Genomic DNA, 72089 nt, shown 5'->3' on the forward strand with positions numbered 1-72089 from the left:
TCTAAAAAATTTCTGAAGTATTCGGAATTTTATAAACGTTGAAGGTGGAATTTTGATCAGCATCAAATTGCGCAACTGACTCTATTTAACAGACCTCGTATCTCATATCATCTAGATAAAACACCAATGACGAGTCTCGAATTTGGGACACCCTGTACATACGTCTTTTAATAATTCACCTCCATCTCAAATAAGTTTTTTGTGTAACGTATAATCTGGACCAACTCTTTGTTTTTTTTTCAGATTTACACTAAAAATCGGCCTAAATACAGGGTGCGTCCCAAAAGAGGCTCACCTTTATAACTTTTCAATTTTTTTCAGATAAAATAACGAGACTTGATACGTTAGTATATGACATAAATCAGGATTGATTGACGTATTCAATTGTTTTTGGTCACTTCCTGTTTCACCGGAAATGACTACAACTGTTGATTTTTAAATGGCCCCTCAATCTAGAGTGCCATGGCTATGTTAAAAACACTAATTCTTAATCAAACAGCCTTGGAAAAATAGATTGGATTATCTAATGTTTTTAGCGTCTTGTCCTGGTCAGTTAGAACATTCATTTTTAAATCTCAATTTTTTCAAATAGAACGAGGGTGGCCTTTTTTTATTAGCATATTTTGAAAAAGCATTTTTCTAGGAATAATTTGATACCACATATAATTTATGTCATACGAAAATACCAAATCTCGCTTTTTTAACTGAAAAAATAAAAAGTTATAGGGGTGAGCGCCACTTTTGAGATGCACCCGGTATAATAGGAAACAAATATAGGAAGTCAAAAATGTTTAAAACATTTATTCATTTTATAATGCAACGGAAAGCAAAAATTTTGGAATATACAATACAATACAACCTATTAGTATGTTAATTTAAAATTTATTATTAACAATTTGTATATTTAAAAAAAATAGATTGTCAATTAATTTCAGATATTCCATATACTATATTTGTTCAATGTGACACATCCTTCGGAGTGAAACACAACTAGAGTTCTTTGCAATTCTGTTGGGTAGATTCTGCTAGTCAATACAGATTGTCCATCGTTTACGAACACCTCAATAGAAGAATTATCTATAAATATATCTAAATAAATTGGAATTGACAAATCAACTGCAACACTCCTATCGCTTCTGCTGATATTAAATTGTGGATAACTTCTTTCTAAAAACAAACGTTCCTTTGTTGCATCGACGTATACAGACACTCCTTGACCCTCATCGCCAAGCCTGACCCCATAAGTAGACGCATTACTTTTAACTGGATCCAGTTCTATGATAATTTCGTTTGAAGAAACTTGTTCTTTTAAAACATAGATGGAGTTGTCGTTTAGATTTACTGAGTTTTCGTAACTCACATCCTCAGTTCGGTAATCTTTAACTTCTTTTATAGGTTTAATTTTTATAGTTCCATCTTCTGATAGGGTAAGTTCACGAGGTAAGGTAAGCATTCCAGCCCATCCGTCTCCTTGTTCGGGAAATGGAGACTCCCACATACCCATCCAGCTTACTAAAATTCGACGACCATCTGGGGCTAAAAAAGTTTGTGAAGCGTAAAAATCATGACCGTGATCTATTTCTCGAAAACCTTTTTCAATAATGTATTCTTCTCGAGGTTGCCATGTTCCAACAAAATATCCTGTCTGATGTAAGTTCTGGAAATCATATCCGTTTTGCTCCATGCCTTGTGGATTTATTAATAAAATTTGTTTATCTCCCAAAGCAAAGAAATCAGGACATTCCCACATGTAACCCAGTGTTTCGTTTGCGTCCGCTAAGACACCGTGATATTCCCACGATATCAGATCATCCGACTGATATAAAAGGACTTCTCCTCTATTATTTTCTGTTATAGAACCAATAACCACAAACCAGGAATTGCCCTGTCGCCAAACTCTCGGGTCTCTAAAATTTGAATCGTTGCCGTCTTGTTTTAAAACAACTCCAAGCTTTTCGAAAATTAATCCGTCAGAACTACGGGCTAGACATTGGGTTTGATGAGTTAAATTTCCACTAGCCCCTGTGTACATTACTGTCAAATTTCCATCATTTATCACTGCAGATCCTGAGAAAATTCCATCAATGTCCTCTGGTAGGGATGGTTCAAGCGCAAAAGGTAGATGTTCCCATTTTAACATGTTGGTGCTTTTAGAGTGACCCCAGTGCATCGAACCCCACACGGGACTATTGGGATTATGCTGGAAATAAAAGTGGTAATATCCATTAAAATATTGAAGCCCGTTGGGGTCACTCATCCAACCCTTTGGTGGGGCGAGGTGAAAGGTCGGAAACCAATCATAGGTATTTGCACCATAACATAATGGTTCTAATATCATGATTAATACTACCAATGATTTTCTCATTATCTGGAAATTTAACCAAGAGAATTAGATTGACTTAATATAAAGTAACTTTATAAAAGTAGAAGTTTTTATACTTACATCAAATTAATTATAGTTGTTTTGGTATTCAACTATAAGGGCTATCGTCAACGGTCTGTGGTATTCATTGAACAGATAGATTTAACTAACTTAGAAATATACATATTTTTAAATATTCTACTAATCAAACACGTTTAATAGTAATTGTATTTGAAATACCACATTTAAAAAGTTTGTTTTTGTATTTTGATACCAAACAAATTGCCACAAAATCGACATGGATAATTATTAATGGATTAGTATGCATTATACACAGTACACATTTTTGGGCATTAGTAGACATTTTTTTAATAATTATTTAATTCTTGAAAAATTATTCAAATATTCTAAATTTGTCTTAGAAATTGGTTTTGTTGTACATTGTCAATAACTGTTGTTAGTTATTAAAATTGTCAAACATATTTCTATCAAAACTAAATAAGTTGTGATAATTATTTATTAACAAAAATACCAGATACACTATTGAAACACGTAAGTAAATTGACGAATTGTAATTATTAAATTCTAAATTATTGTCAAGTAGTAAATAAAAGCGAAAATGTAAAAAAAATCATCGAGTAATTAGGTAATTCTAAGTGAATTTCATAATTTATAACTGTTACATAGTAGATTTTATTATTAATAATCTCACTTCCGGATTGTTCAGGGATAAATGTTCCTCTACATTGTGGAGGATAGTGAATCGGTCTTCCCGTTTCTAATATCGTTACAAAAGTATTAATTTTTGCGACGTGGTTGACAATATTTGTGTTGATTGACAATGTAGAAGGTAGGATGTTTAGGAGGGGAGTTAATCACCGCAAACTTACAGATCTATTGTGTATTCCCCTTTAAAACGAGTTATAACTCATCATACAGTCTCAGGGCTTTAAGAAAAGGCAGTATCTGAGACGGCTCTACAGAGGCCAGCTCTCCATCCTCGACATCAACCGTACCAAAGTTCATGGCGCGAACGGTCGTCGTCTCGGCGCACTCAGTGATGAGGTGTACTGGTGTTTCACCATCTTCCCCACAGAATCTGCATTCGCCGTTTCTTCTTAGTTTCAATCTACTGAGGTGTTCATTGAGGAGACATTGTTCTGTTAGAAACCCCGTGACAATCCGAAGTTCGTTTTTACTTAAATCAATGAAAATCTTTGATTTTTCTCGGTCGTAAGTTCTGAGGAACTTTTTCGAGTGTCTTAGACCGTTGAAGGACCATTCCAGGTTACGATGGAGTCTTCCAGGTTCTTCAGTTTCGCTTTCAGTTGGTTCCCGCTTGGAAAACAACGGTTCTGGTCTAGTTAGTGGAGTGTTCGCTCCTTTTCTAGCTAGATCGTTTTCTTTTTCATTACCTTCTATCCCTTGGAGTGCAGGCATCCAGATTAGGAGGACTTAATTTGTTAAGCTTCTCTGGGCATTTTTTGACTTACTTTGAATTGATAGTCACTGAGTTGATCGCCTTTAGTGCTGCTTGACTATCGGATGTGTGTAACCATAGTTTCTCAATATATAATTACTTACAAGGAATTACTTTTAAATCTTTTTATATGATTTGGAACGTTTCAAATTGTTTAAAAAATTATTTGTCACGTTTGAAAAAATAGCATGTTCTATTCTGATTAAAAATGACCTTCTGTGTCTCGCCTGTAATATCCAATATCAAACGTACAGCCTCGCCACAAACAACATACTATTGTATTTTTTTAAAAGAAACTAGTGAATATATATTAGTATAGTATCTTTTATTAAACCCAACTCTAAAAAACAACATATTTATTCAGTAGGCTTACATTAAACCATGATTTTAAATGATTTTGGTTTTGCCATATCCAAACCCATGTGACAGCAAATAAGGTATAAGCTCTGCTATTGTCAACTACACAAATGATAATGAATATCGCTCATACTTAGAGTTATTAAAAAAACATATTAAGGTTTAATATCATTCTTTTATTTCTATTTCACAATTCTACATACAATACTAGTTTACTGGCACAATATCGGCCATAGTTATATCTGATAGAGTTATGTTTCTTTTACTTAGTTCTTGGACGATCCAGTCATACGAATGTTTTATATTAGCGTAGATACCTGGTACATTTTCTTTGCCACAGTCGACACCCCATGAGACCATACCCACTTGGAATAGCATACTACCATTATCGGTTGGACACATTAATGGACTACCACCATTACCTTAAAATGTAATATTATTCTTTAAGAAATAATTCAGTAAATATATATTAAGACATAATAATGTTAAAATCGAGGTTAAAATGCAAAAAAAAAACTCTTGTTGTATATGTCTGCAATAACAGACAGAAATCACTGAATATTGTAATAAGTAAGTGCAATTAACATTTTACCAACACAATAATTTTTTTTTCTGTTCTTTCATTAAAGTCTTTAATTTTGAAGTTACAAAAATGTAATTTACAAAAAGTGTTGGTTTGGCTAGAAGTGGCTTCTTCAATCTGAATATAAAAAAAACAGTTATTGAGATGAACCAAAAAATGATAAAATGATTTTAAAATTCTTTCCTTTTTTAATATATTCCACAGGGTGATCTAAACTTTCACCAAAATATCAACATTTTGTGTTCCCTCGTATAATTGACAGATGGGAACCTTCATTTAATTTGGTAAGAGATACTAAAAAGTGAAATGAATTAGCTACAAATTGCTTAAAAGATCATCAAAATCGGTCCACTAGAACACAACATATAAAACTTTTTGAGGAGGAAATTTTTTCAGTAATAGTTTTATTTCTAAACAAACTTATCTTATCAACATTATAACACTTATATACGGAAGATAATTAACCAATTTTAAGTCAGTTAAATTTTTACAATCTCTGTAGTCTATATCTAATAGCATTTTACATAATATAGAAAGTATGTTTAGATTTTTGAAGTGTTGTGTTTCATCTTCTAGAGATTGTACATTATTGCAAATATTCATGTAAACAAAAATATATCAAGAGCAATATAATAGTTGATTACTATTTGTTTTAAATATATTCAATAAAAAATGTCTCTACCTTTGTGACTCATTCTTTTTCAAGAAAGTTTTTTTTCAAAAAAAAATATCACGCCACTATAAGAAAATCTACAAAAAAAGATGTTTTTGTAAACACCCCTGCGTTGATCCTCAGGAGACCTCTTTGACAGCGGCATTTTACCATTAAACAAATTTGCTTTGAGGCTTTAAGGTTTTAATTGTTATCTGGTTGAAATAATTGTTAATTTTGTATAGTTTACTATGCGTGTACCAGCGACTTATTTCGCGTCGAATTAATCATTTGTAATGGTGATGATAAAGCAAAGCAAGAATTTCCATTAACATATAAACTGGATAAAATTTTCTCACATTTATGTCAGCATGAGAAAAAACAATATGGCGATATTATTATATAACTTGGTAATATTTGAGGTGTAGTTTCATCTCGTTGGAATTTGACTTCCGAAAAATCCGTTTGCCAAAAATAAGCTTTTTACGTCAAGCAGTTTAAGCAGAATCGTGGTTAAGAAATTACCCAACTTTTTGAAACACCCTGTACGATTTTTTAAAAAATTTCAAAATACGTAAAAAAAACAAATAAATTATGCTTGTCCAAGCGTTTTCCCGAAAGACTAACCGTTTTTTAAATAACAAATATTGTAATATTTGAGGGGCGTTTTCACACTCCTGGAATTTGAGATTCGAGAGACCCCTCCTTATTGAACCTCTACACCCCACAGTCAATCCGTTTGCCAAAAATCAGCTTTAAACGTCAAGCAGTTTAAGCAGAATCGTGATTACTAAATGGCCATATTTTATGAAACACCCTGTATAAATTTATAAAAAATCTTAAGATATGTAAAACAACCAAATAAAATATACGTGTTTAAGAGTTTTTCCGAAAAACTCAGCGGTTTTTAAATAAAAGAATATTTTAATATTTGGGGGATAGCTTCACCCCCTTAGAATTCGAGTTTCGAAAAATCCCTTCTTATCGAACCTCTACACCCTAAAGTCAATCTGTTTTCCAAAAATCAGCTTTTTACGTCAAGCGCTTTAAGCAGGATCGTGATTAATCAATGACCAGATTTTTCGAAACACCCTGTATACATTTTTTAAAAATCTTAAAATATGTAAAAAACAAAATAAAATATACGTGTTTAAGCGTTTTTTCGGAAACTTGACCGTTTTTTAAATAAAAAATATTGTAATATTTGAGGGGTGGTTCCACCCTCTTGGAATTGAAATTTCGAAAAATCCCTTCTTATGGAACCTCTACACCCTAGAATCAACCTGTATGCCAAAATTGAGCTTCTTACGTTGAGTGGTTTGAGCAGGATCGTGATTAATCAGTATGTCAGTCACTTAAGGATTTTATATGGGTTGTTAAGTGTACGATTACTTATTGGGGAACAGAATGGCAACACTGCCTACTCCCTGTCCTTGAGAACGCCGGCAATTTTTATTTAAATTCACTATTCGCTGTGTGACTGTAGTACTGAGAGTAAAGCGTTGTTTACTTGTTTTTTCGCTAAACATGGCGGTTTATACACCTCCCGAAAGAGTTCAGTTGATTAAGTGGTATTACGGTGGTAACTCAGCAATACAGTGTAGGGATCTTTTTGCAGTAGTCTTTGAGGATAGGCCCATTCCGTGTGCGAAAACGATCCTAAACATTGTTTCGAGTTTCGAAGAATGTTTTTGCCTCAACGACTGCAAAAAATGCCACCTTAAGCAAGAACCGCCTGTTGAGATAGTTCAGGAAAAAGAACGGCGGGGCGAAATGGTTTGTGGTACTCTGGAATTGGATAGTACACGATCCAGTAGAAGTGCTGGCAAGGAACTGGGTGTTTCTAACGTAACAGTTACAACAATTTGGAAAAAATGTGGCTACAAATGCTACAAATATTCTAAAACTCAGGAGTTATTTCCTGATGACCATCTGCGGAGAATGGAATTTTGTTAAACTGTAATGGAAAAGGCTAATCAGGATGATAATTTTGTGAAAAATATTCTCTTTACTGATGAGTCTTCCTTTCCATTGCAAGGAAAACACAATCCTTCTATTGTCCGCTATTGGTCTCAGAAAAACGAACACCGAAGTTTTGAATATCGCACCCAGTACCCTCAAAAACTCAATGTTTGGGAAGGTATTTTAGGTGACCATTTAATAGGCCCATTTTTTTTTGATGGTACCCTGAATGCTGACAAATATCTTGAGCTACTTCAGAACCAAGTTTTTCCCGCCGTTCAAAACTTTCCTGATCTTGACCTGGAAACAGTATGGTTTCAACAAGACGGTTGTCCCGCTCATAATGCGGTTAGAGTAAAAGAGTTTTTGTCGAATAATTTTCCTGTGTGACTCTTTGTGTGAATTTTTTATTGAATTAATTCTTGATTTTTCTGTTTTTATTTATTGGATTTTATAGTTTATTTTTTTAGAATAACGCTTTTATTTTCATAATACATTACACGGCATAAAATTTTGGGATTATCGTGCTATGCGGGTTTTACTCTACGTATTTTTTCATAAATTTCAATAAGTGATTCAGGACTTTAAACAAAAAAAAATCGCCAAATGACAGATTTGTATTGACATCCTGAGCTACTGTTTTTGAGAAAATCCGCAGATGTAAAATTTGCTTGGGCAAATTATTTCAATAATTCACTCTCGACGTTCGCGTAATATTTTTAAAAAATCTGACGCTCCTCACCCATCCAATTCCAAATGAGTACTGCCGACTAGTCCCATCGATCGCGACGCCGACGTCTCTCGAGCGGCCGAGGTTGCCATATTTCAACCATAAAGCTCTTGCCGCGAGTAATAAACAATTTAACAACCTGTATATTAGTATAGATTTAGATATTTTAAATATTTTTTCCTTCGTTCTTTATGTTTTTTTGCTTCCAAAGACGGGAGATTATATACGTCCTGAAAGGTTAAGCATTTTTTATCCGTTAGGCAAATTTGTTTTATTAGTAAAAATATCTGTTATATTTTATAGATTTTCTTACAGTGGCCTCAATAACCAGAATATTTTTTACAGAAAGTAAAAAAAGTCTAAAACATTTTTTTCTATTACATAGTGATGTCCTGTTAAATAATGAAGTGAATTTTCTGGCAATTTTTTCTAGAGAGTATTGGGCGTTTAATTCAATATAATATTTACCTGTACAGACGTCCTTTCCTAATTCTCCTCCAGCACAAATGTGCGATTCGTGTAAAGTAAAGTCAGCCCCAACTCTTGTTTTTCTTAGTAATTCTTCACATTTTGATCGCCCAACAACGGGCAATTCAATTTTCTTCAACATTAATCCTAAAACGTCGATTTCAGCTTCAATAATTTTTTAAAATACTGGGAATAATAATAAAAGCAAGTAATATCTTTTATAATATTTATTCGTTGTGTAATGTACCGGAATATAGCAATTTTGGAATGTTTACAATTTGAAGTGGTTAATTTTAAAAAAAATATGTTTATTACTAACAGACATTTGTAATAATAATTTTCGGTAAATGCAATAATGTATAATTGAATAAACGAGATTTTAATAATTTAAAAATAAATACACTGACACTTTATATATTCCAAATACTATATTTGTTCACTGTGACAGATCCCTCAGAATGAAACACAGCAAGAGATCTTTGCAATTCTGTTGGGTATATTCTGCTACTTAATACCGATTCTCCATCGTTTACGAATACTTCAATGGAAGAACTATCCACGAATATATCTAAATAAATTGGATTTGACAAATCCACTGCAACGCTTCTATCGCTTCTACTAATATTAAATTGTGGATAACTCCTTTCTACAAACAAACGTTGTTTTTCTGTATCGACGTATACAAATACTCCTTGATCCTCATCTCCAAGCCTGACTCCATACGTAGAAGCGTTACTTTTAACTGGATCCAGTTCTATGATAATTTCGTTTGAAGTAACTTGTTCTTTTAAAACAAATATTGAGTCGTCATTTAGAGTTACTGAGTTGTTTGAAACTACATCCTCAGTTCGGTAATCTTCAACTTCTCTTATAGGTCTTATTTCTATAGTTCCATTTAATGATAAGGTAAGTTCACGAGGTAAAGTGAGCATTCCAGCCCATCCTTCCTGACGTTCGGGAAAGACAGATTCCCACATATCTAACCAGCCAATCAAAATCCGTCGTCCGTCTGGAGCTAGGAAAGTTTGTGAAGCGTAAAAATCATGACCGTGGTCTATTTCTTTAAAACCTTTCTCTATAATGTATTGTTCACCAGGTTGCCATGTTCCAACAAAGTAGCCCGTTTGATACAAGTTCTGGTAATCGTATCCGTTTTGCTCCATACCTTGTGGATTTATCAATAGAATTTGTTTATCTCCCAACGTGAAGAAATCAGGACATTCCCACATGTAACCTAGCGTTTCGTCTGCTTGAGCTAACACGCCTTGATAGTCCCAACTTTTAAGATCAAGCGACTGGTATAAGAGGACTTCTCCCCTATCATCATCTGTCTTAGAACCAATGATCACAAACCACGAATCTCCTTGTTTCCAAACCTTGGGATCTCTAAAATTTAAATCGCTGCCGTTTTTCTTCAGAACAAGACCTAATTTATCAAAATTTATTCCATCGGTACTGTTTGCAAGGCACTGGGCTTGATGGGTCGAGTTTCCACTCACCCCTGTATACATAAGTATTAAATTTCCGTCACTCACGACTGCGGATCCGGAGAAGATTCCATCTATATCTTCGGGTAGCGATGGAGTTAGTGCAATAGGTAGATGTTCCCATTTTAACAAGTTGGTACTTCTAGCGTGACCCCAGTGCATCCAACCCGATTCAGTGTCGTAGGGATTATATTGGTAGAAAGCTTGGTAATATCCGTTGTAATAGCTCAGTCCGTTGGGGTCATTCATCCAACCCTTCGGTGGGGAAAAGTGGAATGTTGGATACCAGCTGTAGTTATCCGCACCAAAGCATAATGGTAGTAATATCACGATAATTAGCATCAGCGAGTTCATAGTTACCTGGAAATAAAGTCCATATATTATGTAATGATCTATTCAGAAGTAAAATTAATTATACCAATTAAATAGAAAACATGCTTCGATTTATTTATTCTTTGTATCAATAATTATTATTGTAAGAGTACTTTGAATTGCTAATTGTGACTAGTATTCGTATTAAAACTGGTGTTCTAATGTAACCGAATGAAATAAAAAAACATACTGTAGGTACTTACGTTATGTTGGTTTTATCGAAATTAAAGGATACCACTTGTACGCACTAGCGATCATCATTAGTAACGGGTTTGAAGCGCTGAATTTATATACCTGATATAAACTAATTATCTGAATTGTTATAAATTATTTACAATGTAAACAAGACAATGATACTTCAAATTTAGTTAGCACTAAAATTGAAAAATATGAAATCGTATTTAAATTTCGGTATTGTAAATAGTTTTAATACATTTACTTTTATAAAACGATTATTAGCTTAATTTAATTTGTTTTGAACAAAATAAGTTAATTTTTGTAGATCCTTTAATAATATTTTTTTTTAGATTTGATGTCTGTCTTTGATTGATTCCTCGTGTCGCGGATACGAATGCCTAACGTATTGTGGGGGATATTACTTAAATAAAAATAAAAGGATTATTAAAATAGGCGGTTGAAGCGTAGTGCTAGCCACATTACTTTCCTTGTATACCGAACGGCTCTAGCATGGCAAGCTGTACCTCGTTATTCCCAAGGCGTTAAACGCTATATACGGGAGCTATTATTATATTAAAATAAAAGGATAATATCATCATGTGACCGACACGTGTAAAAAGTCCAAAAAAATGAGTATATAACAGTCCACCCAACCAGCATTTGGACGTCGGGACAACGTTGTGTCACGCGACCAAACGTCGGGGCGCAACGTCGGCACAACCTCGTGCCAACCCTAGTCTGCACTAGTTTGGAGAATAATTTTTGGGTGAAAACGACGTTGGATACTGACTTTGGCTAGCAACCTAATTTAGTACAAACTGCAACGTTGTTTAAAATCCTAATTCACAGAGATACAAAACTATAATAATATGGCGTCTAAGTCGCGTTTTATCCTAAATTGGGATAATTTTAGTAAAAATATTATTTTTATGATTTAGTTAGAGACATATGCCAGATGGCAGTAAAGGAAAACAAAACAAAAGTATTTAAGTGTGGAGGATGTTTGAAGATCATAATTATTGAAACACTTTAACCAACTCTGTAACTCGTTACCCAAGGCAAAAAAGTTAAACGCAAACAACTTTATTGATAAATGTATTGTTTCTATTTTGAAAAATACCAATGGGCCTTAAAATTAAAGAAGTTTTAAAAAATTCTTGATTTTTTTTTTTTTTTAGTAAAATGAGAATAGTTTATTCGCAGTCGAAACAAAAATTGTTTCTGCGTGTTGTTTAGGGTCAAATATTTCAAGTTAATGTATTCAAAAAGCAGGAATTGCTATTTTAGGAACGAAACATTTTCTTATTCAACAACATGACGGCTTTCACTTTGTTGTTTTAGAGATTAAGATGGAGTAGTTCGAATTATTTACTAAATTATATGATATTAACTATTAACAGAACAGTAATATTTAAACAGAAAATACTTACGCTTGCTTTCTGGAGACTTTTCCCAGCCTAAAACAATACAGTTTTGATTTTCGAATGGTAAATCTATTTTGAGACAAATCGTGTTGATTGCATACTGGATATGTAGTATATCGTAATTTTCCTTTAGAATAATGATAGCGACATCATTGTAAAGTCCTCCGGAGTAATATTTCGGATTTTTGACAATTTCCTCAACGCCTCTTTCAAATGCTTCATTTTCTCCAACTTGTCTCATTTGAATTTCGCTGTTTGCAATTACTCTTAAATCGTCAGCTTTTGAACTAATAACACAAAACAACATATATTAGGGATAAGTATCCTAAACCCATACAAAGTATTGCAGAAAAGTTAAAAATTTTACCAAATTTTGGATTATTGCGAAATATTTAGCTTAATCTCTTCCACATCTTATACAGAGTGTCCCAGAAATAAGTGCAAGTATTTTAAGGGGTTGTAGATCTCGATAAAAGAAACATATTTTCTCTATATCGTTTTTCAAATAAGTCCAAAATAACGGAGTTATTTTACTTTGAAAATTTCCCAAAAAACATATTTTTTGCTAAAATTTTGAGAACCACTGGATCTTTTCTGGATTTTCTTTCCTGTAAATTTAATCTAATACCTATGTTGCCATATTATCAAGAAATTATGTTTTTTAACTAAAAACTAAAAAAAAATCCAAAATATACCACAAGGTGTCTCGCTATTGCAATTATAAACCAAATAGTGGAGAGGTACGATTTGGGAGACAGTATAGTATAAGCGACTTTCCCGTATATTCACTAAAGTAATTTAAAATACTTACCTAATCAAGTAGTGATGAACGGTTAAAACAACTCTTGGATGGATTAGTGTTCCTACACATAGATATTTCCAGTCGTTTTGTTTCTTTTTGAAGATATTAATTAACCAAGGAAATTCTCCATTCACTGAAGATGCCTCGTGACCAGAGAAGGCTCTGATATTGATGGCTGGTAACTGTTTGCCACAGTGTTGTTGTCTTGGCTAAAAAGTACACATAATATACAGGGTGTTCCAATATTTCGTAGACATAGAACTACTACGCATTTTTGGAATCAAAATATGTTTCCATGTTAAAGTATTTAGCAAAACATAGGCGTTACAAATCTCATTCAAATCGGAACAATGATTCTTAAAATATCATAAAAAAATTGTTTATAAGTTTGATGCCCTCTAACGGACAAATAAAGCACTTTTGTATTTTGAGGTAAATTATGTCTAATGATCTTACTTTGATTTAAAAAAATACGTAGTACTTCTATGTCCACGGAATATTGGGACACCCTGTATAAATCACACTGAAATTAATCTAACGCGTCGGGGAAGATTTCGATAGGTAACATCCAAAAAATGACAGCAAATACAATTTACATCTTACGGATCCATGACATCACTGTCATGGATCCTCTCATTGGACAGACTATAAGGTAAGAGAGGGGTTAATCACTGCGACCTTAAAGATCTATTGTGCCCCCTCCCCCTCCTTCCTTGAGTCATCACACAATCTATAACCCATCATACCTCTGTTGTAGAGGGGACAGGGTATTTCCCATCCTCCTCTGAAAATAGTTCTTCCTCCGAGGGTACACACCCTTCCACGGTTGGAGTTTGGCCCTCCGTGCCGCTCTTCACAGTCGAGGAGCTTGCCTCAGGCTGAGGAACCCGTGAGGTGGAAGCTGGAGGATATAATAGAGGATATGTCCCTCTTTCTCTATTGCCTCCTTGGATTTGAGGTCAATTCCTATTGTGAGGACCTGACCATGACCCTCCTCCTTCGAGTTGATAACTCGCCAACTCGATGTCCTTACATTGAAGTTCTGACCTTGGATAAGGCTCAGGAGGTAGGTGGTGTCTTTCCCCTTGCTCCTCGGCAGAAAGACCGTTATGGCCGCCCCTTTAGAGATGTTTTCTCCCTTCACTGCAATCAGTTCCGGCCCTTACCATTTTTTAAGCTTAGGTGCGATTTCCACCAACCAATTCGCCGATTCTTGAGATACACAATCTGTCATGCCCACCCATGAGGATCATGCCCACCCGAAAGTGTATCCCCGCAAAACACTGCTGATCCACATTTTGTACTTCGTCCAGTATAGCATCTTCTAGAGACGTTTGCTGGTCGATAGTCAGAGCAACCTCTGGGAAGTCCTTTGGCAGCACTGCCATTTTCACTTGTCCAGCAATAGCGACAAAGCTGGTGATACGTCCCTGCTTGCCTCCCGGTGTTGGACGGCTTTCCATCCTGGCTTTTTTCTCTCCCTGCCGGAGAAGAGATGAGAGGTTGTCGCTTCCTCTCTTGCCTTTTGATGGAGATGAGTCTGGTTGTTTCTTGGTTTTTTTACTCTCCCCTTTTCGGAGGAGTGTTTTCGCTTTTGCTTCCTCTTGAGCGAGTTCTTCGTGGAGCAGTCGGAGGTATCTCCGTGCTTGTGCTCTGCTAAGACCTACTCTCAGAGGATCGTCTAGCCCGCCTGGTTGACCCAGGCCGGGTAGACGAAACGGTAGCTTATGTGGCTTATTGAATCTAGAGGTAGGCTCCCGACCCTTGCTGGAGAATGGTAGTGGTAGCTTGTGTACCACTTGTGGAGGATGATCCCAAGCAAGTGTCAGCCTATAGTTTCCTTTGGATTTGGTCCCTTGGAACTTTCATTTGGTGGTGTTTTTAATACTAGATCTCATAGTGTTCCCCCTAGGGATAGTCGGTCCACTCTTCTACAAAGCCCCGCATGCAGAAGTAAGGGGTAAATACAATGGGGTGCCCCCTGATGCCCCAAGGTTGAGGCCAGTAATGGCTAGTCCTCTATCTAGCCACGCATACCTTTGACTTGGTTCCGCCATCGTAGGATTTATGTTTTTGGTGAGGTTGTCTCCTCTTGGTCCAGGCGGTTAAGCCTAGATCCCCTACACCCTCTACCCGCAAGACATGACCACAGTCAGGAGAGGGTGCCTAGTATGACGGATAGGTGTAGCCCCGTCCGGCATCGTTATATGTCTTGGTGCAATTCTCTGGCCACGACACTACAGCCAGGGACAAGACAATGAGATGCTTCTTAGACCGAGCCAAAGCGCTAGAGGAGATTCCTCCAGCACCTGACAAGGAGCTTCCCCACCAATGACAAGGTCTTGCATCTCCTAGGGGAAGATCTACAGTATTAATATAAAATCAGTTAAATATATTAAAGTATAGGTGTATATATGCTGAAAATTTTAAAGGAGGCGCGTTCTCACGAGTCTATTTTGGTGGATTTTTGTATACAGTCTCTCTCTCTCTCTGTCTTTATTCCTACAAGAGGAATGTAGTGGTCAGGTGACGTGTGAGGTTTGTCTCCATAATTCCTTGTCTTGTGCTTCATGTACAAGCGTGTGCAGTGGCTTGTGGGTTCTCTTTGATAACTGGTCTATCCATCGGGAGGGCGAGAGGCCTCTTGGTCTTCTTCCCGGAACCTTGCCCTGTATAATGAGTTTTTCCATACAGTCAGTATCCCTCCTCATAACGTGACCGAAATATTTAAGTATATGTGACTGTATAGAAGTTGAGAGGCGTTCTGTGATGTTCAGTTCTTGGATTATGGATTCATTGGTTCGCCGGGCAGTCCAGGGAATTCTGAGCATTCATCGCCTACAGTACATCTCAGTTGCGTCAATTTTTTTCATTTCTGACTGTCTCGTCGTCCAGGACTCGGTTTGGCCATACATTATATAGGAAATATTAGGCAGTGAACAAGCCTTTTTTTTAAGTGTTTAGATATGTTTTTGTCTCGCCATATCTTTGAGAGTTTTCGCACTGCCACTCTTGTCATTTCACACCTTCTTATTTCCCCTTCTAATTTCCCCTTCTAACGATCCCGTGTTGTTTATAAGTAACCCAGATATATATATATATATATATATATATATATATATATATATATATATATATATATATATATATATATATATATATATATATATATATATATATATATATATATATATATATATATATATATATATATATATATATATATATATATATATATTTATATATATTGGGCAAGTCCACAGAAAGATTAGTCATGATACATGACTAAAACATGACTACCCGTAGACACTCAGTGTTTCTGCCTTCCGGCTTCATCAATACGGGAGGAATCAGCAACGATGAACTAGCGATCCTGAAAAAAGAGAAAGAAAAGGAGAAGCAAACGAGGCACAAAGGCGCCATTTGTAGCTGGTCCGGCAGTAGCTTACAATTTGAAGCGTTACTACCGAAACCGCCGCGGAGGCGTTCCTACACACCTCGCCGCTATCACCCTGGCCCAGAGAAAACAATAAACAAGGAAGTTATCGTGGAAACTATAAAAAAACGAAGAAAGAAATTTATTGGGCAAGTCCACAGAAAGATTTATTTCCATAGAAATCTTTCTGTGGACTTGCCCAATAAATTTCTTTCTTCGTTTTTTTATAGTTTCCACGATAACTTCCTTGTTTATATATATATATATATATATATATATATATATATATATATATATATATATATATATATATATATATATATATATATATATATATATATATATGAGAGAGAAACTTTGACTTGAAATTAATCCTCCAAAACAAAAATAATTTATATATATATATATATATATATATATATATATATATATATATATATATATATATATATATATATATATAGTAATATATATATATATATATATATATATATATATATATATATATATATATATATATATATATATATATATATATATATATATATATATATATATATATATATATATATATATTTTTTTGTTTGGAGGGATTAATTTCCTTAAACCAATTTTAGAAGCTGCAGTAACTCTTCCTCGTTTCCCGCTAGAAGGACCGTATCGTCTGCAAATCTGAGGTTGGTAATTTTGTGACCATTAATTGTTATCCCCCCTTGCCAATGTTCCAATGCCCTTCTCATGATATATTCAGTATATATATTGAATAACTGAGGAGATAGTATGCACCCCTGCCTAACCCCACAGGTAGGCTGGAAGTCTTCCGAAGTAACGCCATTGATGGTAATTCTACTTTTGGTATTTACATAGAGATTCTGGATCAATGAAATCAAATGAAGAGGCACGCCCATTTCTTTAAAAACCATACATAGTTTTGACCATTTGACTTTGTCAAAAGCTTTTCGATAGTCTATGAAACAAAAATAGAGCGGATTGTTAAATTCTCGGGCCTTTTCGATAATCTGACGGACATTCAAAATTTGTTCACGTGTTCCTCGACCTCTTGCGAATCCTGCTTGCTCTGGAGGGATTTGTGGTTGAATATACGGTTTTAACCTTTCGTTAATGATATGAAGAAGAATCTTACTGGCATGTGAAATTAGCGCAATGGTACGAAAGTTGTCGCATTTGGCTGGAGATCCTTTTTTGTGAACAATCGAATTGAACAATCGGTCCAATCTGATGGCTATTGGTGAGTATGCCATATCATATAACATAACTTGTGCAAGATGTCCACACCAAAATCTCCCGACGCTTGGAGCATTTCGGCCGTGATGTGATCTGGTCCCGGGGCTTTATGACGTTTTAGGTTTTTTATTGCTGCTTCAATTTCCGATTTCAGTATGTCTGGTTCTTTATTAATTATATCACTGTGGAAAGAGCAGCTAGGCTGAGGATCTTTTTCTTTATAAAGTGTTCCGCAGTATGTTTGCCATCGTTCCACTATTTTGGTAATTTCGGTTTTAAGTTGTCCTCGATCGTCTTCTATTGCCCAAGTTTTTGGCTTGAATTCTCTTGTGAGGTACTTTATCTTTTTAAATGGGTCCCCTGGTTGATTTGTGAAAGCGTGAGATTCTATTTCCTGGCATATTTTTTCATAGTAGTTGTTCTTGTCGATGGTGCAACTGTGTTTAATCTCTGTATTTATTTTTCTATATTTATCTTTTTCATCTTGAGATTGTATACAGTAGATAAATTAAATAAAAATGAATACATGTTAAAAATGTTTTCGATTTAAATTGATCAATTTCAGTTGAACAGTAAAATTTTCAATCATTAAAAATGTATGCATCATAGGCGAAACTAAGGTTGAATTTTAGACAATTTTAAAAGCAACTAGACCATGTGAAGGTTTTGATGTGCTAGTTTTTAGTAAAAGGAAGTTAAAAAAACAATATTTTATCACTTTGTATCTCAAAAGTTAGGATGGTTGGGACATACATTCATATGAAGTTTTTTTCTTAGAATAGGCCCAAAAATCACCCCCATAAATATTAATATGAGCACTTAGTTAAAATGAATTTAATGATATAATTTGATGTATCTATGTAACAGGTAATACAGTATTGATTATATGCAGTTAAATACTAATACAGTTTAGGTTCAGTTTGCAACAAAAATTTAAGATTGCTAATAAATCTAACAAATACCTTTTTATGTGGAGCTTCAGTTGTTATATTTTGGTCTGGATTTCTTGGTTCCCTTGTATCTTCGGTGGAGTTCAGGCGACAGCATAGTATTTCTCCCTCAAATTTTCCTCCATGACATCTAATAAATTCATTACCAACTCTGAAATATATTATAATGTAAACAAAAATCATCCTTTAAACACGATATTTTATATGCCGATGCGGTTCGTCAATGTCTCGATTCTGCGGTATGTCGTTTCTTCTGAGAATTATACATACACACAATTTTCCAAACGAACTATCAAATCGCATCGACGAACCGCATCGACGTACCGCATCATACTCATTATGCATACACGGACTCATGAACGAATGAAATTTACGCATCAGCATAATGAGCGTGGGGCCTTATCTACCGTGTCACGGAAAAAGGCCACTAATGAGCTTACTTGACTTTATTTTGAAGAATGGGCGAGAGTTTTGCTAACCATATTCATTTGCTCTTGATGCTAATATTGTTACAGTATCCAGAATTCAAAGTAAAGCGTTGTGTATAAGATAAAGTGTTATCTACTAAATTCTTTACTTTAATAAACCAATTAATGAGGGTGTGTTAAACGTTCACCAATTTACCATTCGTTCGCATTCGTTTGCATTCGCCAAGAAACGTTTCTGAGGTATGGACGTTCAGCGAATATACGTCAACAATAATGGTTTCAGCGCTAATGAACGCTTTCCATCTTCTGGCGATAAAAGTGAATAGAATAGATAGAAATGTGAGACGTGAATGATTGGAATCGTTGCAGTGTGGACGTATCGGTAAAAATGCAAGAGTGCGAACGGGGGAAATGTTAACTGAGGTTAGGTTAGGAAACTTAGAAAACGATAAGCTCTTTTATACGCTCAGCGTATGTGATGTTAATTTTCGCTTAGCGCGCACTTAACTAACCGATTTGGGTATTGTCATCTGACGCGCTTAGCGTCTTTACTGATTAAAAAGCTTACTGCTAAGCGATTCGAAACATTAAAGGATCGTTTTGCTTATCAAACTGTGAGTAAAAATAGAAAAAATTGCGACTTTGTGTTCTCTTGCTCTTTAGTCAAAAATTACTTCTTCTTCTATAAATTTCTTAAGTAATGGATAATTTACGATTTGGCAGCTATAAATATTGTTCAAAACATCGAAAATGCTAAGAAGCGTCTTCAACATTTCCCTTGTATAATAAGAATAATGGCATATTCATAGGAAAATAGGTTGACATAACTAAACAATAGGTTATGAAATTCACGTAACATTGACATTTTTCATTGTTTTATTCCCTAGATCATATATACTTACGTGGATAAATCAACGCCATAAGTTTAGCATTAAAAAATATGTCCCCAACATCACGACATGCCATTTTCAAATCTTCTTTATTGCACTTATGAAACGTTCAATGGGTTTGTCTTTCTCGAGGACCTGACTTTACGCATGCGCATTAAAAGTGGCACGTATTTCCAAAATAATTACAATTTTATCCGGTTTAGACTGGTTTAGAAAGTACAAATTATTGTTATGGAAACCAACTTTTCATTGTCATCATATTGCCATAATCTTGTCATAATCATATGTCATAATGATATTTCCATTATGTAACGACACTTGTTTTTTGCGTTTTTTATTTTAAACATTGTATTAATTACTCTTTTATCGACCGCTTTTATATAGCCAAGGATGCAAGTGTGTTCAGTGAGAAGTTAATTTTAAGTTTGTGCAATTATATTGCTATTTTTTATTCGTTGGGTTTTAATTTTTGGGTAAATACTCGTAAAAATGACAAGAAAGTGTTTGGTGTGTGGAAATTATAATATAAATGTCCCCGAATTATCTTTTCACAGGCAAGTAAAGTATTCAGTTGTTCATTTATGTATATTAAACCACAATCATACTTTCTGGTTAGGTTTCCTAAGAATATTGGTATTCGTACGGAATGGCTAATTTATTTTTAATATATATTAATTTTTGTGACAGTAACATTCAATTATTGTTCAAATATATGCATTTTACAAATTAAATTTTTAAAATTAATGTTCAAATTTGACGCGTGGGCGATAGGTCCTCGACAAGGATAGATAGAGTAGAAGCACCGCGTGTGCAACAAAAAAAGAAGATATATGGAAGTCGTTGATATGCTTGGGACAGTTTCCATAGTGATTTGCTTATCCACGTAAGTATATATGATCTAGGTTTTATTCACATTTGACTATGAGAAATTGCGATGCTCTTATATACGCGTTGAGCCAATATGTGCTCAACGCGTATCCAGAAAACGATTCGTATGGCAACTAGGATAGCCGCCGTTCCGCAACTAGCTTGCCGTTCCGCTAATCGAATACTTTCGCTTGCCGCTTTGAAAGCGTAACGTTTTTATGGCGAACTTTCAGAATTCGGGCCCAGGTTTTGTCCTTGGCTTAACATTTTGTTTTCCCTCGCATAATAGACAGATGAGTACTTTAATTTTTAATTTAGAAAGAGGCTATAAGAAAAGGACTTAAGGAAAGGGTTCAAACAATTTAGCAATATATTGCTTAAAAAATCATCAAATTCTGAACACCAGAACAAAATATACCTACTGAATTTAAAATACATGAAAATTTTCAAGTATCCGTTTTTTGTACCTGTCACTCTATTTACTGGTAAAAATATAGTTTTCAGGCAAAATGTACATTTTTTCATATATTTTTATATGCTAAAAGTTTAGATATTCAGTATCATTCGCTATAACAGTAAATGTAAATGAGCCACACAAGTTCAACTAATAGTAGCCATAAATATATCTTAATAAGAGCAAAAATACCCAGAGATTTATGCTAATTGGATTCAGGGAAATGTTCACATAGTTGCGATACATTTATTTTCTTTCATTACATTATAGACATGAAAACATCTTATAAGATAAAAGACGTTATACATTTCAAAATGGAAATGAAAATCTTATGAAACTCCTAAAATTTCAGCTTCCATATTCTAAAAATAAGGAAATAGCCATCAGTAGCTACATCTCCAACTCGATAGTTTAATCAGTATACACCTGCATTCAGTGGCGTAGTGTGGGTTAGGGGCGTCCGGGGTGGAGAGCCTCTAGGAGAGAGGTTTGCCACCACTACAGAATCCGTCCACCGCCTTTATAACAATTTTTTGGCGCCCCGCCGGTACTTGGAGAGTCGCCGCCCGGGGCGGTCCGCCCCCGCCTTGCTACGCCACTGCCTGCATTATACGATTTTAGATTTTGGTAGTAAATAACTAAAATATAAGAGACTAAACCTAACCCGTCTTATCCCAAAAACGTTGTTTCTCAAAATTGCAAACACACGTGCTTTGATTAAGGCTTGATTAAGGTTTGCAGAGCTTCAGCATTTGCCATAAAATTATATATCACTGTAATCACAAAACTTCCGTAATCACACCAGCTATTGTAACGGAATTTTAAATTATATCTTTATTTTCGAGAAAATTTAGTTCAATACAGATAGATATTTGCAACCTAACTTGATTTATTAGGTAAGTATGCTATTTTAGTAAAATTAGGTAAGGATTTGAAATGGATAAGACATCATTAGTAATATTATACTTGTGTAAAAAGACTATGAAAAAATCGTGAGACTATGAACAATAATGACAATAAAAAAGCAAATATACATAAGAGGATAAGACGAATTTTGCTGCAGTAACGTAATTAGTAGTGAATTTTATAGAATAGGCAATTTTTCTGCAGTTTAGGACTTAGTTAGAATATGTCATTAGGCCTAGGCCATTTTTTTTAAATGGATAAGGAGGGTTTTGCAACTTGACGCCTAATTTATCACAAGAATGAAAAAAAATAACTGTGTTTCCTACAAGAAATAACAAGAAATAATATTGATATGCTTTTGAAATCATGGCATACACATTTTTATGGTAACTATCTTCATACAGATATAGACTAAAAATATTTGAAACCTAAAGGCAAAGAAAGCGATAAGAAAATATTTACTGAAATTGAGTTAATCAGGCCATCTGCAGAGTAAAGGTGTATACTATGCCTTCAGACATTATTTTGGCTAAATAAGAGATTAATTACGAGATATCAACTGTTTTATATTTGCTATACAGGCTAAAACGAGATATGTCTGCGCGGAACTACAAAAAAAATCGCCTCGCTCATTGCGATCCTTCGTTGTGAAAGTAAATCAAGTAATTCACTACATTTTTTCATGTTTTTGTAGACAAGCTAACAGATAAACGAATCCATGTGTATCCAAAGTTATCCAAAGTTCTTAAAAACCTCTCATTTTTTTCAAAACTCGAATTTTTTACTTATCGCTTTCTTTGCCTGTGCCCTTCATTTGTATTTATACCTTTCTTCGAACAACCGCTCACCATTGGTAATGATAACCCCATCATTATCACATTGATAATGATAAACGCAAAAACAATTATTAAATATTTCTAAAATATTATTTTCAAGCGTTACGTTGGTTTGCCTTTTGTTCTTCAAAAACGAGACACTATTTCCGATATTCACCATAATAACACAGCACATCAACACAAGACGCCACATTATTTGTATATAAAATAGATGAATAAGGAACCTGAAAGGTTATCAATTGTTTACACTCATGTAAATAGATATTCTAAAGAAACAACAGCATCTGCTTTGGTACATATATGAATGCAGTCGATTTGAACTAATAAATGATCTTGATCGCAGATTTCTTGATACAGTAACTTGGAATTTCCATCTTCATTAATATACTGATTTTTATGTCATATTATACTACATTTAATGTCATTTTGCGAAGTTATTTGGGTCGCACAGATTGATTATTAAAAAAAAGCAAACATTATTTCTTGTGATAACACAAACAGATGTTCAGTTCCATTAAACCACAATCGATTCATCAGACAGTCAGTCGACTTGTGATCAATTTACATGAAACTCTTATCTTGTGTTATAAGTTGGATTCTGAGCTACACTGTAGCTGCGTTTATAAAAAAATATCGAGACTGGTGCTCTAACTGTTTGCACGTGTATGAGATAGTGAAGGGTGAATAATAGGGTTTCCGGAACTGGAACTGTTTTTCGGAACCCGGCAATTAGGTACAATTTTTAACAATAAAATAAGGAACAATGTTTGAATAAGGAATTTATATACAGGGTGGTGCTTCTCATACGCCGCGGAAGCTCCAAGGAGAACGATAATTTATATCAAAATGAAATTTTTGGCAGCATATGTAGGGTAACTGAAAGCATTTTATAAAAATATATAGAATTATACAGGGTGTCCCCAAAAAAAGTTACACATCAAAGTTGTGTTTTTTCTAATGGAACACCCTATATATTAATTGATTTTTGGATTCTAGGAAAAAAATAAAGATGAGTTTTATTAAAGAAGCATATACCTAAAATCTAAAGATTTTGACATATTTCAAATTTTGCGAAAATGAAGAGTAAATTTTAAATTTCGATAACAGCTACCTAAATTTTAGTTGACCTTGTATAGCCTAATATTTAATTACAGTAACCATTGTACGTTAAACGAAATTGAAATTGGACTCAAAAAGTTATACAGGGCGAGAAAAAATTAATATGGAACATTAGTCACTTTTAAAAGCAAGTTACTCCTTTATTTTAAATGGAACATCCAATATATCATTCCGGTGTTCAATGGGGAATTTATATATCTTCAAAATAGTATTAAGGTTGCTTACCCCTCAGACCAAGATTTTACTAGATATTTTAATTTTTATGATTTTGTCAGTAGATCTTTATTATTTGAAAAAATCTAGGGTGGCTGTGATATACCTTTTGTTAATTTAACAAAAATTAAAGATTGTAGAGTAAAATACCCAACGGTAATAATAATTAAGTAATATTACAAGTAAGTAAAGTAATTATTACCCAATTAAAACTAGATATAAACCTATAATTATGTGACAAAAATTAGCTAGATGAAATCAAATGCTCAAAATGCTTCCTTTCCAGTTAACTGCATAAAATGATTGTCTTTTGAAATGGATCTATTCATTTTAAAATGTTTTTGGTTTGGTTAAGAAAAATATGAAATGTTGAAGTTAATAGTGAAAATAAATATAGAGTATTATACATTTTTGAAAAGCCCATGCCGAGCTGAATAAGAAAATTTAAAAATACACAGGGGGTTCTATTTAAAAAACATAAATATAGTTAATATCTCGAAAAATATTTTTTTCGAAAAAAGTCTGACTACGCCACTGCATTCTACATAGAAAAGTGCCTTTAGAATGTATTATTCATTTTTTCGTGGTTGCTGAAATAAACAAACTATCGAACATCTTCAAAAAGTACAAAATTTGAGAATCTCCCTGTAGTTTCGAAACCGATCAAGATAGCCACGATCCGTTTGCGCCATTGTAATCTTTTCAAAAAAGGAACCCGACTGCAGTATCAAAATTTGAATATTTCTCACGGTTTCCTAGATACCCTATAGAAACAACCAAAATGGTCCACCCTGTACATTCCATCTTCAGTGAAAAAATCGAATATATATTGGCGTTTTTTTGCATTTTCTTCAATGTTCCGTCACCAAATTTTGTTAGCAAACATCAGATTCGGAGTCAGCGCCCCAAAAAAACATAAAGAACGAAATAAATCAGAACTACCCCAAAACTTTCCTAAAAAAAATACAATTTGACCAGACTATTTCAGGAAATTATTGTTTCTCGAATTTTAAACTACACCATTTAAAAATCGTTTTTACTCAACGTAAAAATTAATTAGAATCTTCTTAAAGCTAACTGGCAGATGTCTAGAGCTTGACCTAGCCAAAATTATTATCAATTGTCAATCCCAAGCCGTCTTGTCAATCCCAAGCCGGTCAACACAGGATACCCGATGAATGGCGAACCAGCACCACTATCTTGATGTTTTAAAGAGGAGATAAGAAGCTGCCCTCAAACTATAGAGGCATAAATCTTCTAAGCACCACACTAAAACTTACGACAAAAGTGATAACAACCAAAATAAACGACTTAACATGCTTAGCAGATGAACAGTAAGGTTTCAGATCGGGCAGATCATGCACAGACGCGGTTTTTGACATAAGACAGATAACAGAAAAATCAATCGAATATAACAAACCAGCGTATATGTGTTTTATTGATTTAGAAAAAGCGTTCGACGGTGTGCAGCTAAGAGACGTTGTACACCTTCTTTACAATAGGCAAATCCCACACAACCTCGTTAAAACCATACAAAACATATATGAAGCGAACCAAGTTCAAGCTAAAATTAACGGGGTCCTGACCGAACCAATAAATGTAGGCTGTGGTATCCGACAAGGTGACTCCCTGAGCCCTCTTCTTTTCAACATCATTATGGACGAAATAATAGGAAATGTACGTTTACTGAAGGGATCCAGTATGGGCGACCAGGAAATTACTATTCTATGCTATGCCGACGACGCCGTATTGGTAGCTGAAAATGAGAACGATCTACAGCGCTTATTACATCATTTAATTGCACTGCCAAATCACTTATTATGATAATATCGACTCAGAAAACTAAATGCATGACGACATTAAAAGTACCACTAAGATGCAAACTGGAAGTCGAGGGCAATGTTATTCAGCAAGAGATGAAGTTTAAGTATCTAGGCATAGAAATCTCAGGATATGGTGATGTAGAAGCGGAGGTGCGAGAACGGACAACGAAGGTAACCAGAATAGCAGGATGCCTAAATGATACAATATGGCGAAATAAAAACATTGAGGTGGAGACTAAAGCGAGAATTTACAAGGCAACGCTACGACCAATAATGACATACACTGCAGAAACTCGACCTGATACAGCGAAAACTAAACAACTACTAGAAACAACCGAAATGAGAGTACTACGCAGAATAGCTGGAAAGACGCTTCTGGACAGGAAGAGAAATGAAAGCATAAGAAGAGCGTGCAAGGTGGAAAATGTAAATGAGTGGGCACTCAGCAGAAAGGAAGAATGAACGAGCATATTAGCAGAATGGACAACAGAAGGATAGTGAGAGTTGCACGCGACAAATCACCGCTAGGTCGCAGAAGCTTAGGACGTCCACGAAAACGATGGAGCGACAACTTGTCAGTCTAACCGGTAGAGACGACGAAACCAAACAGGCGATTCGTCTAGTATGAAGAAGGAAGAAGAAGAAGAAGAAGAAGAGTTTGATTTGGACCGCTAAAAAGAATTCAAAGACAAAATTAATCATTGTTACTGAGTCCCGAAAGTACAGGGAATTTGAGTGCCGAGTACCTTTTCTTGGATGGCTCAAAAGAACCGGATATTCCCTGTAATTTCGAGACCGAGATTTCCCGATTCTGAACCCTAGCGAATATTCTAAATCTAACAAACTCGATTGGTTGTCTAATAAATAGTTTGTGCAAAAAACTTTTTTTAGTATAAAATTGGATATTTTTATATTGCCATCTTGTACCTTAAAGAACTTCATATATTTTATTCGGTTTTCGAAACAATATCTGTTTATACTTCAAACAAAAATCTATGATTTTATCTAGTATCATGTATATACAGGGTAACTGAAAAGTAACAATAGAGAATATCACTAGATAAAGAATCAGACAAACGAGATCAGGAAGGCGTAGTTGGATATTTATATTCCTTTATTAATCAATTAGCGTGTACCAGCGACTTCGTTCGCGTCGAATTAATCATTTGTAATGGTGATGATAAAGCAAAGCAAGAATTTCCATTAACATACAAACTGGATAAAATTTTCTCACGTTTATGTCAGCATGAGAAAAAACAATATGGCGATATTATTTTTTTTGATTTTGATTTGACTTTCGAAAAATCCATTTGCCACAAATAAGCTTTTTACGTCAAGCAGTTTAAGCAGAATCGTGGTTAAGAAATTACCCAACTTTTTGAAACACCCTGTATGATTTTTTAAAAAATTTAAAAATATGTAAAAAAAACAAATAAATTATGCTTGTCCAAGCGTTATCCCGAAAGACTAACCGTTTTTAAATAACAGATATTGTAATATATGAGGGGTGTTTTCACCCTCTTGGAATTTGAGATCGAGAAACCCCTCCTTATCGAAGCTCTACACCCCAAAGTCAATCCGTTTGCCAAAAATCAGCTTTAAACGTCAAGCAGTTTAAGCAGAATCGTGATTACTCAATGGTCATATTTTATGAAACACCCTGTATAAATTTATAAAAAATCTTAAAATATGTAAAACATCAAAATAAAATATACGTGTTTAGGAGTTTTTCCGAAAAACTCACCAGTTTAAAAAAAGATTTTAATATTTGAGGGATACTTTCACCCCCTTAGAATTCGAGTTTCGAAAAATCCCTTCTTATCGAACCTCTACACCCTAAAGTCAGTCTGTTTTCCAAAAATCAGTTTTTTACATCAAGTGCTTTAAGCAGGATCGTGATTAATCAATGACCCGATTTTTCAAAACACCCTGTATACATTTTTAAAAAATCTTAAAATATGTAAAAAAACAAAATAAAATATACGCGTTTAAGCGTTTTTTCGGAAACTTTACCGTTTTTTAAATAAAAAATATTGTAATAAATTTGAGGGGTGTTTTCACCCTCTTGGAACTGGAATTTCGAAAAATCCCTAGAATCAACCTGTATGCCAATGAACTTCTTACGTTGAGTGGTTTGAGCAGGATCGTGATTAATCAGTATGTCAGTCACTTAAGGATTTTATACAGGGTGAGTTTCCTACGATGCTCTCTATGGGTATCTCGGAAACTACTGGAGATAGAGAGTCGGTTAAATGGGGAAACAATTCAGTTTGTGGGGTCATAAAAATGCGCCTTTCAGATTTTGAAAAATTCAAGGCTTACTAGATATTTCAAAAAACAAATTTCGGCTATTTTAAAATTGTCCCTAACTCCATTATAAGCTATTTTAAACAAAAAATTTCAGATAAATGTTGTAGATAATCACATCCTTTATGAGACTATGCCCCCGTTTTCTTTTTAAAGCCTGTCATTTTTGACATATGACACAAACATATGTTTTTTTAAATGGAAACCATAGTTGGCCATGACTTCATAAAAGCGCGCCATTTTTAAGCTTTTCAGCGATATAAGCTATAATATGTTTTCTTCGAAAAATTACAGAGTTATAGCCAATTCTTATAATTTTTAAACAGTTTCACTTAGTTAGCCATGGAAACAAGTTTAATCGTCTTTGCTCTCAGAAATGTGAAGCTGTCACATCCAAGCTTTGTAAATTAAAATAAACAAAAATTGTAAATATGAATTTTTCAAATGAAGAAAAGCGTGTAGATACTCCTGCATCATTAGAGTGGTTCCAACATGACTTTTATTACGATCCCCCCCTCATAATGAAAGAAATGTTAAAAATTATTTATATCATAATTATGCAAACTCAGGAATAGAAAGAGGTGGACCAATTGTATAGGCCTCCTCAATCACCTGACCTATCCATTTTAGATTTTTTTTTATGTGGTATGGTTAACAATAAGGTTTACAAAAGAACTTGTGAATTAAGAGAGGCACTCGAAATGGTGGTACGAGAGAAGTTTAATTAAGTCGACCGGTCCTTCTATGAGAATAGGTAGTAATTTAGTTTTAAAAAGATGCAACTCAAAACAATGGCGGATTTTTTGAATATTTTCTAAAATAACTTAGTGTATGCAATGATATTATTTTTTAAGTTTTAGTTTGTGTAATGTAAATTGTAAGGAACCGTTTAGTAATATATTCTAACTTTTTTAAAGTTTTATAAATCATAATAGAATAAGAATACCATGCAATCCAATTGAAATTAATCAAGAAAGATCAGAATTGGCTATAAGTAAATGTAACTTTTCTAACATGTCTTGAAAACCGTTCTCTAAAAATCGTAACATTCACCGGTTAAAGTATCCTCGAAAATGTATGGTCAAGAAAAGATGAACCAATAATCCTACACGCTTTTCTTCATTTGAAAAATTCATATTTACAACTTTTGCTTATTTTAATTTACGAAGTTTGGATGTGACAGCTTCACATTTCCGAGAGCAAAGACGATTAAACTTGTTTCCATGGCTAATTACGTGAAATTGTTTAAAAATTATAAGAATTGGCTATAACTCAGTAATTTTTCGAAGAAAACATATTTTAGCTTATATCGCTGAAAAGCTTAAAAATGGCGCTTTTTATGAAGACATGGCCAACTATGGTTTCCATTTAAAAAAACATGTGTTTGTGTCATATGTCAAAAATGACAGGCTTTAGAAGAAAACGGAGGGCACAGTCTTATTAAGGCTATGATTATCTATAACTTTTATCTGAAAACTTTTTGTCTAAATCAGCTTATAATGGAGTTAGGGACAATTTTTAAAATAGCCGAAATTTATTTTTTTCCGAAATATCTAGTAAGCCATGAACTTTTTCAAAAATCTGAAAGGCGCATATTTATGACCCCACAAAACTGCAATTCTTTCCCCATTTAACCGACTCTCTATCTACAGTAGTTTCCGAGATACCCATAGAGAACATCGTAGGAAACTCACCCTGTATATTAGTATAGATTAATTAGACAAATTTTAAAAATATACTTTATTTTATTACAAATTCGCAGTTCTTATAAAATTAAACTTAAAAAACTGAATGAATTTATTACATAAGAAAAAAATAGTACTATTGTGGTAACATGAAAAAATGGGCTTTTGTTCATAAAGAAAAAAATAATTACATTTTATATTTTGGTATTATTAGAAGATAACAAATAACATTTTCATAAGATTATAAATATATATTGGATTATTATTCTTAATATATAAACTGACATAAAAATAAGCGTGCAATATACTCTGTTTATGAAATAACATGTATAAACAATGATTAAAATTTTTAGAATTGAAAACATTAACAATTTAACAACAGTACTGATTATGTCTTACTCTAAATTAAATAATTATATCATCACAGCATTTAATGGCATCAACTTTTCGAGTTGTAGGTAAAGTTCTACTCCCAAGCCTTAAGTTTAGCATGCTATATTTCGTATTCAAGCTGCGTTTCTTTTTATGATGATTCTTTGATGAATTTGAATTCACTTTCGAGTTTATCGGCCATCATTTTGGCAATGGCCAAAGAGCTGGTTGCCCCAGGACTTGGGGCATTTCGGCAGTGCAATACGCGACCTCCTACTGAATCCTCGCCAGTACCTTTGTACATATCGAACACGAAGTCCTCTATCAAGTTACCTAAAAAGAAATTACATTTATGGAAAAATCAATAAAAGTTGGCACGCACGTCATCAAAATATTTGACGAATACACGTGACTTTTGGCACATTGAAAGTGTCAAATAAAATTTTATCAAAGATCAATTTTAAACAAAATACGTACAGAATGTCTCCGGATTGGCTTTACAAGAGGAAAAACTATTCTATTATTTTTATTTTTATTTACTTTTTGAGAAAAATTCTGATGAATGGATTTTTCTAAAAATGTCAATAATAAAAATATTTTCCCTTTGTAAAGATAATCAGGAGTCATACTCTATACAAATATTTCTTTACATACTTTATATCGCTTTGTCTATGAATATTTTGCAAAAAAATGCAATTAAAGTTATTGGGAAGTTTTCTAAATAAATGAAAGCTGAAAATAGGATATGATATGAGTAAATATATTTCGATAGTTGCAAAGATGTTAATAAATAAATAAAAAATATATAATTTCAGCGTTTCTTAAAAAAATATTACAAATACTAGAACTGCCCTGAAATCAAAACTATATTAGATATACAGGGTGCTACAAATTCGAGGTACGAGCATTGGTATCTCGGTAACCGTAATAGATACGAACATGGTTAAATTGGGGCAAGGTTGCGCTTTGGCATGTTCACCAAGATGCCATCAAAAAAGTTTTAAAATCTTCAAGGATTGCTGAGTTTTTTTGAAAAAAATTGATTTTCTTGAAAATCAATTTTATTTTTCCTGTTGTTACTTTTTCGAAAATCAAAAAACTAATTGCACATTCTCATATCCACTTTATTAGGGCTATCTGATAGTATTTTTAGATTTTCAAATTAGCTGATAATTTTTGAGATACAAAGGCCAACTTAATTTTTTTTAACACGGACCTGCATTTTTTATTTCAGGTTTTGAAAGAACTCGGTCTCCTGAATACAATGATATGCCACACTTTATACTTTTTTTTGTTAAAAAAAGGCGTTTATTATAAGGGTTAAATCACAGATCTGTGGTTAAATATGTTTATAATATTTGGTTTTTGAGATATTTAAATATGCATGCTACAATAGAAAAGGTTATTAATAGAATAACACCCTGTACAATAATTTTTAACTAGGATATAGTATTGTAAGAAAATGTAAAAAAGTACGCCCTAAGTTTCAAACGAATTATTATTTGTTAGAAATTTAATTTGGTAATAGTTTGATAACTTTTATTGAGTTCTTTATATGTAGAAAATGACTAGTATAAATCTATTAAAAAGTGCTAAACTCGCAAGAGTCATGCAGCAAGAGCAAGAACAAGATGACTCTGCAAGACCAAGACCAAGACTAAGGGAATCTTGGTCTGCATCTTGCATTTGCAAATTTGCAGACCAATTTGCATCGCTAAAAGTCATACCTTCAGCATCTAAAGCTTGTGCCCTAACTCCTGCAGGGCCTGAAATAACATCATCCGACGTAATCGATGGAACAAATCGTTGCAATTGTTTAACCTGTAAAGAGGGAAACAGAGATTTCACAGCCTCCTCTGCACCAGCGAACACAAATTTAAAGGCCAGTTTCAAAAATCCAGGATAGAATAAGGCGTCCATTAATTCTGATAAGTTGATATCTGTCCACCTATAGAAATATGAATTGGTTCGTTTGAGTCTAAAGGTACATAATGTACTCACGTGTATCCTTCTCTTTTAAAAGCTAGAACAGCATTTGGGCCTAACCAAACGCTTCCGTCCATTCTTGGAGTGAAATGGACTCCTAAAAATGGAAAACGAGGATCGGGAACGGGGTAAATGTTTCCCTTGATCATTGCCGCTTTTTCAGGCTTCAAAAGCAAGTATTCACCTCTAAATGGGACTATTCTGGGATTCCTAGGACAACCTAAAAAGTAAGGGAGATTTAAAGCAACATTCCACGAAATTTGTATTATAAAGCTTCACTCAGAATCTCGTAATAAGTGTAATAAATTAATAATAATAATAATAATAATAAAGGACTTTATTTGTACAACTGTGCCATATACAATAATAGCGGTCGTCGGTTCCGTGTGGATAGAAAGTCACAATTTATTTAAACACTATTTATTTAACACTAATTAACAAAAACAATAACGATAAAAGACTTAAAGAACTATTTACAAACGATTTATAACTAAGAATTTATTTTGAATTTTAGCGCGTCAACTGTACTCGTCTATTTATAACTGCCCTCTTTAGGCCACAGCCGCCGGCTTTTATACCTACAGCTAAGATTTCTAGAATAGTCCATAGATCGTTAGGTGAATACAGAAGGTTTCGATTGTTCTCGTATGTACTACTCCATTCTAATGGAACTCGATTTTTCTCGAACGTCCGAATGAATCATTACGGTGTCTATTCTTTAATGCGATGTGAAGGTTATCTGAGGGCGGGACATAAATGATTATTGATTATAAACTATGTGCATAATTTTGACCGCAAATAACTTTTAAAGGAATGTTTTTATGGAAAAAACCAAAGAGACCTTTTTTGTAGAGCGTAAAATTTTGTAATAGAATATGTCGAATCGTCGGAGCTGTAGGTTCATTTGCTTTGGAGATAAAAATCCTTAATGCTTAAAAGGTTGACTAATATGGTCATATTGTCTAGCCCCAAAAAAGCAACTATACAAGCTTTGCTGGCTATTTTTGAATGGTGTTAATTCATTGGTCTTTGTAATGCAAGGTGGGGTTGGAACATTTTAAAATTTATATTTGTTTTTAGATACTCATTGAGTTTCTTTATTTGTTTGTAATAAATCTATATAGTACATGACAGATGTTGAAAGAGAATCCGCTTTTGTCAAAAACTCTAACGGGATGATTGGTCAAGCCCTTGTTGTTCAACCGACTAGACAAAATGTGCTGCCAACTGGAGGATAAATCGTGAATTTATTTCAGGGGCGGAGTTCGAAAATATCGATTATTTTCGTTATTTTCCTCAGAGTAATACCAAAAGCCCCGGGTTTCTACAGAACTTTAATAGTGACCAGCTGATTAAGAAATTTAAACGAAACTTTTATTTGATTCGAATTGTGGATTATTTTTGCCTGTTATTTTAATAATTCTAAACAGGATTAACAAAGAAATTATTATTTCGATATCGTCAGCGTAAACATTATTTGCTAACAATTTATGATAATGCTAATTGCTGTTAATTAATATTTAAAAAAGCCCCAAAATAGCCTATGTTTACATTTGATTTAATGCAGGTTTATAAAAGATTCATTTCATTCTTAAGATTATTTTATTCTAAAAAACTGTTTTACGAATTGAACGAGCCTTTTTTGAAAACATAATACTCTTTACATTTTGATGCCAACTAATTGGCATGGTATTAAGAGTATGGAAAAAAGAAAAGCATTGGCTATAACTTTAATTTTTCAAAATTGGTGGTATTATACCTATATTAGTAGAAAAGCTTAAAAAATGGCGCTTTTCCATGAATCATGGCCAACTATGGTTTCCATTTAAAAAAACATAATGTTTGTGTCATATGTCTAAAACGACAGGCTTTAAACAAAAAACAGAAAACACAAACTAATTATTAGGCTTTCTGATTATCTACAACTTTTTATCTGAAAACTTTTGTCTAGGATACCGTATATCGAATTTTAATTGTCAGCGATATGCATTGTGACGATCGATAAATATTTCCCATATAATTTTACATAAAAATGACAGTAATTTATTCTATTTCAAAGCCATCGTGAATGAAGTTTTTATTCGAAAATTATAGATTATAATGGAAATATAGACAAGTTTTAAAATAGAAATACATAGTTTTCAGGTAATGACTAGCAAAAGTGTTTGAAAACACAGAAAATAATGAATGTACAGGACCCCCACAAAACTGCAATTCTTTCCCCAAGAAACTCTCTATCTCCAGTGGTTACATGTGGAGACCCATAGAGAACATCGTAGGAAACTCACCTGTTATAGTATTTACAAACTAACTATTATCATTATTTTGTTTAGATTTTAATTTGATTTAAAAAGTCTCGATTAATTTAATATAAAATAAAATTTGGATCAGATTTTTTTGTATATTCTACCAGAAAAGGTTATTAAAATTATATGATAACACAATACAATAATAGAATTACTACAATTAGAAGTAAAACAAAAAGAAATAATACCCAATGCCCTTCACCTAATTTCTCATCTACAAAATAAACTAATATAATCTCTTATAAAAACACTACACAACTACTTCTTGTATTCTACACTGAAAAAAATTATCAAATCTTACTAATTAATCAACACAAACCAAAAAATAACCAAATTATCCCTTCACCTACTTCGATTAACTACAAAATAATAAACTATAAAAACACTACTAAACTATTTCTGGTATTCTACACTAAACATTATTATTAAACTTAATGAAATTTTGGATCTATGATCAATTGATCAAAACTAAATTTACATTACAACCACTACAACTACAAAGAAATAAGATGTGTGTTTTTTAAAACTAGAAGAAACAGAATTTCGATACGTGCAATCAGTATATTAGATCAAGCGGACAAAGAATATAAATACTTTAAAAATGTGCATTCAAAAGAAAAAATATCTCGAAAATTATCCAAACAAACATTGTTTTTTCTTATCAGTGAAAAGCATCGGCCTCGTCGGCCTTGCGAAATTTGAAAGGAAATAAAACAATGGTCACAATTGTATAATTACAAGCTTTTATAGCATATCTAATAGATAAAAAGTATCTGGTCGATTAGTAACCAATTGGCACTCTCCGAAAATTATCGATTTTTATTTTCTCTGTTTTTATTGGTCGCTTCAAAATTCAGAGTAACAAAAAATATTTTTCTGTAGTAAAAGACCGTGAAATACGCCCCGCCATCTGGTGCTTTACATCCATAAACGTCTTAGGTTGAGCTACTTTAAAAATTCATATACAAGGGTCAAGCTTAATAGTTGCCTTGCTGGGGCTAGACACAAGTGAAAATTCCATGTTATTTAAAGAGGAAAAGTATCATGATTCCAACACGGTTTAATTTAATAATTAAGAGCTTGTTTACGTCGGATAATTTTTTTTAGAGCAAAAACTAAAATTTCAGAGGGCGGCAACAAAAAAATCAACTTGGAAAATAACGGACACCCTAGCGTTGAGGATCTTCTTTATCATAGCATGCATATTTAAATATCTTTAAACATCTCAAAAACCAAAGCATGTAAACATATTTAACCGTTATAATAAATGCCTTATTTTGTGTCCATGGATCCAAAAATGAAATAAAATACTGGCTGTTCCAGAAGAAAAAATATAACTTTAGTGTGGATCTTAATTCTGACATACAGAAAATATATTAGAATGGTGGTATTCCTGCAGTAATTTTTGCGGAAAGTCAAGAAGTAACTACCTATACACCGTCTGCGAGAGTCTAGAGAATATTCGTATTTTTTATTTCAGTATTCCACGAGTGGAATAAAGTAATTTTATCCCGAGTTTTATGATAAATTTATATATTGGTTATTGGCAAATGAAACCGTAAAGCCTCACCGAAGAAATTATAATATGCAGCAAAATAGATCTTTAGGGTTACAAATAAATAAATAATTTTAGACGTACCTGATAATTCTGCTAATTTATCTGAATGAAGTCCACCGCAAGTTAACACGTATTTACTTTTGACTTGTTGCCCATCTTTAGATTTAATTAATACTGGATAGTTATTGTCTTTGGAATTTTCAAAACCGTTGACCTAAAAGGACTCTATCTAAAATTACCATACAAAAATAGTATACTATAGATAATAAATTACTTCGAAATTAAGATGGATTTCTCCACCTTGTTCTTTAAAGTCTATTCCATACTGTTTAGTGACCAATGTGTAGTCAATAATTCCTGTATGAGGTGACCACAAGGCTTGAAGTCCCACACAATAGGGTTCAATTTTTTGAATTTCTTCTACTCCGTTCAGTAGTTTGATATCAGGAACTTTATTTTGTATAGCTGGAAATCAAGAAGTATTTTTAATATATTACAAATTAATTTCAGAACGTATAAAAAGTGTATAATTAAAAGTTTTTTGGATAGTGATGAGCAATTGCAAGACATATATACTATTTATTAAACTGCAAGACCCACCTGGTCTTGGTCTTGAGGTTCAATAAATAGTAATAGTTTTACAGTGTCCAGTCTTGGTCTTGTCGTCACACTCTTGCATATTTTTAATTGACTTTTACTAAAAGTATTTCTCCTTACAAAATCTTTAAATTAATACTATTTTTTTAAATAGTTTCATGCAAATGAAACTTAAAAAAAAGAAACAATATTTTTCTGATGATTTTTTTTATTTTCCAATATATTATATTAAATCAGTATTGCTTCTGTTGAAATTTTATGCAAATGTCGGGTAAACACCTGTTTGTAAGTAAATAAAAATGTGTGTTATAAATCGCTCAACTCTCAATGGAACGAAATATGCTGGAAATAACCAAGAGAGACCGTAAAAGAATAGAGTGGATACGACAAAAGACCCAGATAATAGATGTCATCCACAGAATGAAATCGCTCAACTGGCAATGGGCAGGACAGCTGGCAAGAAGGGCAGGCAACAGATGGACCAAAATAATTACAGCATGGTACCCACGCAAGGAATTAAGAGACCTAGAGGAAGACCAAACCTGAGATGAGACCATGATATTAGGAAATTAGCAAGGATAACATGGGCCCGCATAGCCAACAATATACAACAATGGATCCAACTAAAAAGAGAGTATGTGAGGGACGGATACCATAATTGGAAAAGGTTGAATAAGCTGAAAATGATGATGATGATGATGAATTGAAGGTTGAAACCACGGCTTAATTCGTCGACCGAGACTTTTCAGGCGGATTGTGTTTGTGTACCTTTTGAAAACATTGTAACACTCAGTCAAAATCAGTTTTTTAAAATATCTGCCAAAATATGCAATTTACAAAATTTTTCAAATAAAAAATGAAGCTTAGGTAATTACCTCCAAAAATGGTTCTTGTAATTTTTTACGTTGAATTAGTAGTTTTCGTGATATTCCGCCTCAAAGGTCCCCCAATTTTCTTTCCAAGTCTTAACGCTCCGAAGATAGATTTCATGAGCGTATCATTGATTGATAGGACAAATTGTTTAACAACTCGGCTAAAATTTAATATTTGTTGATGATTCAAACTTCGTTAAAAGGTAGAATCAACAGCTATCAAACTTTGGAACTTTTTTATTTTTTGAACGTTTGAATTTTGTCATAATTCCTTTAGACCAGTCAACAAGTGGTTTTATGTGGAGATAATTAGGGGCAAGCTGCTATAACACTTATTCTCTTTTTTTTGCTTTGTTGAATACTCTACTAAATTTGCACGGTCTATCGATCCCGGATTTGGCCGCCATATTGAAAAATTCTGTCAAATTATGACATTTTTATGGTTTTTTTAAATAACTCGGTTTGGGTGCACTGTACAGAAAATTTGCAAGAGACCAAAAAGAAAGCTATTTAAATTCTCTACGAAAAAGGTCCTATTCACTAATTTCATGCATGAACAGGTTAACGAGATAAAGGCGCTTAAATACAAAGCATATATTTTCTAGTTGTTCATTTAATATGAGACACTGATTCTATGTAGATTTGAATAATTTGCCAGTACAAATTTGTGTTTTTGTTTTGCTCGTTTCCACACCACCTGGCGGCAGAGCACTCGGCACACTTTTTTTAAGTGATTTCCCCTATAGTCCTAATCTACTTTCTTGCCGTTGAAAATGTTCTATTTTTGTATCCATATGACATGATATGCTTTATAAGTATTATGTATTTTCACCGTCTGCTTTTATTGACATAGAAGGTTGATCAATTGACTTACATCAATATATTTTTCATCAAACTGTTCATCTGGTTTTTGTTCAATGTCTATGTCTTCGATATTTTTGTTGGTCATTAATTCTTCTAATCGAGAATTGATTTCTTCGTCGTCCCCTGGATCTTCTAGAGTTATTTCGGAATTTGAACACGCTCTTCCCTGGCACGAACCGCACACTACCGAACTAATCCTGCTTTTCTGCAGCTGCAGGCTGCGTTGCAACCTTTTCTGCATTTACAAGAAATCATCTTCAATAACTCTTGGGGAGCGGCGTCTTGCAGCATAGGAATCGGTATAAGTCCATTGGACGACTGCTTCCAACCCCAGTCAGTGGGTATTTTTTCGTTACCGTACCATTTTTGGACTTGTAGGTATGTACGAAATGAGTGCATGCGAGCCGCATCTTCGATCTGAGGAAGGGATGCAAAATTAAATAAACTCTTTGTTATAAATTGCGCAAAAAATCAATATCTATAGATGTGTAGTGATGTATCGTCGCTCTTTGGTCCATAATGTGCAAGAAGATATTGAATTCTAACTTTGACTATGCTTTCTGGAGTTGCATTTGGGTCTCTAAAACAGTAAATGGCAGTTTTCAAACTTGTCTGATTTCTTAGAACCATAAGGAACTTCATTTTACCCTGCCTGTAAATTGCTGAAGTGGGTGCGACACCCCACTAAATGCATGTAAAAACAAAATGTTTTCTTTCACAGCCGTATCGAATATTGATGCAGAGGGTGAATAGAATAATGAAACACTAAAACTAAAAGTCGCCCGAACTGGTTTGGTAATGTAATTGATCGCACCCCGCGCTGTTGTCGAATAGATCAAGTATCAAATTTAACCAAAGACATTATAAAGATAGACCGAACATCTCATTCATAAATACTCGTTGGTAGTGTATCAAACATTCCAATGTGCCAAACAAGGACAGAAGAGACAGAGAAGTCTAAAATTTCCGACACCGGCATCTAGGCGCATTTGGGATTGTTCTAATGGCCAGTGGCGTATCGTTTTTTGGAACGAATTTAATTAGTAAAGTAAAAGTAAAGTAATTAGTAAAATTTTTACACCATATTAATATACTACGTTAACACTTTTTCGTCAGATGAGTTTTGTTATAAGGTCTAATATAATAATACAATTAATATCCCACATATACTTATGTTGAAACGTTAGTAGTTTTCGAAAATCACTCCAACGTCGATTTTCAATTTAAACTTTCAGTTACTTCTATATAAACTTTCAGTTACTTTTGAATATTTACAGGGTGACTCAGGCTTCGAAACAGTTCTATATTAGGTTTGTGGTTGGTGACTTTTCTTTCAATTTTTTTTCAGAATATGGAGGCATTTAGGCACATTTTAGACATTTTTGTAAACATAGGTGGCCGGAACATATTTTCCAACCAAAGTTGTAGATTTGCCATTAAATTTCCATGCCAGAAATACCTAGGGTTGCCACTTGTCCTTTTTGAAAAGGACAGTCCTTTTGGAATAACTTATCCTTTTGACTTTTTTTGACTTAAAAAGTCATTTTTATTTACGTATTTTCCCTGAGAAAATTACCTACAGCAAACAGAAATGTTCTTTTCGCCCAAATTTAATTAGGAATGTTATAAAACTTAACTTGTTTGGTTTGGTTTGGTCATTATTTGGTTTGGTTTGGTTTGGTTTGGTTTGGTTTGGTCATTCAACATTATTTAGAACTTCCCGTTTAATCTCAAATGATAGTTTAGGTTTTAGTTTTACCTTTTTTTATCTTAAAAAGAACTTTTCAAAATTAGTACCTAATTAGTAACTCTAGGAAGATGTATTTGTACGGTGGTAAAAAATTGTCTAAACAAGGCCGAAAGGGCAGATATAATAAAGCAATAAAATGTAAAAAAGGTCGGGTAAACACCTTTGTTTATTTATTGAGCAAAATTCCTTTAGAATATCGTATATAATGACCAAAATAGGACGCAATTTTAAAAAAAAATGTCACTTTCTGGCTTATAATAAAGTTTCAAATGTAACGTTTATATTCAAATTTGTTATGATCTACGACAGTTAGGTAGTAATTGAGACGAATTATAATTCAATTACCGGCTACTACCTTCTTGTTTTAATAGATCAAAATTCAACAAATATAATTAGAAATTATTTTAATTGTGAGAGGCTCCCTTGTGGGACGCCTATGTACGATTACGGCGCGGCGGAAACAATACCTACCTGTGAAAAGAAAATTCGGGTAATTTGAGCTTATTTGTCCACACATTTGGCACTGTCGTACCATATTGAAAATTCGCAGATTCAAAAGTACATTAAACAAAAACAAAAACTACTGAAAAACACTGAAAAGTTCACTTCGGACTTCATTCCGACTTCAAACACACCGTAAGCTAAACGTAGTACGCTATAACGGACTATTCATTCTGGAAGACGGCTCATTTCATTCTGGAAGTCTAGCAGCGACGTTGCCAGTAGTTCTAGACGTTTCAGCACATTAAACAGTAAACATGTCTTTTAATAGTAACGCATATATCCTCTGGTTAATAACATATTATTACGCATGCTTTGGAACAAAAAATAAACTGTTAATTTAATTAAGAAATTGAGATTTATTGATATCTGGTGAGGTTTTAAAGTCACCTTTTCTGCAAATCAAACTAAGTAGATAGGCGCAAATTTGATATGTGGCAATGTCGCCTTCTCTATCTCAGTTGATTTTTACAGTACGTAGTCAACCTCCGAATGTTTGATCGGGTTAAAATGCATAATGTGATATCTGTTCTTCCTAAATCTATTAATTTAACGCTAGCGCACATTAAGATGTATTTAAAAATAAGCCTCAGATGTTAATTGCTATAACTTTAGAACTGATAAGTTTACGAGAATAATTAATAGAACCTTTTTTGTAGAGAATTAGCAAAATAAAGCAAATTATAATTTGCTTTATTTTTAGTTACCTGCATTTTTTTTCTACAATGCACCCAGACCGAGATATTTAAAAAAAAAACCATAAAAATGTAGTTTTTATATCAACTTCTTCAAAATGGCGGGGCGACAGACCGTGCAAATTGAATATATCATTCAGCACATCAAAACAAAGAAAATAAAAAATAATACAGCTTCTTGCCCCTAATTATTTCCATCTAGGCCTATTTAAAACGACGTACCGACTGGCCTACTTGGCTATTTTTGCAAAAATATTCAGATTTTGTAAACTTATTCATATTTTCACTAATAATAACTTATTTGTCAAGAGTTTTGTGAGTTGCTTATAGAGACTCTAAGAACGACTGTTAAAAGCCTCTATAAGCAACTCACAAACTTTGAAGTATTTGTATTTGTTAAAAAACTATTCGTGAGTGGCTTTTTTCGCTTTTTTTGAATTTCCAGAAAGTGTCGTAAACAAAAGAAAATTGTATAATTACAAATAGTCGAATTGGTTCGTTGGTTGTGATGGCTTTTAATGTTTACGTTTGCTGTGATTGCGGATAATCACGACCTAACCTAACCAAAACCAACACAACTTTATGAAAACAGGTGTTAGGATTATTTTAGCTGAGGACCTAATCTTCCATTTGATCATGGAAATCATCTACATGTCATATTTTCGGTCAATATTGGCGGAAACACCGTTCGTTGACTTATTAGAACCGTTTTTAAGCACTTTAAGTGACTTTACGGATAAAAGTCCCAGAGCCTCTTTTGAATTGATATTGACTTAAGCTTCATTATTTATGCCAAGAAAAATATTGTAAATTGCATATTTTAGCAGATATTTAATAAAACTGATTTTCCCATTTGCGGCCATTTGAGGATTTTTTTTCGGCCATAGCCGACCGAGCACGGTGGTACAATTTTCCCCCTAATGGTCGACGAATTAAGCCCGAGATTTGGGTCTTTTGAAGCATCGCTTCCTTTGAAATTGTATGCAAATGTAGGGTAAACAATATTCGTAAGTAAATAAAAATTTCATAGTTTTTTAATTATTATCTAAAAAGATAAAATAAGATTACAGTAGGAATCTTTGGTGTTACAACAGCAAATTAAAACAGTAATTCACCAAAATACACCAAAACGTCACTTTATTTTTAACACTGGACGCGTGTTGCTAATTATCATCAGGAGATGGTTAAATCTGAATGAAGTTTAACCTAACAAAAAATCAGAAAGAAAATTCAAGACCGCAAGAGTTTTGTATGCTTGATCGGTCTTGTTTTTTGTGCAAGACCAAGTCTACAAGACCAAGATCATGAAAAAAATAAACATGTAACCTTCAATCCGCAAACAGCGGAATGAAGTGCTTACCAAAATCAGTATTATTGGTCAAGGCATATCTTGAAACATCAAATCAGTTTTAGACCTACAGTGATAAACTACTTAGAATTTACCAGAAATAAAAAAGAAATATAAAATATTTTTTAGAGGAAATATTATGCTTACCTCTATCATGAAGATCTGCAAGTCTCTTCACTTCTACTTCGTTGGTCGCCACAATGAGTTTTCCTACCTTTTTGTAGGGTATTTTCTTTTGGTCGCAATACTTGTACATCAGTTGTAAACCTTCTACACATAATTTTGCTTTAAGGGATCCTACAAAATTAAAACTTCTTTAATTGTCGATTCTGAATATATTTTTATATTTCATCCTCTAATTTTCTTTGTCATATTAGAAGAAACAGTTATACTAATACAGAGTAAGTCTTAAATATGTTCAAATATTTTTGGAGTAGGTACTATATTTCGACCCCAGAAACACGATTATAAGGTTTTTTTCACCAAGGGATAGATGATGATGTTAGGACCCCCGGACCAGGACCTTTCTGCTTCCCAAGTAGAAACCAACTTAAAGCAGAACTGAAGAACTTGAAAGACTCCACCGTAACCTGAAATGGGGTGTTCTCCAACGGTCTAAGACACTCGAAAGAGTTCGTGAGAACTTACGACCGAGAAAAATCAAAGATTTTCCTTTATTTAAGTAAAAATAATCTTCGGATTGGCACGGGGTTTCTAACAGGACACTGTCTCCTCAACGAACACCTCAGTGAAGCTGAGAAACAACGGCGAATGCAGATTCTGTGGGGAAAATGGGGAACTGAATGCGCCGAGACGATGACTGTTCGTGCCATGAACTTTGGTACGGCTGATGATGTCAAGAATGGAGAGCTGGCCTCTGTGGAGCCGTCTCAGATACTGGCTTTTGTTAAAGCCCTGAGCCTGTATGATGAGTAGGGGAACAAGAAAAGAAAGCACACAATATGTATATCTGTAAGGTCGCGGGCACTAACTCCCCTCCTAAGCATTCTAGGTACATTGTACAAGGTTTTTTCGCGAAAAAAAATTTTTTTTTTTGTTTATTACACAACGTCAACGGCTTTTGTAGACGTGTCAATCAATCAATTGAACATTATAAATTTATATTATACAAAGGTAGAATAAATTAGTATTAGTATGGCAGCAAACGAGTAATCATTTACATGACCCTAAACACATTTTTACATGGCGACCCTGCCTACGGACTCGTCGTCTATATCCGTTGGGCACCTAAGTAACGGTGTGGACGCGAATTTGAATTAAGTACATTAAAATAATAATCAAAAATGGGAAAAACAGTGTCGAAAGAAAGTGACGTTACAAGTTCGGGAGTGGTTACTTTACGAATTTTATTGTTGATGAACAACGATTGATTATTGCTATGGTTGTATAATATTAAAACTAGTAGTTTCTTAGTGAGTTTCCTACGATGTTCTCTATGGGTATCTCGGAAACTACTGGAGATAGTCAGTTAAATGGGGAAAGAATTGCAGTTTTGTGGGGTCATAAATATGCGCTTTTCAGATTTTCGAAAAAGTTCATGGCTTACTAGATATTTCGAAAAAGATAAGAATTGGCTATAACAAGTCAAGAAAGATAAGAATTGGTTATAACTCAGTAATTTTGTGAAAGAAACATATTATAGCTTATATTGCTGAAAAGCTTAAAAAATGGCGCTTTTATGAAGTCATAGCCAACTATGGTTTCCATTTTAAAAAAAAATATGTTTGTGTCATATGTCAAAAATGACAGGTTTTATAAAAAATCGGAGAACACAAACTCATTAGGAATGTGATTATCTACAACTTTTATCTGAACACTTTTTGTATAAAATAGATTGTAATGGAATTGGGACAATTTTTAAAATAGCCAAAATTTGTTTTTTTCGAAATATCTAGTAAGCCATGAACTTTTTCAAAAATCTGAAAGGCGCATATTTATGACCCCACAAAACTGCAATTCTTTCCCCATTTAAACGACTCTCTATCTCCAGTAGTTTCCGAGATGCCCATAGAGAACATCGTAGGAAACTCACCCTGTATATAGACAATTTTTATTGGTTCTGAGGTTAAATATAGATATGTTTATATTAAATACATATTTAAAATAAAATGCAATTTTAACATTTTTTTTAATACCACATTACCACATTACGCTGACGGACAATTAATAATACTATAAATACTAAAATAGAACAAGTAGAGCAGTTCATTAAATGAAGATAATGAGGTTGATTACCTGGCTTATAGTAAATACCCGCGTGTATAACTCCACTATTATGACCGCTTTGATGTTTTGCTAATTCGCTTTCCTTTTCTAATATAGCCATTTTAAGCTTAGGGTGGCGTATTTTAAGTTCCCTTGCTGAAGCTGCACCCACAATTCCTCCACCAACCACAACAACGTCATATTCTCTAAAAAGCAATAAGCATGTATTACACTATAATAATTATTATTCTTTAATAGAACTTAAAACATCACAGAACGTCTCTCAACTTCTATTCAGTCACGGATACTTAAATATTTCGGTCACGTTATGAGGAGGGATACTGACTGTATGGAGAAACTCATTACACAGGGCCAGGTTCCAGGAAAAAAAGCCAAGAGGCCGCTCACCCTCCCGATGGATAGACCAGCTGTCAAAGATCATCCACAAGCCACTGCACACGCTTGTACATGAAGCACAAGATAGGGACACAAGAAGCACAAGTTATGGAGTCAAACCTCACACATCACCTGACTACATTCCTCTTGTAGGAATCTTGTGGCACGCACACACAGAAAGCTGGGTAACCCTCGCTAAAAACCACAATATGCAGACCCAGCACAGACAACAAGCGATCAAGAATTAAAAATTGCGTACTCTAAGGGAATGGACACAAAGAAGGCTGGTTAATCAGCGCTTATTACCAGCGCCTACAAGTCGTCTCAATAGTACACAATGAAAGTAAAAAGTAAGCGCTAATAATATAATTAAAAGAGCTTTAAATAGCGATGGGAACTATCGAATGAATTAGACTATCGAATGGTTAATGAATGAATGATTTCAACTATTGAATGGTTTTATTCGAATAAAATCATTCATTCATTTGTATACTAAAGCATATGTGACAACCTCGCCGTGCGACTAAATGGTTATCGTTGAGCCACGACTATCGAATGCTTTTGATAAATGAAATTTAGTATTCGTTTGATTTTTGTATGCATCAGTGCATTATTAGATGATTATTAGTACTTCCAAATTTTTATAACTTCGCCGTATAAATACTGTGCTATTTTTGCGTTTATTAAAATAGTTAAAATACTAAAATAGTAGTTATTTTTTATTTTTATTTATTGACGATTGTGTGCATGTGCAGGTGGTCAAAATTTTTCCGAAAATTTGTGTGGTTTTCCGTAGTCCGATCTTTCAATTATTTAATTTTATATGGTATATGGTCTATTTTTTAATGGAAAATTTTGAGAAGTAGCAATTTTTAAGAGAAATGAGATGAACTTACAATTAATTTTAAAAATACATATTTGTATTTTAAATGTTTTAATAATATGAATTAGTTGAACTTAATCATATTTAAGTAATGTGATTAAGTAAATGGTTATCGAACTCAAACTATGGGGTGAGAAAATTAAAATGAAAGTTTTACACGTGCCAATTTAAAAAAAAAAGTTAACGATCTTTGTATTTTGTTTATGCTAATTCTTTTACATGTTTACATTGTTACATTTTTTTGCTAAGAAATATTTCATTTATTTTTTAAAGTAAATGCCAGTAAAAGTAAATATAATTTTTAAATAGTAATATAAAGCACCTAATATAAATAATTTTGATTTCTAATTTTTTATTTCTATTTTCCTTCCATTACACTGCATGCTTAAAAAATTAATAAATGTTTATATTTCATGATTTTAAAATTTGTTGTTAATATAACAAATTAGTTCTGTAATTATTATTATTTAATAAACCAACGTTGCCACACACAAAAAATTTAGAGACTATATTATTTTTAAATAGGATCTAATATAAATAATTCTGACATCTAATTTGTTGTTTATATTTTGTTACTACTTAAAAAAAATATTTATATTAAATGATTTTAAATTTTGTTCTTAATAGGTATAACAAATTATTACTGTTATTATTATTTATTAAACCAGTCTTTGCTTAAAAACATTACTAACTTTTCCTACATCCAAAATAACAAGTATTATTGCAGTGTAACAACAGAATATTAATTAAAAAAATGCAGAATATATAGACATACTAACCCTAACTAACTAAAGCCAAACAATAATATTCTTTGCTAATATCAACTAATACCAAAATATGGCAACAGCGCCCTTCATAATGTATTTTCTGTGTAAATACTAGCACCTCAATAAAAAAAATAATGTGTCCTTATCCATATCTGACTCCGCAAAAAATCAAAGATGCCGGCTTCTTTCATAGCATTGCCACCGACCGCTGTCGGGCTTCTCGGAAAGAAACCTACGTCGCCGGGCGACAACTAAAATTCAGTTAATATTTTATTATAATCGATCCTGACGAATAAATGAATGAATTTTATAAATGAATGGTTTTTGCTGCTGAATTACTAGAATACAATATTTCAAGGCAGATGACGGATCTATTCGATAATTTTTATTCGAATAGTTTTCAACGAATGTTTTCTTACTAACTATCGAATTATTCGAATGAATTGCAACTATCGAATGTTTCGATAGTATTCATTCGATAGTTCCCACTACTAGCTTTAAATACACCTACACGCAGAAAAAACTTGTCGGCGCTTGTTGTAAGCTTGCCAGTGTACAAATTGTGGTTTTCGGCGCTGGCTCTGACGATTGTTTTCTATGGAAATAAGCGCTGATTAATGAGCTTTCTTTGTGTGCGTACCCTTACGCAAGACGCAAATCCAGCATTGCGGTTGCAATTTGGCAGCAAGGCCAAAACCATCAACCTTTTGTTTTTTCTGGAAATATCAACTTTATTTCTTTTAAATAAGGATATGGGTTTATTATTTCATTTTTTTAAAAACTTATTATGCCGCAAATACGATTTTATAGCGCACTTTCCCAAAAAATGTATAATGAAGAATACAGGGTGGTTTTCAAAAAATCCAAAAACACGTCAATTTTGTTTGTGAGGGGGACAACTTTTGCCCGAAAAATTATTGCTAAATCTTCAACCCTCTAAGCGGGGGTGTCATCTCCCAATTTTTTTCAAATGGGAAGGGGGCTCAAGTAGCACCGCAATGAAAAGAGCATTTTATTCTCTATATTTCGCCGCCTCGTTTTTGAAAATCGGTCGAGTCATTGAGAAAATATGAAGGATTGAAATTTGAAAAGTTTATTTAAACATTTATCAGGGTAAATGATAAGGATAAATTCCTTCGACCAATTTGATGTTTTTTCTAATTATTTCTAGATGTTTACGCATTTTTTCACTTGCCACAAGGTTCAACGATCAGGTGTGGTAATTGCTAGATAGATGTTCTGTGACTTGTGCGTTGAAGTTCTTCTCAATATCGTTAAAGTGACTCACAAGAGAATTTCCAAAAATACCAGCCCACACGTTCAATTTCTGAGGGTTTTGTGTGTGCACCTCGTGAAAAACCCTGGGGTTGTCTTCAGCCCAGTACATGATTTTCCCTCTGTCTCTTTTTATTCATAACAGAACCAGTTTCGCGAAATTTTGCTACTAACTCGCGAACAATTTTGCCATAACGGTGTTTGTCAGGATGGCGTTCATTGAATATCTGCGCAACCCGATTGCCACATTCATTATTTTTAAAATAGAGTTCGATTATTTCCATTTTTTCTGTATGTGAGCACACCATAATAATTGTTAAAAAGTTTAACGATATTGAAAAGAACTTCAACGCATAAGTCACAGAACAGCTATCTAGCAACTACCGCACCGGATCGTTCAACCTTGTGGCAATTAAAAAAATGCGTAAACATCTAGAAATAATAAGAAAAAACAGCAAATTGGTCGAAGAAATTTATCCTTATCATTTACTCTGATAAATGTTAAAATAAACTTTTCAAATTTCAATCCTTCATATTTTCTCAATGACTCGACCGATTTTCAAAAACGAGGCGGGGAAATATAGAGAATAGAAAACCCTTTTTATTGCGGTACCACTTGACCCCCCTTTCCATTTGAAAAAAAATTGGGGATGACACCCCCGCTTAGAGGGTTGAAAATTTTGCAATCATTTTTGGGGCAAAAGTTGTCCCCCTCACAAACAAAATTGACGTGTTTTTGAATTTTCTGAAAAAAAAATTACCCTGACCGTTATGCCTTGCGGAACGTTTTCGATGGGCCACCCTGTATATTATGCTCATAAGAGGCAATGTGTTGAAGTGATACTTTTGTTATATGCGTGTTTTTACACGCATATATAATAATAAAAGAAAATAAAACAATGAAATAAATATAACAATCAACATTTTTTAGATATGTGTGATATAATATTGCATTTGGAGGTCATAAGCTTCTAAATAAAGATATAAAAAATCCAGATCTCTATTCAAAAAAAACAAAATTGATGATGGTCCCAGAAACACGAGGCGTCTTAAGTGATTTTAACGGCAGCAAAAACAAGAAAGCTAAAGAAGTTTTTTTAGAATAAATTTGCAGATGTATTCTTTTTTAGAACTACTACTACTGAAATAAACTCGTACAAGAAAAAAAAGAAGGAATTTCAGTTTTCCGCTATATTTGCTGAAATGACACAGATAAGTTCAATTACGAAACGGAGTACGTATCATTGAGTTCACTAACAGGCACCTTTGCCTTAATTTAAGCTACCCTGTATCTCCTATGTTTCCTAGATGCCAACGCAGCGGTGAGAGCCGAAAAATCGGTAGGTCTGCTTTGGAAAAAATTCTGAAATATATTTTTTCTCGAAATCTGTGCGACGTGACGTTTTTTTACAAGAGACAAAAATGTCGTAATACTAGATGAACCCTTTTACGAAAAAATGTCCAATGAACTTATTTTGATCCCGCAAATACGTATTAGTTCTACGTCCACGGAATATTGGGACACACTGTATATTTTAAAAAATACATTAATATACCTAAATATTTTTCCGTATTATAGCATAATAATGTTTTTTTTATTTTTAGCATCATCTATATTTACTTTTTTCTGTTTTGATATGAACACATGACCCTATTCATATAAAGTCAAGGATAAATATTTTATTAATTTTCATCTGCATATCTTCTATAAATTGATTATGATGATAAGAATTAAAAAATAATCTAAATTTAATAATAAAAAAAGTTAATAAATATACTTAATTTTATATAATTTTTACCTAATATTTTTAATATACAGAGTGAGTCTTGAAAAAGTACAAATATTTTCAGGGCTGGTAGATCTCGAATCTCGATAAATAAAACAGATTTTCTCTTCACCGTTTTTTAAGTAAATCCAAAATAACCGAGTTATTTAACTTTGAAAATTAAAAAAAAATGATTTGTTTTTAAAATTTTGAAAATAAATGGATATTTGCTGCTGGAGTTTCTTTCTTGTAAATTTAATTTTCTACGTATGATGTCATATTTGCAATTATCAACAAATTATGTTTTTTAACTAAAAACTAAACAAAAATCCAAAAAATTCCAAATTTTCAAAATAAAACGAAAAAAACCATTATTGAGTTTCTGGGTCGAAATATACCACACTTAAAATTATTTACACTTATTTAAGACTCATCCTGTATAGTTATTCATAATTATTTAAGAACGATAGATTTTTAGAAACACCATTTTTTATATATTTTTTTTTCAATATTATCACAGGTAACATTCTATATTATCTATCTGTGATATTATGCTAAATTATATGTCCATATAATTAATTAAATTTAATATTATCACAGTATATTGTTACAAGGCTTATATGACTTGACGCTTTGGTGGTATTAATATAGCTTATCTAAAAAAATGTATTTACCAAATGTTACCTAAGATAGACAAACAACTAATAATTGAAATTGAATATTATTGATTATTTTGTTTACCATATTACACAATATAGCTTATAAAGTAGTTTTTATTTACCTGTTTGATATAGTGAAAAATTTACAAAAATTTTGTTTATCCTTATTTTTACATTTATTTAATAATTTAATCAGATAAATTGAAGTTAATACTAACATCTTTATATAAATTTAATATTTATTTACCTGATAGTAGTTGTAGAATAGGATCTTTCTAACTGTTTTACGCCTTCACATAGAACATTCTTTGACTTGTTGTTCACAATCACTAGCCCGCCTAAAAATCGAAAAAAATGTGTCATTTTTAAAAGATAAAAACAATATTTTAAAGTTTTGCGTTCCACTAGACGCGCTAATGAAGGTTATTGGCAAAACTTGCTTCGAGCTCTCAAACCTGCAAATTACACAGGAATTTTAAATGAAATAAAATGGTTTGCGCAAGGCTGTAATTTATTGCTCCTGCTGTACTGATTATAGGATTTCCAATGTTATGTAATCCTAAAGAAACCTTTTTACCGCTGTTTCGTCTGTTTTTGCTTTCGGCCAAGAGATGGCGCCATATCGTATTTTAGCAGGAAAATAAAGGTACTTTTCTTTGAATAAGAAGACTAAGGAAGGAGCGTATCAAAAATCTTAGGTCCACCTCGATGGGACTCAAATATGGCCGACTTAAATTCCGGTTTATCCTTGGTTTATCAGTGCCGTTCTAATTTTATTTAAAAAATGTAAAACTATGATATAGGGTAGACGTGGGGTAGACTCAATATTTTTTTTTATTTTACGTTGTGAATGAGTGTTGGTAGTTATTAAAATTCTTATAATAACACATTATTATAATAAAAATAGAAAAGTTTTAATAATTATTTATTAACACAAACATCCGATACTACTATACAAAATAATTTCCGTTAGAAAGTCGTGTTTGGACATTGCGCAACATATACCGGGTGCGTCTCAAAAGTGACTCACCTTTATAACTCTTATTATTTTTTAAGATAAAAAAAACGAGATTTGGTATGTTTGTATATGACGTAAATTGGGATTGATTGACGTATCCAAATTTTTTTCGGTTACTTCTTGTTTCACCGGAAATTACTATATTTTTTTATTTGTAAATGCTACCCTCCGTATTTTTTTACATTGTTTCATAGAAAATGACACTCTGAATAGAATGACATCCAATAAAGTTTGAGATCTTAATATTAATATTAAGAGGAGTCTCATCGTCATATTCTATTTCCCATTTAAATAACACGGAAAAAATTGTTGTGAGTATAATTTTATTGTTTTCTAACAAATGAGCATGTTGATTGGACTCACATCAATACATATTCTAATAGGAAATTGTACAATCTTCAAAAAAGGTCTGATATGATTTTCCATTTAATCGAATTGAAGGAACAAATATTTTCTAAAAAGCTATATTGTCCCTTGCGTACAGCAGCTTTTCATGGGTTCGTTTGTAGGAGGAACACAAATTGGAGGAAAACAAATTACACTAAAACTAAAAGTATAGAACGCTTGATGAACTACGAAATTCAGGATAGTTTATGAGCCATTATTACGTGGTAAAATATAAAAAATTGGGATCATCACATACGATTTGTAGTTGAACTTTAACCTTCATTATAATTTTCAAACGAGTCGATTGAATGAAAAATAATATCAGATCTTTTTTGAAGACCTTCATCATTTTGCTATCGAAATTGAATTTCTTATGAAAAATTTGATTTCGATATCAATATATGGCACAAAAACATTTTGAGCCATTTACCTAGACACCAATTTTTTTAAAAATATCAACGCCAGTTAAGGCATTATAAGGAATAAAAAACGAAATAAAAATGAAATTTCTGCATCACTTATTTCCGAAACGAAACTTTTTTGAGACATAACTTATACGAACTTTTTTACTTATTTTTGCCTGCGGAACATGCTGTCAAATTTTTCGATTGCAATTTGGGCCACCCCGTATAAGGAGTTGTATTTTGATTGTTTGTGAACAGCGAACGGGGGAGGTATCAGCTAGTCTATAAACAGATGAAAAAATGCAGTGCGAAAATGCCCATGATATTATGCCCCCTAGAACTAGCCGATCATTGAGCGTATTACAACTAATAATGCCAGGTATACAGGACAGGGTGGTCCCAATTTTATTCGGGAAATTTCAGCGGTTATATGGATATTCTGCAGAAAAAAATAAGTAAAAAAGCTCATATAAATTTATGTTCTAAACTGCTTCGTTTTGGAGATACAGGATGTAGAAGTTTTGTTTGTTTTTTTTTGTGTTTTTTTTTGGATAGGGTGTAGAAGTTTCATTTTAATTTCGATTTTTTCAAATAATTTCTTAGCTAACGCCAATATTTTCATGAAAATTAGTGAATGGGTGTTTTGTGACATTCTAATTTCGATTTCGATATCAGTATCACTCCTACTCGTAGGGGGTGCCATATACATATTTGTTAACTGTTTTGAAGAGTAATAACTTTTCGTCCTTACCTGTATTACACAACTAATTAAAAAAATATACATTTTCGTCATTTTTTACGTAAAAAAGGCCTCTTGCTAAAAATCGCGACGAGTAATGGTTCTCCAGATATATTGAATCGAAATAGTCAATACAAACTATTATAATTGACAAAAACTTTACATGTTAACTGGATCTGGATATCTATTAGTCTAAAATATTAAATTTGAAATCTGTTTCATCGTTTTTTTTTGCTACAAAAATTGATTAGCTTAAAAAACTAAAAAGTTCTGAAATTTATCATTTCAGTAAAATAACTATCTAGTCAACACGTTTATTTTTTATCAATAATGGTATGTATTTACTATTTCCATTCCAAATATCTTGAAAACGATTGCTCGTTGCAATTTTTATCAAGAGATATTTTTATATGTAGAAAATTACGGAAACGTGTATTTTTTCACTCAGTAGTTTTATACAGGTAAGGACGAAAGTTATTACTCTACAAGAGCCATATTGATCTTGAAATCAAATTTCTTATGTCAAAAACACCCAGACACCAATTTTGATGCAAATATCGACGTTAGTTCAGAAATTATTTGAAAAAAACTGAAATAAAAATGAAACTTGTATCTTCAAAACGAACCATTATAGGACATAAATATATACGAACTCTTTTACTTCTTTTTATCTGCAGAATATGCTGCCGAAGTTTCCGGAATACAATTCTGACCACCCTGAATATTAGATATCCACCATAATATTGTATATCCACAGTTCTCTAGGGCAAAGCACCCGATTTTCCGCATGGCTAGACTGTAACGGCATCTAGCAGATCGAAACGAATCAAGAAATGATTCATCTTATTGTCGAAGCTCAATTTTAGAGCCACTAGAAATGTAATATGGTTCTTATTTATTTAGGAGGAGAGATAAAAGCAAATATAGAAGGGCTTACGGACCTTTCCGTTACTTACATTCATTTCAAATAGAGTTTTTAATATTTGTATGTCAGAATTGTATAAAATATTTAAATTTATATTTTATTTCGAGGTTCAAAGTTTTATAAACTTGAAAATAATTACAGTAGACTCTCGATTATCCGACTTTCTGTTTTCCGATCGCTGGATTATTCGTTCGTATCCGCGTTGAATTACACTGCCTGACAAAAATCCAGATTATTTTTTTTTTCGTATCTTTATCCACACATTGTTTTTTTTATTACATTTGTAGGGCTTATTTTAAATATTATATATTTTTCCATTCAATTAAGTAGTTCAAGCGTTACCGAAATTGATGCAGTTCGCACCTTTCGTGGAGCGCAAAAGAGTGTCATTTACACCAAGCACAGCCATTTGATTTTTTTTTCTACTGTCAGTAATATATGAAAAAAGGCTTGTAATAAACTTAGAAATTCATAATTTAGAAAATATGTCTTCTTAAAACTAAAAAAATCCTCTCTTTATATTACAGGACTGGTATAGAAATTAGTGCGACTCCCTGCAAATAAAGGTCTATCTCAAAAAAGGGCAGATTTGGGAAAGCTCATTTTTTTATACCTGTATCAACACTAGTAATACACTAGTGGTTTTAATTTTATTAAATTAAAAAGCGGAACTCCGTGGAACTCATAATTATAACCCATTATAGAAACAAAATTATAAAATAAAAATCCAAAATAATGTGTTTAAAATCTTTAACATTATTATCTTATTCAAAACAGTTCAAATTTATTATATGGATGTTATTTAATTGTACTACCTGTCTGTAGCTATATTATTTATAATAATAATTAATTTTTAAGTGGCTGTGCTGGGTGTAAATGATACTTTTTGCGCTCCATGTTTCTGCAAGGCTAACCAGAAAGTTCTTTCAGAAAGAACTTTCGGTAGCGCTTGCACCGTTATAATTAATTGGTCAGAAAAAATTAGGTCCACAGATTTTATAAGAGCAACAGTGAGTGGATAAACATACGAAAAAAAAATTATAATTTCGATTTTTGTGAAGCTAAACATAGCATTTTGCCGTGTGTGGCGCCGTTGAAATCCTTATTAACCGAGCAACACCGTATTCGAGCATCAGGCCTATACTAATATATCCCGTAATTGTGGGGAATTACGGAGAATCGCAGAATTGCCGATGTAACACACACTGATTTTAGGTGTTCTTTTATTTGTCAAAATTATTAATAAAATTTTTTAATGTACTGGCTTCAGACTACAGGCCTCATGAAGATACTAACAGATTCCACATAGAAAAAGGTGTTCGCCAAGGCGACACCATCCCTCCCAAATTATTTAATAATTTGCTCCAATACATGTGCAAACAGAGAGAATGGATCAAATAGGGTAGAGATTCTTAGAGGTGGCTTTCGGCCTGATCCACTGCGACCTTCTCAGATCTATTGTGGTCCTCTTCTGATCCTTAGATTACATTCTCCAGTCCTATCTTTTTCACAAAGTTTAGCAACTTGGAGACTAAACCCTCCATGTAGCTCCTTGGCAAAGGCCTATCATTGCCTATTACCGGGAACCGCACATTTGCCAGGCTGTCACACCGACATAAAATGTGTTCTGACGTTTCTTCTTCATTGGCAGAACCTACACATAGCTTCGTCTGTCAATCCCATCAGCTTTAGATGCCTATTTAGCTTACAATGCCCTGATAGTAGACCTACTACAGCTTTGACTGTCTTTCTGTCCTTGCTTATCAAGTCTACCGTGAATTTTGGCGAATGTTCTACAATGAACCGTTTCGCCTGTCTCTGCCCTGGTGAGTTTCTCCACCATTCTAGAGATTTGTTGGCCACCCATCGTTCCCTGGCCATTCTCGTGGACGCCTTTGCAATGCCGCAGAAGGGTTCTGGACCTATGAATGGCATTGATGAGCCTTACTTAGTCCTTTCATCTGCCTTTTCGTTACCCTTGTGACCCTCGTGCCCTGGCACCCAGGCCAACGTAACAGTGCTACGTTCTCCCAAAGTATTCACAGCACGCACACAGTCCCACACTAGTCTAGAATGGACCTCCGCGGAGCTGAGTGCCTTTAGCGCCGCTTGGCTGTCTGTGAAGATGGCCACAGAACGATTTGTTCTTTGTTGCCTTATTATTTCTTTTACACAATAGTGGATTGCCGTTATTTCTGCCTGGAAAATTGTGACATCCTTGGATAGGCTTACGTGGAAGGATCTCCCTTGTTTCGGCCCTACTATTCCAGCTCCTACGCCTTCTGACGTTTTTGAGCCGTCTGTATACCAGGTTGCCTCAGCATAAATGGGTACACCTTTACTCCAGTCTTCCCTTCCTGGTATGGTTATATTAAATTTGTTGTTGAAGCTATACCTAGTAGCTGTTGCATCAATTGGTAATCCCAATACTTTGTCGGCTTTTAGCTCTTCGATTAGCTTCTGGTTTGCAGCACTATGGTTTGGCTTATGTGCTGCTGACCGTGAATTAACCTGTGCATGACAGATCGGCTTCGCCTTGTATAAAAAATAAGTTAGTGGTAAGTTCAACATGAAATCAAAAATTAATTTTGTTTATTTTATTTTTTATAATTTTTGTAATACTTCATCGAAATATTTTAAATATTGCGAAGAGAATTAAACTGAATATGAAATTAACAGTCTTATATATTTTTAATCTTCTGACTAAATTAAAAAATAAAGCGTTCTATCTTCACAGCGGTTATTATTTTTTGACGATATTGAAAATGTGATAAAACTCGCAGTGGTCGCCAAAATTATCATCAATCGTCATTCCCCAGCCGTCTTTGACGCCGTTTTTTTTTTCGATCATACCGTAATACATCGAAATTCTACCAGTTGCGCTATCTTGCGTAATATGCAATTTATTTTATACGATAACAACTCCAAAGAATAATAATAAAATTACCTATTTCCTATACTCGTATTAACTAAAATAAAATACTAATCTAGTCCATACTCCGACAAACTTTATTCCACGATGTTATATGTAATAAAATAATAATTTTCTATTTTAATTAAATTTTCGACATGCTACAATATTCCGCTTTATCCTACAAACTAAGCCAGCAATAATGGTTTTTTCCAATTCTACTGCATATATTCGAGAATATACTGAAAAAGTTCTCGAACTACGCTTCAATCACGAAATGCTTTAGAAGTAGGTAGATAACAAGAGTTACCTCGGCTACCATATACATGGATTAATAAAAGCATAATAATACTGATAGAAGCATATTTCCTTTTTGCGACATGGTTAATATCTATCAGTGGCGGCTCGTGATAAGTTAGTGCCACAGAGCCCTCACACTACCTTAATTTTTCACAAAACATACTTTTTATTGTCATTTTTTTTAATGTATACATTTCTCTTCCTTTTTTTAATATAATCTATACTAATATATAAAATCCTTAAGTGACTGACATACTGATTAATCACGATCCTGCTCAAACCAATCGACGTAAGAAGCTCAATTTTGGCATACAGGTTGATTCTAGGGTGTAGAGGTTCGATAAAAACGGATTTTTCGAAATACCTGTTCCAAGAGGGTGAAACCACCCCTCAAATATTACAATATTTTTTATTAAAAAACGGTGAAGTTTCCGAAAAAACGCTTAAACACTTATATTTTATTTTATTTTTTTACATATTTTAAGAATACCTCAGTAGGCTGAAGCTGAGGAACAACGGAGAATGCAGATTCTGTGGGGCAAATGGTGAAACACCAGAACAACTCATCATTGATTGCGCCGAGACGACAACCATTCGTGCAATAAATTTGGTACAACTGATATCGGAGATGGAGCAACAACCGCACTAGAGAGTTTCCAGGATAAAACCATGCAGATAAAATAACTGAAGTGTATGGAGGCCTTTATACAAAGAAATGTCGGGGTTCTCATTACTGAGTTCGCCGAGACGACGACCGTTCGTGTCATAAACTTTGGTGCGGCTGATGTCGAAGATGGAGAGCTGGCCTCTGCTGTTAAAGCCGTGAGACTGTATGATGAGTTATAACTCATTATCTTTCGCTAGCGTAGATTCCTACCTGAAAAATGCTGGTGTAAGTGCCTATTGGTTTGAAGTAGTAGTTGCGGTAAAGGGGAAAATCCAGAAAAGAGACAGAAGAAAATGGTGCAATCCTCCGAAACGATATATAAAGAACTGCTTGCTTCACTGCACTGACTGGGATAAAACTGTACGGTTTATGTCCATACACTATCAGTTAGGAACGAGCGGGTCGAACTGTACGATTCAAATATATAAATTCGGGTCAGAACGTCCTGCGACGACGTTGTCCGATGTCTATTTTCCGCCGTGCGTGCGATTTTCCCATTGATCTTCGGTCAGATTTTTCTCGCTCATCGATCTTCTTATTCCTTCCATCCATGTTTTCTTGGGACGTCCTCTCTTTTGTTTACCAGGTGGTACCCAATGAAATACTTGTTTGGGAATTTTTTCATTGTGCGTTCTCTGAATGTGGCTTTACCATATTAATTGTTTTTGTTCAATTTCATTCACTATTGTTCCCTCTATTCCCTATACCCTCTAATGTCTTCATTTCTGATTTTATCCTTCCGTGAAATTCTCATTGCTCTTCTAATCGCGTCTATTTCTGTTGTCTCTAATTCCCTTTTATTCCTTTCAGTGAGTCGCCATGTTTCAAATCCATAGAGTAATATGCTTTTAACTAGTGTCTCGTATATATTATATTTCCTGTTCTTTGTAATTTCAGTACTCCATAGAATGCCCCCATTTATGAATCTGATAACTCTTTGTGCCTGTATTACTCTTCTGTTGTTTATTTCTCTATCGTCCGTTCCATCATCTGTAAATATTGAACCCAGGTACCTATAATGTCTCACATGCATTAATTTCCATATTATTGTCCAAAAATAAGATCTTCTGTATTGGCTCCAATTGGAAGGTATTTCGTTTTTTCCGCTTACCGTGAGACCCCATTTAGCATATCTTCCCTCCAATTATTTTTCGCATCATATATTCCATATCATCTTTGTCATTTGCAACTATGGCCTGTCGTCTGCAAATTTGCAAGATATGTAATTTAGTGCTATACCCATTCCGTTACATTTTCATTTTTCCATAGATGTAAGTTCTTGGCAATATAAATTTTAAAATAATGTACATACAACAACCCTGTCGGAGCCCCTTTAATTGTAGCAATTTCCTCTGAGGAGACCGTTAATCGTTTTTACATTTGTGATTAAAATATCGATATATTTATTACGATTAAAATATCTGGCGAAAACAGATATTGATCGAACACCCAGCCAAAATTAGGAAAGCTCTTCTAATCGCGTCTATTTCTGTTGTCTCTAATTCCCTTTTATTCCTTTCAGTGAGTCGCCATGTTTCAAATCCATAGAGTAATATGCTTTTAACTAGTGTCTCGTATATATTATATTTCCTGTTCTTTGTAATTTCAGTACTCCATAGAATGCCCCCATTTATGAATCTGATAACTCTTTGTGCCTGTATTACTCTGTTGTTTATTTCTCTATCGTCCGTTCCATCATCTGTAAATATTGAACCCAGGTACCTGTAATGTTCACATGCATTAATTTCCATATTATTGTCCAAAATAAGATCTTCTGTATTGGCTCCAATTGGAAGGTATTTCGTTTTTTCTGTATTTACCGTGAGACCCCATTTAGCATATTCTCCAATTATTTTTCGCATCATATATTCCATATCATCTTTGTCATTTGCAATTATGGCCTGGTCGTCTGCAAATTGCAAGATATGTAATTTAGTGCTATACCCATTCCGTTACATTTTCTTTTCCATAGATGTAAGTTCTTGGCAATATAAATTTTAAATAATGTACATACAACAACCCTGTCGGAGCCCTTTAATTGTAGCAATTTCCTCTGAGAGACCGTTAATCGTTTTTATTTGTGATTAAAATATCGATATATTTATTACGATTAAAATATCTGGCGAAAACAGATATTGATCGAACAGCCATAATTGGGAAAACACTTACATACACTGACGTTTTTCACTGAACAGACCAAAGACATTATAAAGATAGACCGAACATCTCATTCATAAATACTCGTTGGTAGTGTATCAAACATTAAAATGTGTCAAACAAGGACAGAAGAGACAGAGAAGTCTAAAATTTCCGACCCCGGCAACTAGGCGCATTTGGATTGTTCTAATGGCCAGTGGCGTATCGTTTTTTGGAACGAATTTAATTAGTAAATAAAAGTAAAGTAATTAGTAAAATTTTTACTCCATACTAATATACTACATTAACACTTTTACGTTAAATGAGTTTTGTTATAAGGTCTAATATAATAATATAATTAATATCCCACATATACTTATGTTGAAATGTTAGTAGATAGTTTTCGAAAATCGCTCCAACGTCGATATTCAATTTAAACTTTCAGTTACTTCTATATAAACACTCAGTTACTTTTGAATACTTACAGGGTGACTCAGGCTTCCGAAACAGTTCTATATTAGGTTTGTGGTTAGTGACTTTTCTTTCAATTTTTTTTTAGAATATGGAGACACAGAATGGTAAAGCACGTTTTAGACATTTTTGTAATCATAGGTGCCGGAACATATTTTCAAACTAAAGTTGTAGATTTGCCATTAAATTTCCATTCCAGAAATACCTAGGGTTGCCACCTGTCCTTTTTTGAAAAGGACAGTCCTTTTTTGGAATAACTTGTCCTTTTGACTTTTTTTGACTTAAAAAGTCATTTTTATTTACGTATTTTCCCTGAGAGAAGAAGATAACTTAGAACTTCCCGTTTAATCTCTGAGAAAATTACCCACAGCAAACAGAAATATTCTTTTCGTCCAAATTTAATTAGAGATGTTATAAAACTTATACGTAAATTTTTCTTGTTTAGAATAGGCAACATTATTCGAATATGATTAGAATTTCCCGTTTAATCTCAAATCATAGTTTAGGTTTTAGTTTTACCTTTTATGATCTTAAAAAAGAACTTTTCAAAATTAGTAATTAGTAACGATTTAGTTAGTTCGCAATCGATAGCTTCCTGTGAAGTACTGTGTAATAGTTGTTTATCTTGTATTATTAATAACTTCCTATACCTAAAATCAATATTTATTTTAATCCTTTTAGTCTCTCAATAGAGGGCATTTATCATTAAAAGTATCAAATCTGTGTGCTACAGTATGGGATTTCTGTCGCATAATAATGAATATTATGTTTATTTACAAATCCATTACTTAGGTAGCTTAATCAGACAATCAAATTTTAGTTAAACGTCCCAATCTTCCTGAACTGTATTAAGCATATGTATTGAATCACCATGTATGTTGACAAAAATATTTTGAAAATGTGCGTTACAATGGCCCCTGATCTTATGTAAAGATTGAAATAAAAATCACAAACCAAAAACGTAATAGGTAAAAAGCTTTTTGGAGGCCTGGGTCACTCTGTATATAGGTATGTATAAAACTAGTAGCCTAAGAATTATTTATAGTTCGTCCCATTCTAAAAAAGGTAACACACCGTACAAATAACTCTAGGAAGAGGTATTTGTATTGTACGGTGGTAAAAACTTGTCTAAACAAGACCGAAGGGGCAGATACAAGATATAATTAAGCAATAAAATGTAAAAAGGTCGGGTAAACACCTTTGTTTATTTGTTGAGCAAAATTCCTTTAGAATATCGTATATAAAGTTTCAAATGCAACGTTTATATTCAAATTTGTTATGATCTACAACAGTTAGGTAGTAATTGAGACGAATTATAATTCAATTACCGGCTACTATGTTCTTGTTTTAATAGATCAAAATTCAACAAATATAATTAGAAATTATTTTAATTTTGAGAGGCTCCCTTGTAGGACGCCTATGTACGATTACGGCGGATACAATACCTACCTGTGAAAAGACAAATTTGGGTAATTTGAGCTTATTTTTCCACAAATTTGACACTGCCCTACCATATTGAAAATTCGCAGATTCAAATGTACGTTAAACAAAAACAAAAACTATTGAAAACCACTGAAAAGTTCACTTCAGCCTTGATTCCGACTTCAAACACACCGTAAGCTAAACCGGTGGCTAAACGTAGTACGCTATAACGGACCAAGGGCCGTCGCGAGGGGTGGTGGGACGGACGGCTCATTTCATTCTGGAAGACTAGCAGCGACGTTACCAATAGTTCTAGACGTTTCAGCATATTTAACAGTAAACATGTCCTTTAATAGTAACGCATAGATCCTCTGGTTAATAACATATTATTACGCATGCTTCTTTAAAGATAAACTATTAATTTAATTAAGAAATTGAGATTTATTGATATCCGGTGAAGGTTTTAAAGTCACCTTTTCTGCAAATCAAACTAAGTAGATAGGCGCAAATTTGAGATGTGGCAATGTCGCCTTCTCTATCTCAGTTGGTTTTTACAGTACGTAGTCAACCTCCGGTAGTTTGATCGGGTTAAAATGCACAATGTGATATCTGTTCTTACTAAATCTATGGAACAGACCTACCGGATCGTTCAATATCTTGCAATATATCAAAGTGTATGACAACTTTAGCGTTCAATTTATCCTCGCTTCGAATACAAAATCCATGGCTAACTATTCAGCAACTTAATAATTGTCTTCGATAGGCGACGCGCTGTGGACTTGGTTTATATTAAAAGTACGTTTAATAACTTATAAAACGAATAACTTTCTGATAGTAGTGGAGCAGGCCGATCGATTTAAGTTCGTTAAATTTAATTAAGCCTTAAATAGAGTTAAGCTAACGAATTTAACTGCTTAATGATTAAGAAATAATGACCTGCAATGAAAATAACGATATTAATGCATGCACTATTTGATGGATTTTAATTTATGTCTATATTTATAAAATTTTATTATACCTAATTATTCATTAACTGTTATTTGTAAACATTTCATTAATATCAAGTTTATCTTCCATTTGTTTTCATGATGTTTCATGGGATTTCAGAAATGTTTTTGTAACAAAATATCTACTCGGACCAACATTGTCTTTAATTTTAAAATTTTAAACAAAGTTTATTCAATTTTATACAATGATGGGTCACAGACGACACTGACTGTTAGTGATGAGCGAGACTGCAGTACAAGTGTTTTCAAGAAGTTCAAAGAGTCATGTTTTTCTTTTCTTACATTATTGTTTTTCTGTATTAATTTTTTATAATTTTTATTCCTGTTAATACTTTTCCAAATCTCCCTACCGTTTTAGAGAATATTTAAAAAAAATGTAAAATCGCTTATTTCTGGATCTTACTCAACCGGGTCTCACAATGCAAATTCACCTCAAATATCCATTTAGTTGGTCATTGGCAAGCACTCTCTCATTGTACATGAAAATAACAAAACAAACATTTACTGATCTGGATAAAATTAATAGTTAAATAGTAAGACTCACCCGGGGGTACTCCGCCCCCTAGCGACTGATATATTCTATTCAATATATCCCATTCCATATTTTCCATCTAATTCAAATATCATTCGGTTATATATTGGTTAATAATCTTCAACAACTAGCTAGTGTCACCTGAAATAGTATAGGGGCTTCCCCCGGACGCAACTCTGCAGCTAAACAGATTCGCATCCCAATCGAATAAGCTAATTGGGGTACCTCACTAGTCTCTCTACCCCAACGCCGCATCGTGTCAATCGACAAGACAAGGGAGACCTCAAACTCTCCAGACCAACCTCGAAGGAAAGACGTCACCAGAGGTTTTCTTCCGGTCAAACGACCCGTTGCCTTACAGTACTTGCAACGTTTATAGTCAAAAGACTCTCAACCCCCAAATATCAGCTCTATGACAAAACACAACACAACAGCCGGCTGGCCAGTCTACTACTGAACCGCCGTAGGAAAGCTAAGCCTCCTCTTACATCACAATTTTACCGGATCGTAAATGTTTACATTACTTGCCAATGAATCATACTATTTTCTCTAATCGACTTTAAAATAGAGTGTTTTAGCATTACTAGATAAATAAATAGAGAGTTTCCGAAGGAATGCATATTGTTTATTAGAATAGTGAATAAATAAAAGCATTATTATGACGAACTTATTTTCCAAGTTTTACAAAAACATAAAAAAATTGTTGAATTTTACTCTAAGTCTTAACCAAAAGGCGTTCTTATGGTATAGTTTATCTGGTCAGTTGGAATACATTGGGACTCTTAATTTCGGCACTGTTTTTGTCGGCGCAGTTCTCAGCATCGTCTCGACAAAGGAATTAAGAGTCTCAGTACTTCCAATTGACTTCGGAAATACTATAATATTTTTTCGATTTCATTCTTTGATAGATGGTTCTTATTAATTTTGATTGACGTCATATTTTTTACTACCTACTTTTGAACTATCTCGTTTTTCGATAACAATTATCACCCTTTCCGTAGCATTAAACTGATTAAATTACGTACTAACATTTTAAAACGGCAAAAAATATGATGCTAATTAAAGTAATTTCAATAACAATCTATCAAAGAATGAAATCGGAATGATATTACCCTAGAAACGCCTTTTGATTATTGGGACTAAAATTTAACAATATTTTCATTTTTTTAATTTTCTCTAAAACGGTATAGAAATTGGAAAAAGTGTAAACAAGATTAACCATTTTAGATGATGCAAATTTTTTTATGAAGAATGCATATTTTTTTCTCAAAATGTCAATAATAAAAAAGTTTTTCCTCATATAAAGACAATTCCTGGACATACTGTAGAATAAGTTTTGAACACAAGGAAATCAATAATCTTACAATTGAGATATAAAACAGGTTAGTGACTGAATGAGTTTTTTTCCCTCTCGCTTAAAGTATATTACACACGTACTGGCTCGAAGGACCGGAACGAGAACTCCGGGAACTCAAACAACCCCGGTTCGGCCCCTGTTCGGTGTTCCTCGTCCGTTTTCGAGACGACCGCAGCCGGCGCGCTGTTTTGAATCGAAACGCGGTCCGCGAGCGCGTTAGTTCAGTGCCAGCCGCCGCCGCATTTTACGAGATGGAAGAAGAGCTGCGCTGCTTCGCCTGTAAACAGTTCTATAACAACCCGGTATTGCTGCCGTGCTATCACGGACTCTGCCTGCATTGCGCCCTCAACTTGCAGCAACCGGCCGCCACCAATCACAATGCGACCGCCACCTCAAACGCGGCATCAGTATCCGAAAACGCCGAAAGCGTGGCCTCGGGTTCTTCCGGGGATTACCAGGAATCGGACAAATTGTCCATTCTGAGCGAAACCGATAGTGGGGTAGTGTGCACGTCCAGGCCCAATTCGTACGTGGGAACCCCCAACGGGGCACTGTTCACCAGTGCCCTATCCCTTGCCTGTCCCATTTGTTCCAAAGTTGTTTACTTTGACGACAACGGCGCTCACAATCTTCCCAAGTACCGCGTGATGCAGAACATCGTCGACAAGTACGGGGAATTGAAAAACTTGACGTTAAAGTGTCAGATGTGCGAACAGGAACCTGCTAGGGAAGCGATAGTGATGTGTGAACAATGTGAGGTGCTGTATTGTGAGATATGCAAGGAGTCGTGTCATCCAGCCAGGGGACCTCTGGCCAAACATGTTCTGCACGAACCCAAAAGAGGAAATACGGTTACTGGAAAAGCCAAAGAGGGAAAATGTCCGGAACACTCGGAAGAGACGTTGAACATGTACTGTTTGATTTGTAAAATTAGTGTTTGTGCTTTGTGCTTGATGGATTCCCGACATACCAGCCACGACGTACAGAGTTTGACAATGATGTGCAAAGCCCAAAAGGTAAGGATCCAAAGTATCAACAGATATATGCATATTTCATTTAATCAAAAATTAAAAATAATCTGTGTCAAATGTGGATTACCTCACTTAATCTTATCAAAGGAACAAATATCATTTACTGAAGTTGATAATAATTCCATAACTCCATTGATTTCCTGTATTGTGCCATTTATATAATAATAATAACTCCCGTATATAGCTTTTACCGCCTTGGTAGTAGCAAGGTACAGCTTGCCATGCTAGAGCCGTTCGGTATACAAGGAAGGTAATGTAGCTAGCACTACGCTTCAACCGCCTATTATTACCTCAGGATTGTGAATCCCAAGTACTTATTTAAGGCTGAGTCGACCTAAGTACCAAAACTATTTTTATTTTAATAAAAATAGTCGCCTGATGAAATACCGGGTGTAGGATTCGAACCCACAACCTTGAGATTGGTAGACGAGAGCCTGTACCTCTACGCCACCGGGCACCTAGTGCCATTTATGGATACCAAATTATCAGCTACATCAAATGTTCCGTCAAGAATTTAATAGTTTACCATGCAAACCATATCAGATATCTTATATTGATGTTTTTTTGTTGATTTAAAAATTGTACCATTCAATTTGCATAGATCAGATTACAATATATACAGGGTGAGTTTCCTACGATGTTCTCTGTGGGTATCTCGGAAACTACTGGAGATAGAGAGTCAGTTAAATAGGGAAAGAATTGCAGTTTTATGGGGTCATAAATAAGCGCCTTTCAGATTTTTCAAAAAGTTCATGGCTTACTAGATATTTCGAAAAAAACAAATTTTGGCTATTTTAAAAATTGTCCCTAATTCCATTATAATCTATTTTAGACAAAAAGTTTTCAGATAAAAGTTGTAGATATCACATCCCTAATGAGATTGTGTTCTCCGATTTTTTCTAAAGCCTGTGATTTTTGACATATGACACAAACATATGTTTTTTTTTTGAATGGAAACCATAGTTGGCCATGACTTCATAAACAGCGTCATTTTTTAAGCTTTTCAGCGATATAAGCTATAATATGTTTCTTTCACAAAATTACTGAGTTATAGCCAATTCTTATCTTTCTTGACTAATGTCACTTAGTTAGCCATGGAAACAAGTTCAATCGTCGTTGCTCTCAGAAATATGAAATTGTCATATTCAATCTTTGTGAATTAAAATAAACAAAAATTGTAAATAAGAGTTTTTCAAATGAAGAAAAGCGTGTAGGATTATTGGTTCAACTTTTCTTGGCCATACAGTTTCGAGGATACGTTGACCGGTGAACGTTACTTACGTTTTGTAGAAAGGTTTTCAAGACATGTTAGAAATATTAAATTTATTAATACTCGCCCATTAATAGAGTGGTTCCAACATGACTTTCATTATGACACACCAACCCCAATTCCCCACACAAACACACAATGAAAGAAATGTTAAAAATTATTTATATCATAATTATCTAGACTCAGGGATAGAAAGAGGTGGACCAAATTGCATGGGTCTCCTCGGTCACTTGACCTATCCATTTTTTATACGGTATGGTTAACAACAAGGTTTACAGAAGAACTTATGAATTAAGAGAGGCACTCGAAGAGGCGGAACAGGAGAAGTTTAATTAAGTCGACCGGTCATTCTGTGAGAATAGCTAGAAATTCAGTTTTTAAAAGATGCATTTATGTACTCAAAACAATTGCGGATTTTTTGAAAATTTTCTAAAATAACTTTATAATATAGATTAATAATATATTTTGTCTTTTTATAAGTAATAAATCATAACAAAATTAGAACACCATTGAAAACTGTTCTCTAAAAAATAACTTTCACTGGTCAACGTATCCTCGAAACTGTATGGCCAAAAAAAGTTGAACCAATAATCCTACGCGCTTTTCTTCATTTGAAAAACTCTTATTTACAATTTTTGTTTATTTTAATTCAAAAAGATTGAATGTGACAATTTCATATTTCTGAGAGCAACGACGATTGAACTTGTTTCCATGGCTAACTAAGTGACATTAGTCAAGAAAGATAAGAATTGGCTATAACTCAGTAATTTTGTGAAAGAAACATATTATAGCTTATATCGCTGAAAAGCTTAAAAAATGACGCTGTTTATGAAGTCATGGCCAACTATGGTTTCCATTCAAAAAAAAAACATATGTTTGTGTCATATGTCAAAAATCACAGGCTTTAGAAAAAATCGGAGAACACAAACTCATTAAGAATGTGATATCTACAACTTTTATCTGAACACTTTTTGGTCTAAAATAGATTATAATGGAATTAGGGACAATTTTTAAAATAGCCAAAATTTGTTTTTTTCGAAATATCTAGTAAGCCATGAACTTTTTCAAACATCTGAAAGGTGCATATTTATGAGCCCACAAAACTGCAATTCTTTCCCCATTTAACCGACTCTCTATCTCCAGTAGTTTCCGAGTTGCCCATAGAGAACATCGTAGGAAACTCACCCTGTATAATTAAATTTTACTTTTAGATTTATAAGTCGGGTTAGTCACATCGTTTATAGCTCAAGAACCGCTCGACTGATTTTAATGATTTCTCATTTGTTCGATTCGTCTTCGTCCCGAATACTAGAACAACTATTAAAATGACAGAAAAATTAGATGTGCCACTCCGCCATCTTTAACAATTGACAGTTTAGGTTAGGGATAGCGATTCCAAATCGATTAATCAATGAATGAGTTACTTCAACCAAAAAATCGATTTTTTAAATCGATCTATGCTACCAGTGAATCGATATTTTTTTCTTGAAAATCAAGATTTGGTTCTATCTATTTTTATATGGAGAAATCAAGCGAACCTAACAAAACCTAAGTCTCGCCACATAATTTTTATTCCACTTTCTTTCTATTTCTTTCTATAAATACGTAAAATATTGATATTAATTTAATTCTAGTAAAATGACTGAATACCAACATATCTAATTATCTATTTATTTTATCAAAGCCAGATATTGACAAAACTGCTCCAATTTTATTGCAGTACATAATGCTTTTATCCAAACGCTGCGCCGGCTTTATCTGATGTTAAACATTAATAAATCAAATATTGACTTGCCCTTCCCGAAATTTCGAAGTCCTTGATAGAAAATGTAGCACAAAAAAGACTTTTTGTATGTACGTAGTAATTGTTAAAAAATCACAGTTAGGCTCTTGCTCCTATATTTAGCACCACATACAATAGGTAGTTTTCAAATAGAGTTTTAGATATATTTTTGTCGCACTAAAACATAAGGATGTTATTGTGTTCATTTATTTTCACTTATTTAAAAGCGGTTAACGGCAGTAGGTCACTGTTTTTTCAGTGACGCAACGTATCTTCTTGACGCAATGTTTACGTCACACTTATACCCGTTTTATTTTTTCAGCGTACAGATCGATCATTGATCCTAAATTTTACAAATTTCCACATTCATTGTGTTTATTTATACCGTGTAGTGCATCGGAACATTGGACTTAGGAAATCCCATTATTGACTTCCCTAATTATTTTAGAGAATAATTCTATTTAAGTTTATTGAAGAGCACTAAAACCCACATTCAAAAGAATAACTTTAGATATTTTTGATTAGCTCGTTTACGAGTTATCGCCGATTTCTTTTTAAATATTTCTCCTTTCTTATGGCCCTGAATTTGCTTATGAGCACCAGTCAAGGTAAAAGATAACTGTCAAATGAAGTTGTCATTTCAGAAATTTATCTATTTAGTGCTTTATTATTATTGAAAACTCATTCCTACATCGGAAATCTTAAAGATGTATTTATAAATACAAATTAATATGAATTAAAGTAAAATAAAGTAATCAATTGCAAGGTTAATTATAGTATTAGTACAATATTCAATAACTTATTAATTTAGGTACTATTAAATTGTTAGAACTTTAGGATTTAAGAAGATGTTCAAATATTCCTCCATCGACTGCTAGACAATAACCCAGGCGATCATAAAATTCTCTTCATACATTCGCTAGTTGGTAAACTGAAATTCAATTGCATTCGGCAGAAATAGCATTTTTTAACTCGTCTAGATCTGGGTATTTTTTATTCTTGTATATCCTGTTTTTTTAAATGGCCCCAGAGAAAGAAATCATATGGCGAAATATCAGGAGACCTTGCTGACCAATTTACTGTATGATTTAGGCCAATAACGTTTCCGTTAAAACTATTGTCTAAATATTCCCAAACAGCCAGGGTACTATGTGCCGGGCAGCCATCCATTTGGTACCAAACTTCCTGATTTTCCCTAGCGGCATCATGTAAAGCAGATAAAATATGGTTTTCGAGTAGTTCCAAATAATATTCTGCATTTAAATTCCGCGTAAGAAATAATGGCCCGATAATATTGTGTCCGAATATCCCTGCCCAAACATTTACTTTCTGTGGATATTGCGTCCTTGTGTCGACAAACCTGTGTTCTTTGTTCCAATATCGATAATTTTGAACATTGGGTTCATTATTTAAGGTAAACCTGCATTCGTCAGTGAAACATATGTTTTTTAAAAATTCCCTATCCGTGTTTGCTCTTTCCATCATATCAAAACAAAACGCCTGCCGCCGTATTTCGTCCCCATCTCGTAGCTCTTGGTGCGTTTCATATTTGAAGGAATAGTATTTATGTCGTTTCAAAATTCGAAACGCTGTAGTGTGATCTATTCCTATTTCATCCTCAAGTTTCCTTGTGCTAATCTTTCCATCGTTCTCTTCCATGCACAATAAAACTTCCAAGTCGGTATCATTTCTTGCATCTTCTCTTTGTTCCTGCCTTGCTTCACATCTGCAGTTATTTATTAGGGTACCTTTAGTCTCAAATCTCTGGATATTCCTTGCGATTGAAGATTTTCCAGGTATCGGTCTATTCGGATACAGAGCAGCAAACATGTCCGACACCTTTTGATAACTAATTCCTTGATAATACCATTTAATCATCATACTTTTTCTTCGGTAGTGTAATTCATGGCTAATATTTTCGATGTAAGTATGAGTTTTTAATAATAATAATAAAGCACTAAATAGATAAATTTCTGAAATGACAACTTCATTTGACAGTTATCTTTTACCTTGACTGGTGCTCATAAGTAAATACAGGGCAATAAGAAAGGAGAAATATTTAAAAAGAAATCGGCGATAACTCGTAAACGGGTTAATCAAAAATATCTAAAGTTATTCTTTTGAATGTGGCTTTTAGTGCTCTTCAATAAACCTAAATAGAATTATTCTCTAAATTAATTAGGGAAGCCAATAATTAACCCCTTTAAAATTTACATGGGATTTCCTATGTCCCGCTCGACGATGCAACACCCGGTATGCATCTACAATAATTTAACAAATAAAACAAATATTTGTAACTGAAGGAACTTTATTAAACTATACTAATTAATAAAATGTCATTCACAGCCAGATATTACCCCAAATTATTGTAAAATTCACGTCTCACAATGCAAAGCTGTTAAAGGGAGAATCTTTAGCTTCCACAGAGATATCGTTTTCAGTTCATCTAAATTTCTGTGTTTAATATGCACATAAAGACCTTTTTTGAGTGCTCTCCACATGAAGAAGTCGTTCGGCGAAAGATCCTGTGGTCTTTTCCTACTATAACTCCAATAAACTGGAGTCAATGTTTTTCTTTTCTTCAACATAAAGAATATTCAAGTTATTGTTGTTTTCTTCCTGTTAAATTATTTTTGTCCTCACACTTCCATGTGCTTAAACTGTGCCTTTAGTTTCAAACCTCTGTCTAGTTTATTCTCTAAACTGTTGACTTATTCGGTATAAGCTTTCCGGAGACTGAGTTGTGAACAAAACTAACACAGCGAAAATACTGTTTCCAGCCAAATGCCGTTTACCCAACTTTTTCAGAAGTTGCCAAAATCTTAATTATTTTTTTCAAAATTACTCTATTTGGTACCTTCAAATTTTTGTGAACAAAATGTGACATCGAATT

The 72089-nt window shown here is 33.5% G+C and overlaps 5 protein-coding genes across 6 annotated transcripts in view; 1 reads left to right on the forward strand and 4 right to left on the reverse strand.

Annotated features, from left to right (window-relative positions):
• Positions 1 to 805: 805 nt before the first annotated feature.
• On the reverse strand, positions 806 to 2518 carry LOC115880207 (sucrose-6-phosphate hydrolase-like). The gene is made up of 2 exons (XM_030897352.1): positions 2444 to 2518; positions 806 to 2368 (listed from the first exon to the last, which is right to left on the reverse strand). The coding sequence occupies exon 2, from the start codon at positions 2363 to 2365 to the stop codon at positions 932 to 934; it is 1434 nt and encodes a 477-aa protein (XP_030753212.1). The 5' UTR covers positions 2366 to 2368; positions 2444 to 2518; the 3' UTR covers positions 806 to 931.
• A 1836-nt stretch (positions 2519 to 4354) lies between these two features.
• LOC115880382 (phenoloxidase-activating factor 2-like) lies at positions 4355 to 23359 on the reverse strand. The gene is made up of 6 exons (XM_030897596.1): positions 22859 to 23359; positions 18500 to 18638; positions 12866 to 13065; positions 12061 to 12341; positions 8595 to 8741; positions 4355 to 4621 (listed from the first exon to the last, which is right to left on the reverse strand). Exons 1-6 carry the CDS (start codon positions 23059 to 23061, stop codon positions 4407 to 4409), a joined length of 1185 nt encoding a protein of 394 aa, XP_030753456.1. The 5' UTR covers positions 23062 to 23359; the 3' UTR covers positions 4355 to 4406.
• Positions 8807 to 10764, reverse strand: LOC115880373 (sucrose-6-phosphate hydrolase-like). Its single transcript, XM_030897589.1, has 2 exons — positions 10657 to 10764; positions 8807 to 10441 (listed from the first exon to the last, which is right to left on the reverse strand). The coding sequence occupies exon 2, from the start codon at positions 10433 to 10435 to the stop codon at positions 9005 to 9007; it is 1431 nt and encodes a 476-aa protein (XP_030753449.1). The 5' UTR covers positions 10436 to 10441; positions 10657 to 10764; the 3' UTR covers positions 8807 to 9004.
• A 6896-nt stretch (positions 23360 to 30255) lies between the features above and the next one.
• Positions 30256 to 51366, reverse strand: LOC115880394 (L-2-hydroxyglutarate dehydrogenase, mitochondrial-like). Its single transcript, XM_030897597.1, has 8 exons — positions 51084 to 51366; positions 45121 to 45296; positions 43012 to 43161; positions 36512 to 36702; positions 36319 to 36451; positions 32389 to 32593; positions 32115 to 32335; positions 30256 to 30720 (listed from the first exon to the last, which is right to left on the reverse strand). The coding sequence occupies exons 1-8, from the start codon at positions 51197 to 51199 to the stop codon at positions 30539 to 30541; spliced, it is 1374 nt and encodes a 457-aa protein (XP_030753457.1). The 5' UTR covers positions 51200 to 51366; the 3' UTR covers positions 30256 to 30538.
• Positions 51367 to 65348: 13982 nt separating this feature from the next.
• The window catches only part of LOC115880409 (E3 ubiquitin-protein ligase TRIM9), a 364333-nt gene continuing 357592 nt past the window's right edge, over positions 65349 to 72089 (forward strand). For both annotated transcript variants that reach the window (XM_030897602.1, XM_030897610.1), the window contains exon 1: positions 65349 to 66128. In XM_030897602.1, the coding sequence (XP_030753462.1) occupies positions 65364 to 66128 (765 nt within the window). In that variant the 5' untranslated portion in view covers positions 65349 to 65363. The remainder of the gene's footprint in view (positions 66129 to 72089) is intronic.

This window comes from Sitophilus oryzae, unplaced genomic scaffold (assembly GCF_002938485.1).
Source record: "Sitophilus oryzae breed Bouriz unplaced genomic scaffold, Soryzae_2.0 scaffold_1081_pilon_pilon, whole genome shotgun sequence".
Classification (NCBI taxonomy): Eukaryota; Metazoa; Arthropoda; class Insecta; order Coleoptera; family Curculionidae; genus Sitophilus; species Sitophilus oryzae.

Coding starts and splice junctions, on each gene's coding strand:
- LOC115880207 (XM_030897352.1), bottom strand. CDS start 2,365: ATGAGAAAATCATTGGTAGTATTAATCATGATATTAGAACCATTATGT.
- LOC115880373 (XM_030897589.1), bottom strand. CDS start 10,435: ATGAACTCGCTGATGCTAATTATCGTGATATTACTACCATTATGCTTT.
- LOC115880382 (XM_030897596.1), bottom strand. CDS start 23,061: ATGTGGCGTCTTGTGTTGATGTGCTGTGTTATTATGGTGAATATCGGA. Junction 18,639..22,858: donor GAGCGGTTGTTCGAAGAAAG/GTATAAATACAA, acceptor AATATATTTCAG/AGTTGGTAATGAATTTATTA. Junction 13,066..18,499: donor CTGAAGCTCCACATAAAAAG/GTATTTGTTAGA, acceptor TGTACTTTTTAG/CCAAGACAACAACACTGTGG.
- LOC115880394 (XM_030897597.1), bottom strand. CDS start 51,199: ATGACACATTTTTTTCGATTTTTAGGCGGGCTAGTGATTGTGAACAAC. Junction 43,162..45,120: donor GGGTATTTACTATAAGCCAG/GTAATCAACCTC, acceptor TTAATTTTGTAG/GATCCCTTAAAGCAAAATTA. Junction 36,452..36,511: donor AAATCCATCTTAATTTCGAA/GTAATTTATTAT, acceptor GAGTCCTTTTAG/GTCAACGGTTTTGAAAATTC.